Below are 70,707 nucleotides of genomic sequence, written 5' to 3'. Positions count from 1 at the left end.
CTGCTGATGGATCCTGACAGAAACACAGTGCTGATAAATACACATGTTCAGTAAAATTCTGACAGATTTTGTTTCTTTTGGTTGTAAAAGCTTACCTAACAGACTGAAGTCCATCGTTGAATGTTAATGTTAGTGGAGTGATTTTAAGACCACGATTGTCTTTATTAATACACATGCATGCTTCTATATATGTATATAAAAGCGTTCATCAGTGTGATTATATAATATATTAACTCACTGAGTCTCTGGAGGGGGTTGTCTTTTAAAAGTAGGAGGAAAGTCCATAGACCGGTCACTCTTCATGGACACACAGCTGGGTCCAGGTCCAGGTCCAGGTCCAGGAGAGTCTGGTCTGTTCAACACAACACACACAGAGCTTAGAGGGTGAATAATGATGGAGGAGTGATGTGACATGGAGAAGAGTCCTGGCCTGTTAGTGGTCCAGTGGAGTGATTTTAAGACAACGATTGTCTTTATTAATACACATGCATGCTTCTATATATGTATATTATGTATATAAAAGCGTTCATCAGTGTGATTATATAATATATTAACTCACTGAGTCTCTGGAAGGGGTTGTCTTTTAAAAGTAGGAGGAAAGTCCATAGACCGGTCACTCTTCATGGACACACAGCTGGGTCCAGGTCCAGGTCCAGGTCCAGGAGAGTCTGGTCTGTTCAACACAACACACACAGAGCTTAGAGGGTGAATAATGATGGAGGAGTGATGTGACATGGAGAAGAGTCCTGGCCTGTTAGTGGTCCTGGTCTCACCTCTGAGCTTTGGTCTGGCTGTCATGTTCCCCACACAGAGTGGCTTTAGAGGGAGGGACTCCCTCCTCTCTGTCCTCCCACTGATGCATAGCAGAGTCCACACCTTCACACAAACACAAACACCTGCTGTCATCACTACAACACTCACGTCACAGGACACACACACTGCAACAAAAGCTGTCAAACCGGTTCTGACAAACTTTGAGTCACGGTTTTGGTGGCAAGGCGTCGGGGTTGGATGAGATCCGCCCTGAGATGCTGAAGGCTCTGGAAATTGTTGGGCTGTCTTGGCTGACACGCCTTTTCAATGTTGCATGGAGGTCGGGAACAGCGCCCATGGACTGGAAGACCGGGGTGGTGGTTCCCATTTTCTAAAAGGGGGACCGGAGAGTGTGCTCGAACTATCGGAGTATCACACACTACTGCTTATGCTCCAGGAGAGGAGGCTCCGACCGTTTGTCGAACCTCAGATTCAAGACGAGCAGTGCGGATTCCGTCCGACCAGCTCTTTACCCTCGCAAGACTACTGGAGGGGCCCTTGGAGTTTGCCCAACCAGTCTACATGTGCTATCTAGACTTGAAGAAGGCTTTCGACCGGGTCCCTCAGGGTTTTTTGAGGGGGTGCTGCAGGAGTATTGGGTACCGGACTCATTGCAACGGGCCATCCGGTCTCTGTACGCCTGCAGTCAGAGCTGTGTTCGTATTCTCAGCATTAAAGTCAGACAAGTTCCCGGTGGGTGTCGGCCTCCGCCAGGGCTGCCCTTTATCACCGGTCCTGTCTGTTAATGGATGGATGGTTTGCATTTTGATTTTCACATCCTCTCCAGCAAACAGGAGGGTTTCTAAGAGGGTGAAATAAAATACTGTATCCCATTTTTCGACCCAAACTCTCTCTATGTCTGAGAGCTGGTACACTTCCATTGAACTTTACACATGACTGTCCATTCTTCCTCAGATATAGTTATTCCTCCCTCCTTCTCCCATTTTGTTTTAATATAAGAGGTTGAATGTGTTTTAAAATTCAACAGACATTTATATATACCTGAAGTGATTTTACTGTCTATATCTCAGTTAAATGCTTTTCTAAACAGTTCTATCAGATATGTACTCTCTGTCATATTTACCATCTTCGTATTCACATAGTGTCGCATCTGCAAGTATTGATAGAAGTCGTGTATTTCTAGTGAGTGCTTCTCTTTAAGAGTTTCTGTTGAGTTTCTGTTGCATATGAATGTTATTCCTTTCGCTGTCCAATCCCTACATCTAGTATCCAATTTATTTTGTGTAAAGTCAGAACCATATGCACACCATTTCGGTGTTACAATATCTCCCTATAATTTGTGTTCTCTGATAATGGTTTACCATACTTCAAGAGTCCACTGCACCCATGTGTTATCAGTAGTATTGATGTGGCTTTTATAGGTTGTTATCAGCTAGAATTGCCTGTATGGGGGTAAAGGTTATTTTCTCTTCAAAATTTTCCATTGAGCCTTATACGATGGGTTACACCAGCATATTACAGCTCTCAATCTCTAAGAGATCGGGAACTATTTCTACCGTCCAGTTAAAGAGAGAAAGAACACAAAGTGATCAAAGTGATCCTGATGATCAAACATGTCCAGATTCCTCTGGTCGGATTCTCACCTGCTGAACTGAGCTCAGGTCAGTTTACAGACACGTTCACCTTCATATGTGGAGGAACCTCTGGAGAGAAGAAGCTGCTCATGTCTTCCTGTCAGTCCTGTTGTGAGTGTGCATTTGATCTGAGGACGCCGTCACGCCCCCATCTCTTCAGAGTCGAAGTCCAAAATCAAACTGTGTGACGTCAGAACCAGTCAACAGGTGTAGATAGTCACAAGTGAATCATAATGGGTGTGTTTTAACTTGTTCAGCACACCCAAACTTCCCTTATGCACTCAAACATTCACAAGCTGCTGTTTTATCCGTGATGGTCCACCAGCTCGAGCCTCTGGTCCTCATTGCAGGGACGCTCTGCTCTGGTCTGGGCATGAAGAAGAATCAGCCCTTCAGCTGAAATCCTTCAACTTTGCTCAAATACTCTATAGGAAGTAAATCAAGTTCCTCTTATTATAGCAAAGAGTGTAATCGTTGAGTTAAAAATGTGTGTGTGTGTTAACTGTGACAAAGAGTGATGTCACTGAGCAACTGGGAGAATCGGCCTTCCAGCTGAAACCCTTAAACTTTGCTAAATACTCTTTGTTCAAAAAGAAGTAATCAGGTTCCTCTTATTGCAACGAGGAGTGTATTCTGTGGAGGTCGAGATGTGTGTGTGTGTTGAACTATGATAAGGAATGAGCTAATTGAGCAACTGGGTGAGGACGAGAGGGGGGATTGCACGACTGAAGGACATAAGAAGAGACGACTCGAGACATCGGGAGGGATTACGACGTGGGACACTGTCCGGTAACAACACTGTCCAGGACAATAGAACATACAGAGAGAAACAGCGCTCGATCACTGGGGTTTCTAACACCAGTCCACAAATATTGTTTTATTTCTCCTTACCATGTAGTACCATCTGTATGATTATCCCTTTTATTCCCCTTTTAATGCCCCACAGAGATGTAGTCTGGTCGAGAACCTTCTTCCGAGCAATTCTCCGCACACTTTCGTGTCCTGATACACTCTTTTTACAGGTCTCATTAAACTCACCAAGATCTACAAAACCCACCCGCACAGTGTATTGAAAATACTAAATAATAAACCTGTGTCCTTCCCCGCCTTCCACGGTAATAAACTAAACTGACTGTCCTTAACGGTCCGTTACCGGAGTATCGACATCAACACAGATTTCAACCTGGATTTCTACCGACTACGAGTAGACGTGGATAGCCCCGTCGAGCGTCCCCAAGTCCTATTTAAACTCTTTATTCTTTTACCTAAATCCCTAACCGTAAACATTCCTACCCGTAAAAAAAATATCCCTACAAGTGGACACCTATTCTCTTTCCCCCAGTGGAAATATGTGCTTTTTTTTAATTTATTTTTACGTGTAATCAGAGAATTTCAGACCATTTCTAAATCATGGGCAGAGGCTTATTTTGCAGTTGACAACTCAATTTAGTTTATCCAATTACAGACATTCTAAGTCAAAAGGTCATCTGCTCACCTGTTCTTTGAGGTACCTCTCGTTGTCAATTGCCAAAACCGTCTCCCATCCCGAGGTAAGGCTGTGCACCCTGGGAAAAGGTCGGCATCTTCGGTGCATGTGGGTGTCTCTCCTATGTTTGGGTCTAAAACATCCAGGGGTCAGGCACTGTTGTCTGGGTAAAGGTCGGCATCATCGGGGCATCCGTGGGTGTCAGAGCATCAAAACCGGTTAAATTCCCCATTGGTTGCATCAAAATTCATTGAATCCCCCCTTAATGGTATCAAAAAGCATAAACATTAATTAAAATCCCACACGCGATAACAAACTCGGCCACCAGAGGGCGAAAATGAAAAAAAACAAAATGAGTTTTTGAGTTGACAGGCCATGAAAGTCCACTGGCTGAAGTCCAGCTCACCAGTCAGTGAGAACACGTTTTACGATCCTCCAGAAACACACTTCAAGTGAACTTCAACACTTCAAGCGTTGGAACGCTCCCAGGTGTCATAAACGACTCGTGTGCAACCAGACAGTTTTTTTAAATTTGACCTCAAGTTGCTTCATGTGCTCCAAAAACCTTCAGACGGCTCAGCGGGAGGCCCCGTTGGTAAAGTCCAACGGGGCCTCCTGCCGAGCCGACACCGACACCTTGAAAAGAGCTGTGCTGCTGCTGCACGTTGTACAAAGACTGCAGGTTAAACCAACTCCGAGAGCAGCTGCCGTCCGGACACGCAGGTCAGTGTTCAGGTGCAGCCGTCAGCGGGGAAAGCGCAGCCCGTTAGCGACGAGGAACTTAAACTCCACGCGATGCATTCCAGCCAAAGCCGTCAAAACAGGAGACGCCAACTGGGAGATGACCTCCTGCAAATCTACGTGAAGTGCATTGAGGTGGAAGTACGCGTTTATTTCCAGGCTCTTTGTGCGCTGCAACAACACAAGTTTCATGGTTTGTTTTGCACACGGCTCCACGGTGCAGCCCTCTGGTCCACCAGACCGAGATACCACAACACTCGTTGCATGAATTATGACGACATTTGCTCCGTGCATGCGCACAGAGGACGACGCCCGGCGACCCTTCACCTTTCCTTGCGGCGTCATCGCGAGGGTTCACATTTGTGTGCAGAACAACTGTCGGCTGTGTTGGAGTTTTCCCCGGGGAACGAGAGGGTCGCCTCCCTGCACCTACGGGGAGGAATGGCTTGCCCAATCTGAACCCGAATGGTGTTTGGTTGTTGGACTTCTGTGCTAGCCACAGTTTGTCCATAACGAACACCATGTTCGAACATAAGGTGGCTCATAAGTGTACCTGGTACCAGAACACCTTAGGCCGGAGATCAATGTAGTCGTATCATCTGATCTGCGGCCGTATATCTTGGACACTCGGATGAAGAGAGGAGCAGAGCTGTCAACTGATCACCACCTGGTGGTGAGTTGGATCAGATGGCGGGGGAGTCGGCTAGAGAGACCTGGCAAGCCCAAACGTGTAGTGAGGGTGAACTGGGAACGTCTGGCAGAGGATCCTGTCCGGGAGGTCTTCAACTCCCACCTCCGGAAGAATTTCTCACAAATCCCGAGCGAGGCTGGGGACATGGAATCCGAGTGGACCTTGTTCAAAGCCCATTAGAGGTTTTCCGGGCACGTCCAACTGGTAGGAGGCCCCGGGGAAGACCGAGGACACGCTGGAGGGATTATATCTCCCGGCTGGCCTTGAAACGCCTCGGGATCCCCCAGAATGAGCTGGAAAGTGTTGCGGGTGAGAGGGATGCCTGGGTCGGCCTGCTGAACCTGCTGCCACCGCGACCCGACCCCGGATAAGCGGGTGATAATGGATGGATGGATGGATATCAAATAACACCTTTTGTAAATCAAGATACAAACCATCGTTGATAAACCTTAAGAAACTAACATTCTCTGTGAAAAAACAGGTTGAACTGATCCAATAACATGTACTGTATACTCACAAAGCATTGTGGAGATCTTGAAGAAACAGTATGTGGACATGAAGGATAACCCATGAATAAACATGAAAAGATTAGACACTTGCCCTGAGTTCATCAAGAGCAATGAGTCGCTGAGTCCAGACTTGACTGAAGAGGGCACCCAACATGGTATAGTCTCCCGGACAGAAAGTTCAGGAAGTTCCGCTTGAAGACTCGTATGTGGACCATCAGGTGATCCTCTCTGCAGCCAAAAAACGAAGCAAAGGCAAAGTTAGATTGATGCAGTGCTTGAGCATGATGCCTAAACAGATGAACATTCACTGCCTTCTGGTGTTAAACTGAGCTCCAATGATAAAGTCACCTTTATAGTTATTCAAAATGAATGTCAGGTTGAATGTTAAATAAGGACACATTTTAGCATAACAGCATTATCACAATGTGTTAAATATAGATTACAGTAGTCTGTATCCTGTTGTGGATTTGAATAACTGAAATACTCAGTGTATAATAGCTAATATATCTGCCTCCGCCATTCAGTTTGATTTTTGTCAATGAGGAGACCCAGTCCGATGGCAAACAATGCCCTCCTTCATTTACCATTAAATTAATAGTACGGAACACCTGTGTGCAAAGAAAAAGTTGCAAACCTACGCTCCTGTAGGTACATGCTGTACAACATCAGGAGAATACGACCTCTTCTCACTCGGCACAGGTTCTGGTCCAGGCTCTGGTCATCTCACGGCTAGACTACTGTAACTCCCTCCTTCAGGTCTACCTGCTAATGCCATTCGACCGCTACAGCTCATCCAGAATGCAGCTGCTCGACTGGTCTTCAACCTCCCGAAATTTACCCACACTACTCCGCGACCTTCACTGGTTACCGGTGGCCGCCCGCATCCGCTTCAAAACATTGGTACTTGCGTACCGTGCTGCGAACAGATCGGGTCCGGTCTACATCCAGGACATGGTCTAACCTCACACCCAGGACATGGTCTAACCTCACACCCCACCTCGTTCACTTGGCTCGGCTTCTGCCAATCGGCTCGTAGCTCCTTCACTTCGAGCTAAACACTCTACGAAGTCACGACTGTTTGCTGTGCTGGCTCCTCGTTGGTGGAACGAGCTCCCCATTGACATCAGGACAGCAGAAAGTCTCTACATCTTCCGTCGCAAACTAAAAAACACATATTTTTCGACTACATTACATTACATGTCATTTAGCTGACGCTTTTATCCAAAGCGACTTACAATAAGTGCATTAAACCATGAGTCCAAACTCAGAACAACAAGAATCAAGCAAGTACAATTTCTTCAATAACGTTAAACTAAACTACAGAGTACTATCCGTAAGTGCCATTTAAGTGCTACTAAAGTGCCAAACTACAAAGTGCTATCGGTAAGGGACATTTAAGTGCTACTAGAGTGCTACTACGGCTCTACCTTCCCTATTCAAGGTAAAGTCGAAAAAGATGTGTTTTTAGTTTGCGACAGAAGATGTAGAGACTTTCTGCTGTCCTGATGTCAATGGGGAGCTCGTTCCACCAATGAGGAGCCAGCACAGCAAACAGTCGTGATTTTGTTGAGTGTTTAGCTCGAAGTGAAGGAGCTACGAGCCGATTGGCAGAAGCCGAGCAAAGTGAACGAGCTGGGGTGTACAGTTTGACCATGTCCTGGATGTAGACCGGACCCGATCTGTTCATAGCACGGTACGTAAGTACCAATGTTTTGAAGCGGATGCGGGCGGCCACCGGTAACCAGTGAAGGTCGCGGAGGATTGTGGGTAAATTTCGGGAGGTTGAAGACCAGTCGAGCAGCTGCATTCTGGATGAGCTGTAGAGGTCGAATGGCATTAGCAGGTAGACCTGCCAGGAGGGAGTTGCAATAGTCTAGCCATGAGATGACCAGAGCCTGGACCAGAACCTGTGCCGCCTTCTGAGTGAGAAGAGGTCGTATTCTCCTGATGTTGTACAGCGTGTACCTACAGGAGCGTGTTATTGTGGTAATGTTGGCAGTCAGGGAGAGTTGACTGTCGAGTGTCACACAGAGGTTCCTGGCAGTCAAGAGTCGGAGCCAACACTGAGTTGTTGAAGTTAATAGTCAGGTCGTGTGTGGGAGAGCCTTTTCCTATACTATACCTTGAATAGGGAAGGTAGCGCCGTAGTAGCACTTTAGTAACACTTAAATGTCTCTTACTGATAGCACTTTGTAGTTTAACTTTATTGAAGAAATTGTACTTGCTTGATTCTTGTTGTTCTGAGTTTGGACTCATGGTTTAATGCACTTATTGTAAGTCGCTTTGGATAAAAGCGTCAGCTAAATGACATGTAATGTAAAAGGTGGATTTTGGGAAAGATACACATGAGGATATGCCCTAGAATTAATTAAATGTTACTGCTATACGTGGAATGAAATTTAAGGGGGATATCAGTTCAAACCTTCTATCTTCTATGTTTGCATGAGCAGTTGGCTTGGGCCATGGACCCGAGGATGATCCATTGAGTGAAGTTTGAGTTGTGCTTGCACCCATCATTTGCTACACTGAACTATACCACCGCTTACCTAAATTTAGCCTTGACAAGACTGGTGTCTGAGTCATTGGGTCCAGACTGAAGACAGGTGGGACAGAATCTCAAGCAGACATGGCATGATGTTCAGGAAACTGGAACTTAAGGCAGGTGTTGTCATCATTACTGCTTGAAGATTCACAAGTTAATCGGTTGTCCACTGTGGGCTGACATGATTCTCTCAGACAGAAAAAAGACAAAATAGAGAAGATTAACAGTAACAACAATAATATAACTTTAAATATCACTTACACTGTTACAAAGTGGTTCTAACAATAAAATAAGAAATGTACAAAATGTTGAAAAAAAAGAGTAGAATAAAATATTTTCATAAAAATGCCAGTCGATAGTATAGTATATCAAAAATGTAAAATATATAATAAAATTAGCCATATGTTAAGTCAAAGTTATGTAACATGCATACACTGTTTGAACATGAAATGGACAGTGCTTACAAAAATAGATGAGCCTAAAGCTTTCTGTTAAATTAACACACACACTGAACTTTACTAAAACTTACCACTGTGTATCCTTGACAAAACTTGTATCCATTCATGGGGTAGACTAGAAGAACAACAAAGAAGGTGATGAGGTCCATGCTGGTAGTCGTAATCACACCTAAAAAGAAAGATTAAGGGAATAAAGGACGAGGGGAGGTGTAAGATTCGTGTTCAAAGCTCCGGGTCCCGTGGCCGCAGGAAATTCAGGATTCAATGAGTTAAAGTTTAACAATATTTAATGGCAAAGATAATACTCATGTAGCGTTCACGATCGTGGGGCCAGAAAGGAGGAACTCTCCACAGACGGACTGCAGCTCCCAGGGAGCCACAAACCGGGGCTGTCTCGAGTCTCCAGACCAGTAGAACCATGTCTCCAGACCAGTAGAACCATGTCTCCAGACCAGTAGAACCATGTCTCCAGACCAGTAGAACCATGTCTCCCCAGAACAAATGCTCGGTCGTTAGTATGGTCATGCAAGTGAATTCACACCTAATGGTTAGTTCCATTGGTCAGTTCAAAGGATGCCGCAGTTCTGTTCGCTAAGCCAATTGATAAACTAGCGGGGTCAAAGCTCACTCTTCCGGTCAAGGACAGGAAGTTCCCCTTCACAATAAAACCCTATTATCCTGCCTACAGAATAAAAGCAACACATTAGGTTTCAATCGGCATCCATTTTAACTATTGTCTAAACAATAAAACATTCATTCATTCTCATACATCATACAGTTAATCATTACATTTGTCATTAAAACAGAATAATAAAACAGTGATCCTCTCTTATGTTTCATAATACATTCCTCCAGAATATTCCTCATAATATCCCAAATTAATTATCATATCTTTCTTTATGTATTAATTTAAAACATAAACTTCTCTTATCTACATGTGCAAATATATATAAAATCCACTACAACCTAACAGAGGACATGCATCCTCTTCGGTAAAAAACAAAATCATCTCAATTATCAACTTTTACTCTTTTCAATGCAACGGTTGTAAATGAAAATAAAAAGGCTAAATTCCCACTCACGTGCCACATGTTGTTATCGTAGCGGCCAAGGTTTGATTTCCGGTGGTCCCTTTGCTGCAGATCATCCCCTCTCGCTCCACTGGGGCGCTTCTCCCTCTCCAACACGAATAAAATAAACATCTTTAAAAACAAAAACTGCTTGCTTTTGGCATTTAAATGGATTAGAATCTCACCGTTTTCCTGGGTGTCATTAAGGTCAGAAAGTTGTTCCCATCCAAGTCCACAACCAAGTTGGATAACAATGTCTGACAGGTGGCAGGAGCAAATTAATTACATTTTACAAGATAAAAGTAAGTATTCTTAATTATCTGTACATACATTTAAACATTGAGCTGTTAGCTGTTTTGTGTCTTCACACTGGCGTTCATATAACTCCACAGCGCAGTTGTAAGCGGTCACGTGAACAGCAGTCCGGACAGCCAGGTTAACAGACATGTCTGAACATGTCCGGACAGACACGTCTGTTAACGTGACTGTCCGGACTGCTGTCCACGTGACGCTCCGGTATAAATGAGTTTTAAAGCTCCATATCTAACGTTACACATGTCTGCTTGGGACCGGCGTCAAAGCACTTCAATAAAAACGTGGTTATTAGATGAAGTTTGTCGCACCCCTCGGTGTCCACAGTAACGTTAATTAACCTAACCTATAACGCTAGCTTTAACTAAACATTGCCTTAGCTAACCTGTGGTAAAGTAAGCTAATGTTAGCTCGTTCAACACAGAAACCTATAACCTCCGTTACATCGACGATGTTAAAGAAACGTGAACACACTCAAGTATTAGACAGCTAAGTTAACTTACTCTTGACGTCCAAGGCGACACAGAACAGCAGACAACCATGCCTCATGTAGCTAACCGCTAGCTAACATAAGGTTAGCTCAACCCCTTAAGGAGAGGTTAACCTCACATAGAAGGTGTCACTAACGTCGACCGTTCAACAGCTTTTACTCTGACTAATGCATTATGTTGGCATTCTTACCTCAAGAAGAGACGTCATGTTCCCAGCGGTCCGGCTGTCGATCCTTCAATGGCGTCTCGAGAATCACTGAAGAAGACGTGCTGTAGCTGCACAAAGTGCGGAGAAGTGGCGCTAAAATGGGTTCAACAGTTCAACCTCCGATGTTGTTGTTTTTGTTTGTATTGTTGTTGGTTTGATCACCGCCACCTGGTCCTCTCTCCTTTGATCTCTGTGTCTGTCTGCTTGACGGTCTGTCTGTCTCTGTGCTGTGTTTCCTTCTCTAGTAGATCTTAGTTTACAATACAATACAATACAATACAATAAAATAGCAGGGCAGTACATATTACATTTAAAAATTAAAATAATAAAGGAAATGAACAAAATAAATAAAAATGTAATTATATACAGTGTATCTAAGTGCATATAAAGTGAAAGCGGTGCAAGGTTTATTGATGTTGTTCAATTTGAGGAGGATCTGGCCAGAGGTGATTATTATAAAGTCTAAAAGCAGTTGGCAGGAAATGTTCTCCTGTATCAGGAATGTTCTCCTGTAGTTACGGGAGAACATTCCAGATACAGGAGAACATTCCTGATACAGGAGAACATTCCAGGGGCGCTGAAGCAGTCTGTTGGAGAATGTGCTCCGCTGTCCCTGCAGTAGGTGGAGAGGGTGGTCCGGGTTATCCAATATGGACAATAATTTCTTCAGTATCCTCCTCTCCACCACCTGTTCCTTATAGTCCTGTTTGCAGCCAATGATGGAGCGGGCCTTCCTCACCAGTGTAGTGAGTCTGTTAGTGTCTCCGGCTCCAATGCTGCTCCCCCAGCAGACTATGGAGAAGTCCAGAGCACTGGCCACAACAGACTGGTAGAACATCTCCAACATCTCAGAGCACTGGTCCAACAGACTGGTAGAACATCTCCAACATCTTGCTGCCCACATCGAAGGATCAAAGTTTCCTCAAGAAAAAGAGTTGACTCATCCCCTTCTTGTACACAGCATTGATGTTGGCCTTCCAGTTCAGTCTGTTGTCGATGGAGACACCCAGGAACCTGTACTCCTCCACCATGTCCACATCCTGCTCCACCATGTCCACCTACTCCTCCACCATGTCCACATCCTCCTCCACCATGTCCACATCCTCCTTCACCATGTCCACATCCTCCTTCTCCATGTCCACATCCTCCTCCACCATGTTCACATCCTCTCCCAGAACTCTCAGCGGTTGTGGAGCCGTCGTCTTCCTCCTGAAGTCTACCACCATCTGTCTGGTCTTGGCCACGTTCAGAAGCAGGTGATTTCTACCGGCCCGCTCCACAAAGTCATCCGTTTCTGCCCTGTACTCCTCCTCCTGTCCATCCTTAATACACCCGACCACTGCAGAGTCATCAGAGTACTTCTGCAGATGGCATGACCCCGAGTTGTACTGGAAGTCACTGGTGTACAGGGTGAACAGGAAGGGAGACAGAACAGTTCCCTGTGGGGCTCCAACATCACTGACAGCCAGCACACGGCCCAGTCGGACATTCTGCGGTCAACCTGTAAGGTAGTCAGTGATGCAGGAGACAGTGGACGCGTTGAACCCCACAACCCGCAGCTTCTCAATCAGCAGCAGTGGTTGGATGGTGTTGAATGCACTGGAAAAGTCAAAGAAAGTGATTCTCACAGAGCCACCGGTTCCATCCAGGTGCGACTGAGCTTGTTGCAGATGATGGCGTCGTCCACTCCCACACAAGGCCCATGAGCAAACTGCAGAGGGTGAACCAAGACCAGCCTCTCCAGCACCTTCATCACATGGGATGTGAGGGCAACTGGTCGGAAGTCTTTGAGGTCAGATGCAGTTGACTTCTTTGGAACAGGGACCCGGCACGACGTCTTCCACAGCACCGGGACTTCCTCCTGTCTCAGGCTCAGGTTGTAGAGGTTGATGGTGGCACTTAAACAGCGACAATAATGGCGGACGTGAACTCGCTAGGCAAATAACACAGACGCATCCCCACGGCTAACAGTTCAATGTTGGGGCTCCTTCACACACACACACATGGTCGGGATTGCACCACCTCTTGTTCACATACACTTCAATCCCGCCACCTCTCCTCTTACCGCTCTGTATAGCGTCTCTGTCCGCCCGAACAGGCCTGAAGCCGGGCATCGACGCACTGTGATCCGGAAAGTCCGCGTAACGCATGAGGCTACACGTACGGAAGCCCCTCAGAATTTACAGCGCGCCGAGTTCGTTGGTCTTATTCGCCAAAGGCCTCACGTTCACCGTTACAATTGCCGGTACTTTCCTCAGGACTCTTTTCTGGGTTCAGCTCTTGGCTTTGGAGGCCTTTAAAATGGAGGGTGTCTTGTGAATTTGACTGTAGGTGATTCAAAACATGTAGTGCTCGTTTGTGCTTGTCTCTCTGTCTGTCTCTGCCTGTCTGTCTCTCTGCCTGTCTGTTTGTCTGTCAGTCTCTCTCACTGTCTTTCTCTGTATGTCGGTCAAATCAAGAGAAAGTGTGGTTTGAAGGAATCTTAAACGGTGAAACTGTACATGTCATGTGTACATGCAAAACAAGGAGAACTTATGTACGGGGCACCCATCATATGCACGATTACCTCCACCAAGAGTTTGCAAATATAATTTATTGTTTTGTATTGTTTGTTGGTTACATTTGTGTTTGTGTTTGTGTTGAAACAGTGACAACATTTATTTTTTACAAAGAATAAATGCAAAAATTACAGTGTTTTAAATTTATCTCCCAGTATATTTACGTCAAGAGCCCAGTGAATCGTACATTTAACAGTGACAAACTCTATTTTTTACAAATAATGAATGAGAAAATTACAGTGTTGGCTTTTAAATTTATCTCCCAGTATATTTACGTCAAGATCCCAGTGAATTGTACATTTAACAGTGACAAACTGTATTTTTTACAAATAATAAATGTGAAAATTACAGGGCTGGCTGTTATATTCATAATACGTTATAATTCAGTTGTCAGGACAGTAGTCCGCACATTTAACAGTGACAGAGGAGTGGGAGTGATGGGTGTGATGGGAGTGATGGGAGTGATGGGAGTGATGGAGTGATGGGTGTGATGGGAGTGATGGGAGTGATGGGTGTGATGGGAGTGATGGGTGTGATGGGAGTGATGGAGTGATGGGTGTGATGGGAGTGATGGGAGTGATGGGTGTGATGGGTGTGATGGGTGTGATGGGTGTGATGGGAGTGATGGGAGTGATGGGAGTGATGGGTGTGATGGGAGTGATGGAGTGATGGGTGTGATGGGAGTGATGGGTGTGATGGGTGTGATGGGTGTGATGGGAGTGATGGGAGTGATGGAGTGATGGGTGTGATGGGTGTGATGGGAGTGATGGAGTGATGGGTGTGATGGGAGTGATGGGAGTGATGGGAGTGATGGGTGTGATGGGAGTGATGGAGTGATGGGTGTGATGGGAGTGATGGGTGTGATGGGTGTGATGGGTGTGATGGGTGTGATGGGAGTGATGGGAGTGATGGAGTGATGGAGTGATGGAGTGATGGGAGTGATGGGTGTGATGGGAGTGATGGGTGTGATGGGTGTGATGGGAGTGATGGAGTGATGGGTGTGATGGGAGTGATGGGAGTGATGGGTGTGATGGGAGTGATGGGTGTGATGGGAGTGATGGAGTGATGGGAGTGATGGGTGTGATGGGTGTGATGGGAGTGATGGGTGTGATGGGAGTGATGGAGTGATGGGAGTGATGGGTGTGATGGGAGTGATGGAGTGATGGGTGTGATGGGAGTGATGGGAGTGATGGAGTGATGGGAGTGATGGGTGTGATGGAGTGATGGGAGTGATGGAGTGATGGGTGTGATGGGAGTGATGGAAGGCGGCAGCTGGTTCGTGGGGAGGTGTAGTTCATGACCCAATAAACTGAACGGAGATGATGATGATGATGATGATGATGATGAGTGAATGACGTGGACGCCTCGTCTTCGGTGTCCCGGGTTCAAATCCAACAGACGTGGGGGGGCAAGGCAGGTTCGGTCCTCCATAAACCTGGACCGAGACGAGTGGACTGAACCTTTGTTTGATTTCCATGTTCTGCAAAACAGAAGTAAAATCCCAAGAAATAATAGAAATGCTCGGACGTCTTCGTCCCTCCACGTGTGTGTGTGTGTGTGTGTGTGTGTGTGTGTGTGTGTGTAGCTGAAGCCAGACACACTTATCCACGTTTGGAAAGGAAACAAGGAGCAATACCAGAGTGAGATGGCAAACGTTACGTCGGCAGGGTTCCAGACCCTGCTGTCCACTCCCTGGTACCTGAACCGTATCTCCTACGGCCAGGACTGGCAGGGCCATTACAGGGCCGACCCGCAGGACTTCAAGGGTTCGTCTGCATGGTTGATTTGAAATTGGCAAAGACCCCCCCCCCCCCACACACTTTATGACTGGTAATTTGCTTTATGCAACATTGCTTTCCAACCCTAGTATTTTAATTACGGGTGTTAGGCCTTTACCTTCCTCCACAAGATGGTTTCATTGCTCCCGACTCGTGTTTTATTATCGTATTGTTTGACTCTTGACACGCATCTGAAATGTCGTGAAGTTGTCCGTCACTCCTGTGCTGATGTGTGTAAGCCTGTTGAATGAAGGGAAATTATTACAATATTTAGCTTTCAGAAAATCACAGATAAATACGATAAAATACCTAATTTAATTACAATATGTGTGTGTATATATTTATATATATATATATTTAATATATACTTTATATAAATGAAAATAAATATATATATATATATTTTATTACGGATATATATATGTATATTTTTTTTAATTCATTTATTCCCTGGATGTTGCTCGGGCTGCCTGGCCTCATTAAATATATTTCAAAACAGGAACTGAAGAACAAAAGAAGCTTGTGATTGGTGGCGAAGCCTGTTTGTGGGGGGAGTACGTGGACGCCACCAACCTGACGCCCCGTCTCTGGTACGTTGTTTCATAATTAAATATGTCTGGTGGTCCACGACGCGTACGATGACTCCATGCTGATGATGTCCCTTCCTTTCCAGGCCTCGTGCCAGCGCCGTGGCAGAGCGTCTGTGGAGCGCCGCGGACGTGACGGACATCAACGACGCCTTCAACAGACTGTCCGTGCACCGCTGTCGCATGGTGGCGTAAGTGGCGTCCGTTTGAGCGACTCTCGTCTTAATCAGTGTCTGTGGGTCTAAGCCGGAAAAACATACACACCGGGAACGATAACGAGCTACATGGAGAAATTCTTAGGTTCAAATTAATTCCATTTTAATGCCCTTTCAATACATTGGAAGGCCTCGAATCGCCAACATAACTTACATTTACTACACATTTGGCCACGTGCAAGAACAAAGAAGAAATATATATTCACACTGTCGGCAGCAGAATTAAGGGATCTTAAGGGAAATTATTACAATATTTAGCTTTCAGAAAATCACAGATAAATACGATAAAATACCTAATTTAATTACGATATGTGTGTGTATATATTTATATATATATTTAATATATACTTTATATAAATTAAAATATATATATATAAATATATATATATATCCACAGCAAAGGGGATCGATGACTGCAATTGGTCTGTTTGATGGAGACAGTCTCTGCATCATCACACACACACACTCCTGTTAAAGGCTTCTAATTCAATACGAATGGATTAATAATCTTTCTATCTTTTCATATCAAGGCGTGGGATCCCAGCTCAGCCACTGTTCTCCAGCTACTGTCCCCGTGAGTACAAAGGCGTCTGAAGAAGACCGTAAAGCCGTGGGAACAGAAGAATGGAAGATAATCCATAAACAATCGACGTATATCAAAGGAATCGAACGCCAAACTGCCTTTTTTGTGCTACGAAGGCTCAAAATCTGCTCCACAGAACTATTGATCATCTAATGTCATAAACCTCTCGAATTTATGAATGCACTTTTTTCATGAATGTTTGATTGTGAATAAAATCTTGACATTTTAGTTGCGACTCTTGTTTCACATCCAAATTAAACACTGACGTATTTTGCTACGAGTTAATTTTGCATCCAGGCAGAAGATGGTTCATGTTTACATGCAGCATGCAGTCGGACACACAGGTGGACACCGGGGCAAGAGATGAACATGAATTATTGTTGTATAACCCAAATTCTCCAAAGGCTGTCATGCGTGAGTTTAGTGCCGGTGATCAAGTGTTGGCGCTTTGCCCGTTGGTGAGTTCACCCTTCCAGTATTCTGGTCCGTATACAGTGGTTAAACGCATCTCGGACAAGAACTATTTGATTTCAACTCCTGGTGGCAGAAAGCCTGTGAAATTGTTCCATGTCAACTTGCTTGAACCCGATTATGCTCACTGTGCTGGTGCGCCTGGTGGGGTGCAGCAGGAAGTAATGGCAGGCAGTCCGGTGTTGGCGGCCGGTACAGTGGATGTGCTTTCGGTCGACTTTGGGAGACGCTGTTCTCGAACCTGACAAGGGGTTGCTGTCTGGTCAGAGACCCTCAAAAGGTTAGGACGGTTGTTCGGCCATTTGCCAGACATGCAATTTGAAGAGCTGATTTTATCCACGTTTGTTTGGGGATGTGCCGTCCAGCACCGATTGAGCACGACGTGGACGTAAGTGATGCGTCAGCATTTTTACAGAGTTTCTCCTGAGAAGCAAATATTTGGAGGCCGAGGTAGAGTACATGGTTGATAATGACATTGCTGTGCCTTCGTCATCAAGCTGGGCTTCTCCATGTTGGTTGATGCCTAAACGTGACAAGACACCCAGGTTCTGTTCAGGTTTCGAAGTCAATAAAGTGACAAAGCAGCCTTTTCCGTTGCCTCGTATGGATGATTGCATAGACCGGGTTGTATGGCAGCACATTTGATCTGCTGAAGGGTTACTGGCAGGTGCCCTTGTCCAAAAGGGCACATTACAGGGAGTTGACGGAGCACAACAATTCAACCGGTATCAGTTAAATTATTCCGTTATTGAGAAGGAGGCTCTTGCCTTGATCTGGGCCCTGCAACACTGCAGATGGGCGTGGCCAATGAGTGGAAACACCTGAGGTAATCAGCAGCACTGGCAACACCTGGGCCTTGTGTACCAGTGCTGCATTTAAAGGACCTTCTGGTCTCAGGAGCTCTCGCTCGCCGTCCCGAGACACCGTTTGGCTGTCTGTAGGGGAGTCTGGTTTGACCCGACACTACACAACATATCACACTTCCCACGCATGCACTCACCTCCACCACTGGTTATTCTACCTAAGTTATGTTTATGCTACCTAGGTTAAATAAAACACTCTGTTAGCTACTACTTGTGTGTATCCCCCTTTGTTGTCATGGCCGTGTGACACACACAGTCATACACAGTCATTCCGGCCCAAAAGGAAAAGTCTGAAGAGCGCCAAAATCAGCATAAAGACATCATCTGGGGAACATGAAAATCGGTACAAAATGATATGCCAACATGCAGAACATGAAACCTTTGACCTGCAGTCGATGCTTGTGGATCTCCAAAATTATTGGAATTAATCCTCTGAGGAACTTTATTGAAATAGTTCAATTTTGGCGTAAACATTTGACATCATGGAAAGGAAAAGTCAGAGGATCACCAGCATTAGTGGAATTCATCCTCTGGGGAACATGAATATCTGGACAAAACATGACAATTCATCCAAAATGTCTTGCACATTTTGATAGAGATAAAATGTTAACATAATGGTAGCACTAAAGGAAAGAACAAACGATTATCATCATTGGGATTCATCCTCTGGGGAACATGAATGTCTGTACAAAACTTTATGGCGACACAACCAATACTTGTTTAGATATTTTGATATCTAAAACGTTAACGTCATGGTAGCACTATAGGAAAAGTAAGAGGATCACTAACATTAGTGGGGTTCATCCTCTGGGGAACGTGCATTTCGAGACAAAACTTTATGACAATTCATGCATTATTTGTAAAGATATTTCGATGGAGACCTACATAGTTAACATAATGGTAGCAGTAAAGGAAAAGACAAAGGATGACCAACATTAGTGGGGTTCATCCTCTGGGGAACGTGAATTTCGAGACAAAACTTTATGACAATTCATGCATTATTTGTAAAGATATTTCGATGGAGACCTACATAGTTAACATAATGGTAGCAGTAAAGGAAAAGACAAAGGATGACCAACATTAGTGGGGTTCATCCTCTGGGGAACGTGAATTTCGGGACAAAACTTTGAATACAATTTATCCAATATTTGTTGAGATATTTCGATGGAGACCTAAAAAGTGAACGTCATGGTAGCAGTAAAGGAAAAGACAAAGGATGACCAACAGTAGTGGGGTTCATCCTCTGGGGAACATGAATATCTGCACAGAACAAAAGTAAAAAGTCAATGATAATGAATGTGTTTTCACTCGTTCATCACACCCAGAATTCCCTTCTGCACTCACACGTTCACCAACCAGCTGCTGATTCCCCAATTAAATAAAAGAAATGAATGAAACATTTAAACTGATTAAATTCCTTAAAATGAAGATCAAATTTAAATAACTTCAGCAGGTGAACACAGACTGAATGATTTACTAATTATACAGTATTAGTATTATCATCATCATTAACTAACAGAGTATTTGATGTGTAATTTGTATTTGAAGCTCCAGAATAACAACAGCTCTTCTTCCATTTCATCATCTGATCATAACAAATGATGATGATGTACTACTTTTAATGGATTTAACCTATAACATTTTAGAGTTTAAAGTATAACTTTGTGCAGTGCAGTCAGGTTAAAATGTTTTTATTCATTCATTTTAAGATCATAACCTCCACATCGCTGTCTGGATTTGATTTTCTTCTCATAATTAATCAATTAATTCATATAAATTAATAATACATCTAATAATATAATTATAAATTATAATTATTACAAATAAAAAAGTAGAATTATTTGAGAATTATTCATTAAAAAAGTGTTTATTTGAATCTTTTAATTTTTCTCATAATTGCTCAAATATGATATTATAATGAGCTTTATAAACGGCATTGTAAATGAATATTGGATTAATATTTCTGCAGAAAATAAAAACATGCGTGTTGGATCATAAAGGTGACACACACTCCAGGCTCGTGCACAGAGCCGTGCAGGTTAGTCGGCTTCAATTCACCGATGTTAAAACAGGGACTTCCGGAGATGACCTTCAAAATAAAATGGACACTGACTGGTGTTTGTTTGATTAGTACACATGTTGTTGTGTCTTGGACATCTTCTTCTTCTGGTCTTTTAAAAGTCTTCTGCTGTGTGACTAAATCCAGGTGGAGGTGGTGGAGCAGTCCCAGTCTCCAGATGCTCTGGATCATCAGCACTCAGCTGATCATTCCAATCTGAGGAGAGAAGAAGAAGACAACAGGAGAGATGGATCAGTGTCTCCAGAGACTCCCTTCATCAGCACACCAGGAGGAAGAGCAGCAGGGCCTCCAGGCTGTGCAGCTTCCTCTCAGCTCTCATGTTAACCTCCACTGAGCTCCAAGCTCACACACCTGCAGCCCCTTTGGGTCATCCAGGCTGAGTCTTTGCTGAGGGTCCTGAACGCACCACGACTGCAGAACCGGAGAGGCGTTCACTGCTCTCTGTACAGATGGATTCAACCCTGTTCTGCTGCGTTCACACAGGACTTCATCCAGAGTCAACGCAAAGGAGGAATGAAAGGACCCGATGTGAATGGACATCAACAGGAGTAGAACTGGATGTGACGCTTGTTAATAATAAAGAAATGCATGCATTACACCCCGGTATCCATTTTTGTATTAAGGCCGCGAAAGAAGAAAACAACAAGTAGCTCACATCCCCTGGGAACGTCTTTAAAACCAATCGGTGTTTGAGATGCTCCTGCTTCGTCACTGACGTCCTGACGTTGAAGAGAAACCACAGCTGGAGGTGTTCCCTATGAGGCCTCATATTAGTACAGAGACCAGATGGACCTGGGTCCCTTCCCCAGACTCTCACAGGTTCTGTGGGTCCTGGTTGCCAAAAACATGAATGTTGAATAAAAAAGGTGTATTCCCTATGATCGCCACCCCCCAACCCACATTGTTTTTGGGGTGTTTTTCCCTGAATCCTTTCAGGTCTAAATGCTTTCTTCCTGGACCTCATCAACGTCCTCCTCACTGCTGTAAAGTCTACTGTATACAAATAAACTTGGTATTAAAATGAACATGGCTTCAGTTTACCAAGTAATCAATATGCTAATGACAAACAGTGTTGGGAAAGTTCACTTTCTACATGAACTAGTTCAGTTCATAGTTCACACATTTTAAAATGAACTAGTTCAGTTCATAGTTCATAATTCAAAATGTTGAACTAAGTTCACAGCTCCAAAAAATAACTAGTTCAGTTATTTTTTTCAATATGTTGGGAGCTATAATTTAAATCTCTATCTGTCTGCAATACCGCTCTTGGCCTCTACGCCACTCGGCGCTCTCACACTTGCCAGACAAAGGACTGAAACGTTCAGACAACACTGATGACAAAGACGTTCAAAAACAACAGAACGTTTTATGTTTATGTTTCTGTCAGACAATGTTCCCAACGTGCTGCATTCAGGGTCCAGCTGAGCTCGGCGTGCATAGTCTTGTTCTCAACTACATTTAAGTTCCCTGTTATATGCTTTAGCAAAAAAACTTAGGCACATTTTCAAAATTCCCAAAATTCCCGAGCCATAATACCCGTGGAAACTTTCCGCCCCTTTGCAACCCTATATGTGATATGCATTGAATGTGTTGTAACTCTGTAAGAGTGAACTTCTGGTCACATGACATCTATTGTACTTCTGGTCACATGACATCTATTTTACTTCTGGTCACATGACATCTATTGTACTTCTGGTCACATGACATCTATTTTACTTCTCGTCACATGACATCTATTTTACTTCTGGTCACATGACATCTATTTTACTTCTGGTCACATGACATCTATTGTACTTCTGGTCACATGACATCTATTTTACTTCTCGTCACATGACATCTATTTTACTTCTGGTCACATGACATCTATTTTACTTCTGGTCACATGACATCTATTTTACTTCTGGTCACGTGACATCTATTGTACTTCTGGTCACGTGACATATTTTACTTCTGGTCACGTGACATCTATTTGACTTCTGGTCACGTGACATCTATTGTACTTCTGGTCACGTGACATCTATTTTACTTCTGGTCACGTGACATCTATTGTACTTCTGGTCACGTGACATCTATTTGACTTCTGGTCACGTGACATCTATTTGACTTCTGGTCACATGACATCTATTGTACTTCTGGTCACGTGACATCTATTTGACTTCTGGTCACATGACATCTATTGTACTTCTGGTCACGTGACATATTTTACTTCTGGTCACGTGACATCTATTTGACTTCTGGTCACGTGACATCTATTGTACTTCTGGTCACGTGACATCTATTTTACTTCTGGTCACGTGACATCTATTGTACTTCTGGTCACGTGACATCTATTGTACTTCTGGTCACGTGACATCTATTTGACTTCTGGTCACATGACATCTATTGTACTTCTGGTCACGTGACATCTATTTTACTTCTGGTCACATGACATCTATTGTACTTCTCGTCACATGACATCTATTGTACTTCTGGTCACATGACATCTATTTTACTTCTGGTCACATGACATCTATTGTACTTCTCGTCACATGACATCTATTGTACTTAGGGTCACATTGTAACAATTCTCCCTCCCAATAAAACCTACGGGTAAAAGTACAACGCTATTTTAAGGGAATGAGCGGATCTGATAGTGAGTGTTGTGTCCCTACTTAATATGATGGAAAACCACCATGAACGGCAAATGTGAAATAATCATAGAATAAATCAAATTGCGAGCACCAAATGTTATTATTAAATCAAAATCAATGCGTCATACGCTGCAAACACAGAACGAACACGCATCACCAACAATTAACCCCTCCCAAAGCATAATTCCATCCCCGGATCCCAACAGTACCGAAGTCTCTTAATGTCCCCCAAAAGAAAGTTAATGACAAATGAACCCCCCCCCCCCCCCCCCCCCCCCCCCCCCCCCCCCCTAAGCCGGCAAACAAAGTCCAAGACAAGCGGCAACGTGGCGAGGCGCCGTTTGATGAATGAGGACCACTGTCTCTAAACCTCTCGTGATGCTGTCAGCTGTGATCCAGCTTCACTTCCTGTAGACATGAACAACAACAACACATGGACACAAACCCTCTACTGACCTCAGAGTCTCCAGACTACAATGTGGACTCTCCAGAAAACCACTCAGCAGCTTCACTCCTGAATCCTGCAGCTGGTTTCCACTCAGATCCAGTTCTCTCAGACTGGAGGGGTTTGACTTCAGAGCTGATACCAGAGAAGAACAGCCTTCATCTGAGATGTCACAGCATGACAGACTGAAAACACACAAAACAACACAGAGTTTATCATATTGTCTTTGTGTGTGTGTGTGTGTGTGTGTGTGTGTAAAGAATGCAGATATGAAACATGAAAAACAACCAGGAGTCAATGTCCAAGCTGCTGATTGAATGGTGGTTTAGCTCCTCTATCGGAATGATGTTTGTAAATCTGCCTCACCAGCCATGAACCTCACGTCTCTGTATAGTATATTTAATATACTCATCAATACTCTTTGTGTCCTTTTGAGTGACATTCAATACGTAGACCAATCAGATAGTTATTGATTAAACATGAAGGTGCTACACTAGCAGCAGACAGTGAACCCACCTCAGAGTCTCCAGACTACAATGTGGACTCTCCAGAAAACCACTCAGCAGCTTCAAGTCTGAATCCTGCAGCTGGTTTTTACTCAGATTCAGTTTTCTCAGACTGGAGGGGTTTGACTTCAGAGCTGATCCCAGAGAAGAACAGCCTTCATCTGAGATCTCACAGCCTGACAGACTGAAAACACACAAAACAACACAGAGTTTATCATATTCAATTCAATTCAATTCAGTTTATTTTGTACAGCCCAATATCACAAATTACAAACTCCCCTCAGAGGGCTTTACAATCTGTACACATACGACATCCCTGACCTTTGACCTCACATCGAATCAGGAAAAACTCCCCAAAAATAACCTTTAACAGGGAAAAAAGGGAAGAAACCTTCAGGAGAGCAACAGAGGAGGATCCCTCTCCCCGGATGGACAGAAGAATAGATGTCATGTCCTGACCCTTTCCCCCCTGACCTTTTGACCCCTGACCCTTTGCCCCCCTGACCCTTTGCCCCCCTGACCCTTTGACCCCTGACCCTTTGCCCTCTGACCCTTTGGCGCCTGACCCTTTGACCCCCTGACCCCCGACCCTTTGGCTTCTTGACCCTTTGAACCTTTGCCCCCCTGACCCTTTCCCCCCCTGACCCCTACCCTTTGACCCCCTGACCCTTTGCCCCCTGACTCGTTGACCCCTGACCCTTTGACCCCCTGACCCTTGGCCCCCTAACCCTTTGACCCCCTGACCCTTGGCCCTGACCCTTTGACCCCCTGACCCTTTGCCCCCTGACTCGTTGACCCCTGACCCTTTGACCCCCTGACCCTTTGACCCCCTAACCCTTTGACCCCCTGACCCTTTGACCCCCTGACCCTTTGGCCCCCTAACCCTTTGGCCCCTGACCCTTGGCCCCCTGGCTCTGTGCCCAGTAGACCTGTTCATTAGTCCACCAGCAGCATGAATCCAGACCAGTTGTACATTTCATGATTGTAGAGGATGACATGCAGACAACGAGGCAGCTGATGTGAAGTGGAACATATGACCAGGAAATGTAACACGTGATGATCAATACGCAGACCAATCAGATAGTTATTGATTAAACATGAAGGTGCTACACTAGCAGCAGACAGTGAACCCACCTCAGAGTCTCCAGACTACAATGTGGACTCTCCAGAAAACCACTCAGCAGCTTCACTCCTGAATCCTGCAGCTGGTTTACACTCAGATCCAGTTCTCTCAGACTGGAGGGGTTTGACTTCAGAGCTGATCCCAGAGAAGAACAGCCTTTATCTGAGATCTGACACCATGACAGACTGAAAACACACAAAACAACACAGAGTTTATCATATTAATACACAATGAATCATTATTTACATCATCAACATGAGTGTCTTTCATGTTGGTTTCATCTTCTTTTGTAAACAGACATGTTGTTAAAATCATGTCACTAAGAAGAAGAAAAGAAGACAGAAACAATCTGTAACTTTTAGACATCTGTTACACAATGTATTGATCAGTATTGATCCAGATTCTTCAGAGCAGATCAGAAATATGAAACAAATAGTATCAACATTATTATAATATTGAATGAACAGTTATAGTATTCAAAATGAATAAAAGTGTGGTTCTTTATGTGTGATTAAATTGATTTATAATATTCATCAAGTATAGTATCAGGTACGTGCGGTTAGAGGAGGCTGAGCCTCACCTGACATCATGAAAAGTACAAAGAAATAATAATGATCAAATCAATATTGATATTTCTCTACTAATCTGTGCTGTAAATGTAATTTCTGTATGATTCCAATCTTTTCAAGCATTTCATAATCAAAATCACAAAAGGTGAGCATGTAATGTTCAAACCGAGAGGAGAGGCAGCGACAAGCTGTGCTTCACCTCAGATTGCGCAATCCCTCACGCTCACGGTGGAATAAAAAATGTACTGTGTGTGTGTGTGTGTGAGTGTGTGTCTCTGTGTGTGTGTGTGTGAGTGTGTGTGTTTGTGTGTCTCTGTCTGTCTGTGTGTGTGTGTCTCTGTGTGTGTCTGTGTCTGTGTGTGTGTGTGTGAGTGTGTGTGTCTCTGTCTGTCTGTGTGTATGTTTCTCTGTGTGTGTGTGTGTGTGTGTGTGTGTGTGTGTGTGTGTGTGTGTGTGTGAGTGTGTGTGTGTGTGTAATGACTGCAGATATGAAACATGAAAAACAACCAGGAGTCAATGTCCAAGCTGCTGATTGAATGGTGGTTTAGCTCCTCTATCGGAATGATGTTTGTAAATCTGCCTCACCAGCCATGAACCTCACGTCTCTGTATAGTATATTTAATATACTCATCAATACTCTTTGTGTCCTTTTGAGTGACATTCAATACGTAGACCAATCAGATAGTTATTGATTAAACATGAAGGTGCTACACTAGCAGCAGACAGTGAACCCACCTCAGAGTCTCCAGACTACAATGTGGACTCTCCAGAAAACCACTCAGCAGCTTCAAGTCTGAATCCTGCAGCTGGTTTTTACTCAGATCCAGTTTTCTCAGACTGGAGGGGTTTGACTTCAGAGCTGATCCCAGAGAAGAACAGCCTTCATCTGAGATCTGACAGTCTGACAGACTGAAAACACACAAAACAACACAGAGTTTATCATATTCAATTCAATTCAATTCAGTTTATTTTGTACAGCCCAATATCACAAATTACAAACTCCCCTCAGAGGGCTTTACAATCTGTACACATACGACATCCCTGACCTTTGACCTCACATCGAATCAGGAAAAACTCCCCAAAAATAACCTTTAACAGGGAAAAAAGGGAAGAAACCTTCAGGAGAGCAACAGAGGAGGATCCCTCTCCCCGGATGGACAGAAGAATAGATGTCATGTCCTGACCCTTTCCCCCCTGACCTTTTGACCCCTGACCCTTTGCCCCCCTGACCCTTTGACCCCTGACCCTTTGCCCTCTGACCCTTTGGCGCCTGACCCTTTGACCCCCTGACCCCCGACCCTTTGGCTTCTTGACCCTTTGAACCTTTGCCCCCCTGACCCTTTCCCCCCTGACCCCTACCCTTTGACCCCCTGACCCTTTGCCCCCTGACTCGTTGACCCCTGACCCTTTGACCCCCTGACCCTTGGCCCTGACCCTTTGACCCCCTGACCCTTTGCCCCCTGACTCGTTGACCCCTGACCCTTTGACCCCCTGACCCTTTGACCCCCTAACCCTTTGACCCCCTGACCCTTGGCCCTGACCCTTTGACCCCCTGACCCTTTGGCCCCCTGACCCTTTGGCCCCTGACCCTTGGCCCCCTGGCTCTGTGCCCAGTAGACCTGTTCATTAGTCCACCAGCAGCATGAATCCAGACCAGTTGTACATTTCATGATTGTAGAGGATGACATGCAGACAACGAGGCAGCTGATGTGAAGTGGAACATATGACCAGGAAATGTAACACGTGATGATCAATACGCAGACCAATCAGATAGTTATTGATTAAACATGAAGGTGCTACACTAGCAGCAGACAGTGAACCCACCTCAGAGTCTCCAGACTACAATGTGGACTCTCCAGAAAACCACTCAGCAGCTTCACTCCTGAATCCTTCAGCTGGTTTTTACTCAGATTCAGTTTTCTCAGACTGGAGGGGTTTGACTTCAGAGCTGATCCCAGAGAAGAACAGCCTTTATCTGAGATCTGACAGCGTGACAGACTGAAAACACACAAAACAACACAGAGTTTATCATATTAATACACAATGAATCATTATTTACATCATCAACATGAGTGTCTTTCATGTTGGTTTCATCTTCTTTTGTAAACAGACATGTTGTTAAAATCCTGTCTGTAAGAAGCCTGTGAAGCTGTGAAGATGAACACACCTCTACCTGTGAAGCTGAACATATAAACACAATTATGTTCAACAACTCGTTGTCCTTGGTCATGGTGGCCACAGCACTTAAAAGAATAATCTTCATAATTCTCAAAATTCTGATCCTTTGCTTTTTATTAACAGCATTTACTTTCAATACTTAAGTACATTTAATATCAGAAAATTACTTTTGATACTTAAGTACAGTAAATATCAGATACTTTAAGACTTGTACTCCAGTAGTATTCTCATAGGTGACTTTCACTTTGACTGGAGTCCTTTTCCAGTACGGTGTCTTTACTTTTACTATTGTTTTGGGTACTTTAAACACCACTGTGTATTGTGGCCAACCAGAGGAAAAGTCCAGCAGACAGAGCACAGGGGACCCTTTGGGCCTCTGACCCTTTGGGCCCCTGAACCTTTGGGCTCCTGAACATTTGGGCCCCTGAACATTTGGGCCCCTGAACCTTTGGGCTCCTGAACATTTGGGCCCCTGAACATTTGGGCCCCTGAACCTTTGACCCCCTGACTCTTTGACCCCCTGACCCTTTGGCCCCTGACTCTTTGACCCCCTGACCCTTGGCCCCCCTGACCCTTTGGCCCCCTAACCCTTTGACCCCTGACCCATGGCCCCCTGGCTCTGTGCCCAGTAGCCCTGTTCAGTAGTCCACCAGCAGCATGAATCCAGACCAGTTGTACATTTCATGATTGTAGAGGATGACATGCAGACAACGAGGCAGCTGATGTGAAGTGGAACATATGACCAGGAAATGTAACACGTGATGATCAATACGTAGACCAATCAGATAGTTATTGATTAAACATGAAGGTGCTACACTAGCAGCAGACAGTGAACCCACCTCAGAGTCTCCAGACTACAATGTGGACTCTCCAGAAAACCACTCAGCAGCTTCACTCCTGAATCCTGCAGCTTGTGGTTGAAGCTCAGATTCAGTTTTCTCAGACTGGAGGGGTTTGACTTCAGAGCTGATCCCAGAGAAGAACAGCCTTTATCTGAGATCTCACAGCCTGACAGACTGAAAACACACAAAACAACACAGAGTTTATCATATTAATACACAATGAATCATTATTTACATCATCAACATGAGTGTCTTTCATGTTGGTTTCATCTTCTTTTGTAAACAGACATGTTGTTAAAATCCTGTCTGTAAGAAGCCTGTGAAGCTGTGAAGATGAACACACCTCTACCTGTGAAGCTGAACATATAAACACAATTATGTTCAACAACTCGTTGTCCTTGGTCATGGTGGCCACAGCACTTAAAAGAATAATCTTCATAATTCTCAAAATTCTGACCCTTTGCTTTTTATTAACAGCATTTACTTTCAATACTTAAGTACATTTAATATCAGAAAATTACTTTTGATACTTAAGTACAGTAAATATCAGATACTTTAAGACTTGTACTCCAGTAGTATTCTCATAGGTGACTTTCACTTTGACTGGAGTCCTTTTCCAGTACGGTGTCTTTACTTTTACTATTGTTTTGGGTACTTTAAACACCACTGTGTATTGTGGCCAACCAGAGGAAAAGTCCAGCAGACAGAGCACAGGGGACCCTTTGGGCCTCTGACCCTTTGGGCCTCTGACCCTTTGGGCTCCTGAACCTTTGCCCCCCTGACCCTTTGGGCCCCTGAACCTTTGCCCCCCTGACCCTTTGGGCCCCTGAACCTTTGGCCCCCTAACCCTTTGGGCCCCTGACCCTTTGACCCTTGGCCCTGACCCTTTGGGCCCCTGACCCTTTGACCCCCTGACCCTTTGGCCCCCTGATTCTTGGCCCCTACCCTTTGCCCCCTGACCCTCTGACTCTTTGACCCCTGACCCTTGGCCCTGACCCTTTGGGCCACTGACCCTTTCCCCCCCTAACCCTTTGGGCCCCTGACCCTTTGGGCCCCTGAACCTTGGAGCCCCTGAACCTTTGGGCCTCAGAACCTTTGACCCCTGACCCTCTGACTCTTTGACCCCCTGACCCTTTGGCCCCTGACTCTTTGACCCCCTGACCCTTTGGGCCCCTGACCCTGACCCTTTGACCCCTAACCCTTTGACCCCCTGACCCTTTGACCCCCTGACCCTTTCCCCCCTGAACTTTTGGCCCCCTGACCCTTTGACCCCTGAACCTTTGGCCCCCTGACCCTTGGCCCCCTGGCTCTGTGCCCAGTAGACCTGTTCAGTAGTCCACCAGCAGCATGAATCCAGACCAGTTGTACATTTCATGATTGTAGAGGATGACATGCAGACAACGAGGCAGCTGATGTGAAGTGGAACATATGACCAGGAAATGTAACACGTGATGATCAATACGTAGACCAATCAGATAGTTATTGATTAAACATGAAGGTGCTACACTAGCAGCAGACAGTGAACCCACCTCAGAGTCTCCAGACTACAATGTGGACTCTCCAGAAAACCACTCAGCAGCTTCACTCCTGAATCCTGCAGCTTGTTTACACTCAGATCCAGTTCTCTCAGACTGGAGGGGTTTGACTTCAGAGCTGATCCCAGAGAAGAACAGCCTTCAACTGAGATGTAACAGCATGACAGACTGAAAACACACAAAACAACACAGAGTTTATCATATTGTCTTTGTGTGTGTGTCTGTGTGTGTGTGTGTGTCTGTGTGTCTGTGTGTGTGTGTGTGTGTGTGTGTGTCTCTGTGTGTGTGTGTGAGTGTGTGTCTCTGTGTGTGTGTGTGTGTGTGTGTGTGTGTCTCTGTGTGTGTGTGTGTGTGTGAGTGTGTGTCTCTGTGTGTGTGTGTGTTTGTGTGTGTGTGTGTGTGTGTGTGTGAGTGTGTGTCTCTGTGTGTGTGTGTGTGTTTGTGTGTGTGTGTGTGTGTGTGTCTGTCTGTCTGTCTCTGTGTGTGTTTGTGTGTGTGTGTGTGTGTCTGTCTGTGTGTGTGTCTCTGTGTGTGTGTGTGTGTCTGTGTGTGTGTGTGTCTGTCTGTGTGTGTGCGTGTGTGTGTGTGTGTGTGTGTCTCTGTGTGTGTGTCTCTGTGTGTGTGCGTGAGTGTGTGTGTGTGTGTAAAGACTGCAGATATGAAACATGAAAAACAACCAGGAGTCAATGTCCAAGCTGCTGATTGAATGGTGGTTTAGCTCCTCTATCGGAATGATGTTTGTAAATCTGCCTCACCAGCCATGAACCTCACGTCTCTGTATAGTATATTTAATATACTCATCAATACTCTTTGTGTCCTTTTGAGTGACATTCAATACGTAGACCAATCAGATAGTTATTGATTAAACATGAAGGTGCTACACTAGCAGCAGACAGTGAACCCACCTCAGAGTCTCCAGACTACAATGTGGACTCTCCAGAAAACCACTCAGCAGCTTCACTCCTGAATCCTGCAGCTGGTTGAAACTCAGATCCAGTTTTCTCAGACTGGAGGGGTTTGACTTCAGAGCTGATCCCAGAGAAGAACAGCCTTCATCTGAGATCTGACAGCGTGACAGACTGAAAACACACAAAACAACACAGAGTTTATCATAATAATACACAATGAATCATTATTTACATCATCAACATGAGTGTCTTTCATGTTGGTTTCATCTTCTTTTGTAAACAGACATGTTGTTAAAATCATGTCACTAAGAAGAAGAAAAGAAGACAGAAACAATCTGTAACTTTTAGACATCTGTTACACAATGTATTGATCAGTATTGATCCAGATTCTTCAGAGCAGATCAGAAATATGAAACAAATAGTATCAACATTATTATAATATTGAATTAACAGTTATAGTATTCAAAATGAATAAAAGTGTGGTTCTTTATGTGTGATTAAATTGATTTATAATATTCATCAAGTATAGTATCAGGTACGTGCGGTTAGAGGAGGCTGAGCCTCACCTGACATCATGAAAAGTACAAAGAAATAATAATGATCAAATCAAATCAATATTGATATTTCTCTACTAATCTGTGCTGTAAATGTAATTTCTGTATGATTCCAATCTTTTCAAGCATTTCATAATCAAAATCACAAAAGGTGAGCATGTAATGTTCAAACCGAGAGGAGAGGCAGCGACAAGCTGTGCTTCACCTCAGATTGCGCAATCCCTCACGCTCACGGTGGAATAAAAAATGTACTGTGTGTGTGTGTGTGTGTGTGTCTCTGTGTGTGTGTATGTGTGTCTGTGTCTGTGTGTGTGAGTGTGTGTGTTTGTGTGTCTCTGTCTGTCTGTGTGTATGTTTCTCTGTGTGTGTGTGTGTGTGTGTGTGTGTGTAAAGACTGCAGATATGAAACATGAAAAACAACCAGGAGTCAATGTCCAAGCTGCTGATTGAATGGTGGTTTAGCTCCTCTATCGGAATGATGTTTGTAAATCTGCCTCACCAGCCATGAACCTCACGTCTCTGTATAGTATATTTAATATACTCATCAATACTCTTTGTGTCCTTTTGAGTGACATTCAATACGTAGACCAATCAGATAGTTATTGATTAAACATGAAGGTGCTACACTAGCAGCAGACAGTGAACCCACCTCAGAGTCTCCAGACTACAATGTGGACTCTCCAGAAAACCACTCAGCAGCTTCAAGTCTGAATCCTGCAGCTGGTTTTTACTCAGATTCAGTTCTCTCAGACTGGAGGGGTTTGACTTCAGAGCTGATCCCAGAGAAGAACAGCCTTCATCTGAGATCTGACAGCCTGACAGACTGAAAACACACAAAACAACACAGAGTTTATCATATTCAATTCAATTCAATTCAGTTTATTTTGTACAGCCCAATATCACAAATTACAAACTCCCCTCAGAGGGCTTTACAATCTGTACACATACGACATCCCTGACCTTTGACCTCACATCGGATCAGGAAAAACTCCCCAAAAATAACCTTTAACAGGGAAAAAAGGGAAGAAACCTTCAGGAGAGCAACAGAGGAGGATCCCTCTCCCCGGATGGACAGAAGAATAGATGTCATGTCCTGACCCTTTCCCCCCTGACCTTTTGACCCCTGACCCTTTGCCCCCCTGACCCTTTGACCCCTGACCCTTTGCCCTCTGACCCTTTGGCGCCTGACCCTTTGACCCCCTGACCCCCGACCCTTTGGCTTCTTGACCCTTTGAACCTTTGCCCCCCTGACCCTTTCCCCCCTGACCCCTACCCTTTGACCCCCTGACCCTTTGCCCCCTGACTCGTTGACCCCTGACCCTTTGACCCCCTGACCCTTGGCCCCCTAACCCTTTGACCCCCTGACCCTTTGCCCCCTGACTCGTTGACCCCTGACCCTTTGACCCCCTGACCCTTTGACCCCCTAACCCTTTGACCCCCTGACCCTTGGCCCTGACCCTTTGACCCCCTGACCCTTTGGCCCCCTGACCCTTTGGCCCCTGACCCTTGGCCCCCTGGCTCTGTGCCCAGTAGACCTCTTCAGTAGTCCACCAGCAGCATGAATCCAGACCAGTTGTACATTTCATGATTGTAGAGGATGACATGCAGACAACGAGGCAGCTGATGTGAAGTGGAACATATGACCAGGAAATGTAACACGTGATGATCAATACGCAGACCAATCAGATAGTTATTGATTAAACATGAAGGTGCTACACTAGCAGCAGACAGTGAACCCACCTCAGAGTCTCCAGACTACAATGTGGACTCTCCAGAAAACCACTCAGCAGCTTCACTCCTGAATCCTGCAGCTGGTTTCCACTCAGATTCAGTTTTCTCAGACTGGAGGGGTTTGACTTCAGAGCTGATCCCAGAGAAGAACAGCCTTCAACTGAGATCTGACAGCCTGACAGACTGAAAACACACAAAACAACACAGAGTTTATCATATTTAATTCAATTCAATTCAATTTATTTTGTATAGCCCAATATCACAACCTCCCCTCAGAGGGCTTTACAATCTGTACACATACGACATCCCTGACCTTTGACCTCACATCGAATCAGGAAAAACTCCCCAAAAATAACCTTTAACAGGGAAAAAAGGGAAGAAACCTTCAGGAGAGCAACAGAGGAGGATCCCTCTCCCCGGATGGACAGAAGAATAGATGTCATGTCCTGACCCTTTCCCCCCTGACCCTTTGACCCCTGACCCTTTGGGCTCCTGGCCCTTTGCCCTCTGACCCTTTGGCCCCTGACCCTTTGACCCCCGACCCCTTGGCTTCTTGACCCTTTGAACCTTTGCCCCCTGACTTTGGCCCCCTGACCCTTTGGCCCCCTAACCCTTTGACCCCCTGACCCTTTGGCCCCCTGACCCTTTGACCCCGACCCTTGGCCCCCTGGCTCTGTGCCCAGTAGACCTGTTCATTAGTCCACCAGCAGCATGAATCCAGACCAGTTGTACATTTCATGATTGTAGAGGATGACATGCAGACAACGAGGCAGCTGATGTGAAGTGGAACATATGACCAGGAAATGTAACACGTGATGATCAATACGCAGACCAATCAGATAGTTATTGATTAAACATGAAGGTGCTACACTAGCAGCAGACAGTGAACCCACCTCAGAGTCTCCAGACTACAATGTGGACTCTCCAGAAAACCACTCAGCAGCTTCAAGTCTGAATCCTGCAGCTGGTTTTTACTCAGATTCAGTTTTCTCAGACTGGAGGGGTTTGACTTCAGAGCTGATCCCAGAGAAGAACAGCCTCCATCTGAGATCTGACAGCCTGACAGACTGAAAACACACAAAACAACACAGAGTTTATCATATTTAATTCAATTCAATTCAGTTTATTTTGTATAGCCCAATATCACAAATTACAAACTCCCCTCAGAGGGCTTTACAATCTGTACACATACGACATCCCTGACCTTTGACCTCACATCGAATCAGGAAAAACTCCCCAAAAATAACCTTTCACAGGGAAAAAAGGGAAGAAACCTTCAGGAGAGCAACAGAGGAGGATCCCTCTCCCCGGATGGACAGAAAAATAGATGTCATGTCCTGATCCTTTGGCCCCCTGACCCTTTGACCCCCTGACTCTTTGACCCCTGGCCATTTGGGCCAGTGACCCTTAGGTCCCCTGACCCTTTGCACTCTGACCCTATCCCCCCTGACACTTTGCCCCCCTCACCCTTTGGCCCCCTAACCCTTTGGGGTCCTGACCCTTTCCACCCTGACCCTTTTCCCACTGACCCTTTGGCCCCCTGACCCTTTCCCCCCCTGACCCTTGGCCCTGACTCTTTGACCCCTGACCCTTTGGCCCCCTAACCCTTTCCCCCCTAACCCTTTGGCCCCCTAACCTTTTGGGGTCCTGGCCCTTGGAACCCCTGGACCCTGACCCTTTTCCCACTGACCCTTTGGCCCACTGACCCTTTGCCTCCCTGACCCTTGGCCCTGACTCTTTGACCCCCTGACTCTTTGCCCCCCTGACCCTTGGCCCTGACTCTTTGACCCCTGACCCTTTGACCCCCTGACCCTTTGGCCCCCTAACCCTTTCCCCCCTAACCCTTTGGCCCCCTAACCTTTTGGGCTCCTGGCCCTTGGAGCCCCTGACCTCCTGACCCTTTGACCCTTGGCCCCCTAACCCTTTACCCCCTGACCCTTTGGCTCCCTGACCCTTTGGCCCCCTGACCCTTTGACCCCCTGACCCTTGGCCCCCTGGCTCTGTGCCCAGTAGCCCTGTTCAGTAATCCACCAGCAGCATGAATCCAGACCAGTTGTACATTTCATGATTGTAGAGGATGACATGCAGACAACGAGGCAGCTGATGTGAAGTGGAACATATGACCAGGAAATGTAACACGTGATGATCAATACGTAGACCAATCAGATAGTTATTGATTAAACATGAAGGTGCTACACTAGCAGCAGACAGTGAACCCACCTCAGAGTCTCCAGACTACAATGTGGACTCTCCAGAAAACCACTCAGCAGCTTCAAGTCTGAATCCTGCAGCTGGTTGTAACTCAGATCCAGTTCTCTCAGACTGGAGGGGTTTGACTTCAGAGCTGATCCCAGAGAAGAACAGCCTTCATCTGAGATCTGACACCATGACAGACTGAAAACACACAAAACAACACAGAGTTTATCATATTCAATTCAATTCAATTCAGTTAATTTTGTATAGCCCAATATCACAAATTAGCCTCAGAGGGCTTTACAATCTGTACACATACGACATCCCTGACCTTTGACCTCACATCGAATCAGGAAAAACTCCCCAAAAATAACCTTTCACAGGGAAAAAAGGGAAGAAACCTTCAGGAGAGCAACAGAGGAGGATCCCTCTCCCCGGATGGACAGAATAATAGATGTCATGTGACCAGAATGAACAGAGTTACATAAACACATTACATGAATATGACAATGTATGAATGGAACTCCAATCCATGAAACAGAAGGAGGTAGAGAGGAGGGAAGGGGGGGGGGTGGGGGGGGGGGCATCAGCAGGGCCAACACAGGAGGCCGGCTCACCAGCATCAGACACCTCCAGGTCCAATGGACCCTATGAGACGTGAAGTCACAACGACTCTGGGGAGGAAGCAGAGTTAATAAGGTGCAATGGAGAGATGTAAATTCATCCATAAGGAGAGAGAGAAGAGGAGATAGGTGCTCAGTGTATCCTAAAACATCCCCCAGCAGCCTATAAGCCTATAGTAGCATATCAAGGGGCTGGACCAGGGCAAACCTGATTCAGCCCTAACTATAAGCACTATTAAAGAGGAAAGTCTTAAGTCTATTCTTGAATGAGGTGACTGTGTCTGCCTCCCGGACTGAAAGTGGAAGCTGGTTCCATAAAAGAGGAGCTTGATAACTGAAGGCTCTGGCTCCCATCCTACTTTTTAGGACTCTAGGAACCACAATTAGCCCCACATTTAGTGAGCGCAGCTCTCTAGTGGGGCAATATGGTACTACAAGCTCCTTAAGATATGATGGTGCATCACTAATCAAGGCTTTGTAGGTGAGGAGAAGAATTTTAAATGTGATTCTTGATTTTACAGGGAGCCAGTGCAGAGCAGCTAATACAGGAGTCATGTGATCTCTTTTCTTATTTTTTGTGAGTACACAAGCTGCAGCATTCTGGATCAACTGGAGGGATTTAAGAGACTTATTAGAGCAGCCTGATAATAAGGAGTTGCAGTAATCTAGTCTGGAAGTAACAAACGCGTGAACCAGCTTTTCTGCATCTTTTTGAGACAAGATGTGCCTGATTTTTTAAATGTTATGTAGATGAAAAAATGCAATCCTTGAGATTTGCTTAACGTGGGAGTTAAAGGACAAGTCTCGGTCAAAGATAACTAGAGATTCTTTACAGTGGTGTTGGACGCCAGGGAAATGCCATCTACAGAAACCACATCACCAGATAATTGATCTCTGAGGTGTTCAGGGCCAGTAAAATAACTTCAGTTTTGTCTGAGTTTAACATCAGGAAGTTGCAGGTCATCCATGTTTTTATGTCTTTAAGACATTCTTGAATTTTAGCGAGCTGGTTGGTCTCCTCTGGTTTGATCGATAGATATAATTGAGTATCGTCTGCATAGCAATGAAAGTTTATGCAGTGTTTCCTGATAATATTGCCCAAAGGAAGCATATATAAGGTAAATAAAATTGGTCAAATCACAGAACCTTGTGGAACTCCGTGATTAACGTTGGTGGTCATTGAGGCTTCATCGTTTACAAAAACAAATTGATATCGATCTGATAAATAGGATTTAAACCAACTTAGTGCGGTACCTGAAATGCTAATCGACTGATCCAGTCTCTGTAATAGGATGTCATGATCAATGGTGTCGAACGCAGCACTAAGGTCTAATAATACCAGTACAGAGATGAGTCCTTTATCAGCACTAAGGTCTAATAATACCAGTACAGAGATGAGTCCTTTATCAGCACTAAGGTCTAATAATACCAGTACAGAGATGAGTCCTTTATCTGATGTAATTAGGAGGTCATTTGTAATTTTCACGAGTGCTGTCTCTGTGCTGTGGTGTTTTCTAAATCCTGACTGAAACTCCTCAAATAAACTATTCTGATGTAGGAAGTCGCACAACTGATTTGCGACTACTTTCTCAAGGATCTTAGAGAGGAAGGGAAGGTTAGAGATCGGTCTGTAGTTAGCCAACACCTCTGGATTAAGAGTGGTCTTCTTCAGGAGAGGTTTAATTACAGCTACTTTGAAGGAATGTGGTACATGGCCTGTTAGCAAAGAGACATTAACAATATCCAGCAGAGAGGTGCCAATTAAAGGCAACACGTCTTTAAGCAGCCTCGTTGGGATGGGGTCTAAGAGACAGGTAGACGGTTTAGAAGTAGAAGCCGTTGAGGACAATTGGTCTAGGTTAATGGGAGAAAAGCTATCCAAATATACACCAGGGCATACAGCCGTTTCCAAGGCCACTCCTCTTGATGACAGATCGGCAGTAGTTAAGGGCAAGAGAGCATCAATCTTGCCTCTAATAGTTCAAATCTTTTCATTGAAGAAGTTCATGAAGTCATTACTACTGAGGTCTATAGGAACACACGGCTCCACAGAGCTGTGACTCTCTGTCAGCCTGGCTACAGTGCTAAAGAGAACCCTGGGGTTGTTCTTATTTTTCTCTATTACTGATGAGTAATAGGCTGCTCTTGCATTACGGAGAGCCTTTTTATATGTTTTAAGACTATCTCGCCAAACTAAGCGTGATTCTTCCAGATTGGTGGAACGCCATATGCTTTCAAGCTTTCGTGAAGTTTGCTTTAGTTTTTGGGTCTGAGGGTTCTACCAGGGAGCAAACCTCCTTTGCCTCACTGTCTTTTTCTTCAGTGGGGCTATCGAGTCTAGTGTCATTCTTAGTGAGCCTGTAGCACTATCGACAAGATGATCAATCTGGGACGGACTAAAGTTAGCACAGGAGTCCTCCTTCACATTGAGACGTGGTATTGAATCAAATGCAGAAGGAATCGCTTCTTTAAATTTAGCTACAGCACTGTCAGTTAGACATCTGGTGTAGAAACTTTTGACTAACGGTGTACACTCCGGAAGTATAAACTCAAAAGTTATGAGGTAATGGTCTGACAGAAGAGGGTTCTGTGGGAAGACCTCCAAATGCTCAATGTCAATGCCATATGTAAGAACAAGGTGGAGGGTGTGGCCAAAGCAGTGAGTGGGTTTCTGTACTCTGACAGAAGCCAATCGAGTCCAACAATGAGATAAATGCAGTACTAAGGCAATCATTATCAATATGCACATGAATATTAAAATCTCCTACAATAATAACCTTATCAGTTTTAAGGACTAAACTTGATAAACACTCTGAAAATTCAGATATAAATTCTGAATATGGACCGGTACAGTATAACAAATAGAATTGGCTGTAATATTTTACAGGTTGGATGTGAAAGACTAAGAACAAGGCTTTCAAATGAGTTGTAATTTAGTTTAGGTTTAGGATTCATTAATAGGCTTGAGTCAAAGATGGCTGCTACTCCACCTCCTCGGCCGGTGCCTCGAGGAATGTGAGTATTAATATGACTTGGAGGAGTTGATTCATTTAGGTTGACATATTCTTCATGCCTCAGCCAGGTTTCAGTAAGACACAATAAATCAATGGGATTGTCTGATATTAAATCATTTACTAATACAGCTTTAGATGACAGATCTAATATTTAGGAGTCCACATTTAATTCTCTTCTTTTGTTGCACTGTGGCAGTAGTGATGTTAACCTTTATGAGGTTATTTTGTATGACTCCTCTTCTGGTTACTTTTGATTTAATTAATTTAAGTGGCCGTGGGACAGACACAGTCTCTATAGAGTTAAGGTTAAGGGTGGGTAACTGCTCGAATGGAAGTGCAGAGAAGGGTGGAAGACTACAACTCTGCTTCTGCTTCCTGATCTGAACTCTGGGTCATGGATTAAGTCCGTTAATCAACTTGGCCATGTTTGCAGAAATGAGACGCGCTCCATCCCAAGTGGGATGAATGCCGTCTCGACTCATCAGATCAGGCTTTCCCCAGAAAGTCTGCCAGTTATCTATGTAGCCCACATTGTTTGCTGGGCACCACCTGGACAACCAGCGGTTGAATGACGACATGCGGCTATACATGTCATCATTGATCAGATTGGGGAGAGGGCCAGAGAAAACTACGGTGTCCGACATTGTCTTGGCATAAGTACGCACCGATTCCACATTAATTTTAGTGACCTCCGACCGCCGCAGTCGGGAGTCATTACCGCCGGCGTGTATAATAATCTTACTGTAACTACGCTCATCTTTAGCCAGCAGTTTTAAACAAGATTCAATGTCGCCCGCTCTGGCCCCCGGGATGCATATGACTTTGGTCCCTGGCTTCCCTATCTTCACGTTTCTGACTATGGAGCTACCTATAACCAGAGTGGGTTTCTCAGCGGGTGCGTCGCTGAGTGGGGAAAACTGGTTCGAAACATGAAGAGGTTGGCTGTGCTCAGTGGATTTCTGTTTAGACTTAAAACCCCTTCGAACAGTCACCCAGCCATCCGGCTGCTCGGGGGCTGCCGGGGGACAGCTAACTGAGGCTAAAGCTAAAGCTAAAGGCTCCGCGCCGGCTATGGGGGGTGGCGAGCTAACTAGCGTAACTGTCTGAGCTTCGATGGTGCGCAGCCGTGCATCTAACCCACTTAGAACTGCCTCCAACCAGCAAATGAACTACACTTGTTGCATGTACCGTTATCATTAAGAGAGGCAGAGGAATAGCTATACATGAGACACTCTGAGCAAGAGGGAGCGGGAGGGGGAGAAGAAAACATCGAGAGCTGCTAAGCTGGCAACCGGAAGTGATGCAATACGCTTACTGGAAGAGAGAGAGCGATGCGTTCAGGGACCTCAAGGAAGGCTTTTCTTGACCTGCTCAAGGTTTGCTGCTGCTTCACTGAATTTCCCCACGGGGATGAATAAAGTAATGAATCATATCATGACATACGACATCCCTGACCTTTGACCTCACATCGGATCAGGAAAAACTCCCCAAAAATAACCTTTGACAGGGAAAAAAGTGAAGAAACCTTCAGGAGAGCAACAGAGGAGGATCCCTCTCCCCGGATGGACAGAAGAATAGATGTCATGTCCTGACCCTTTCCCCCCTGACCCTTGGCCCCCTGACCCTTTGACCCCTGACCCTTGGCCCCCTGACTCTTTGACCCCTGACCCTTTGCCCCCTGACCCTTGGCCCCCTGACTCTTTCCCCCCTGACCCTTGGCCCCCTGACTCTTTGACCCCTGACCCTTTGCCCCCCTGACCCTGACTCTTTGACCCCCTGACCCTTTGGCCCCCTAACCCTTTGCCCCCTGACCCTTGGCCCTGACTCTTTGACCCCCTAACCCTTTGCCCCCTGACCCTTTGCCCCCCTGACCCCTGACCCTTTGGCCCCTGACCCTTTGCCCCCTGACCCTTGGCCCCCTGGCTCTGTGCCCAGTAGACCTCTTCAGTAGTCCACCAGCAGCATGAATCCAGACCAGTTGTACATTTCATGATTGTAGAGGATGACATGCAGACAACGAGGCAGCTGATGTGAAGTGGAACATATGACCAGGAAATGTAACACGTGATGATCAATACGTAGACCAATCAGATAGTTATTGATTAAACATGAAGGTGCTACACTAGCAGCAGACAGTGAACCCACCTCAGAGTCTCCAGACTACAATGTGGACTCTCCAGAAAACCACTCAGCAGCTTCAAGTCTGAATCCTGCAGCTGGTTCCAGCTCAGATCCAGTTTTCTCAGACTGGAGGGGTTTGACTTCAGAGCTGATCCCAGAGAAGAACAGCCTTCATCTGAGATCTGACAGCCTGACAGACTGAAAACACACAAAACAACACAGAGTTTATCATATTAATACACAATTAATCATTATTTACATCATCAACATGAGTGTCTTTCATGTTGGTTTCATCTTCTTTTGTAAACAGACATGTTGTTAAAATCATGTCACTAAGAAGAAGAAAAGAAGACAGAAACAATCTGTAACTTTTAGACATCTGTTACACAATGTATTGATCAGTATTGATCCAGATTCTTCAGAGCAGATCAGAAATATGAAACAAATAGTATCAACATTATTATAATATTGAATGAACAGTTATAGTATTCAAAATGAATAAAAGTGTGGTTCTTTATGTGTGATTAAATTGATTTATAATATTCATCAAGTATAGTATCAGGTACGTGCGGTTAGAGGAGGCTGAGCCTCACCTGACATCATGAAAAGTACAAAGAAATAATAATGATCAAATCAAATCAATATTGATATTTCTCTACTAATCTGTGCTGTAAATGTAATTTCTGTATGATTCCAATCTTTTCAAGCATTTCATAATCAAAATCACAAAAGGTGAGCATGTAATGTTCAAACCGAGAGGAGAGGCAGCGACAAGCTGTGCTTCACCTCAGATTGCGCAATCCCTCACGCTCACGGTGGAATAAAAAATGTACTGTGTGTGTGTGTGTGTGAGTGTGTGTCTCTGTGTGTGTGTGTGAGTGTGTCCGTCTGTCTGTGTGTGTGTGTGTCTCTGTGTGTGTGTGTGTGTGTGCGTGTGTGTGTGTGTGTGTGTGTAAAGACTGCAGATATGAAACATGAAAAACAACCAGGAGTCAATGTCCAAGCTGCTGATTGAATGGTGGTTTAGCTCCTCTATCGGAATGATGTTTGTAAATCTGCCTCACCAGCCATGAACCTCACGTCTCTGTATAGTATATTTAATATACTCATCAATACTCTTTGTGTCCTTTTGAGTGACATTCAATACGTAGACCAATCAGATAGTTATTGATTAAACATGAAGGTGCTACACTAGCAGCAGACAGTGAACCCACCTCAGAGTCTCCAGACTACAATGTGGACTCTCCAGAAAACCACTCAGCAGCTTCACTCCTGAATCCTGCAGCTGGTTTCCACTCAGATCCAGTTTTCTCAGACTGGAGGGGTTTGACTTCAGAGCTGATCCCAGAGAAGAACAGCCTTCATCTGAGATCTGACAGCGTGACAGACTGAAAACACACAAAACAACACAGAGTTTATCATATTCAATTCAATTCAATCCAGTTTATTTTGTATAGCCCAATATCACAAATTACAAACTCCCCTCAGAGGGCTTTACAATCTGTACACATACGACATCCCTGACCTTTGACCTCACATCGGATCAGGAAAAACTCCCCAAAAATAACCTTTGACAGGGAAAAAAGGGAAGAAACCTTCAGGAGAGCAACAGAGGAGGATCCCTCTCCCCGGATGGACAGAAGAATAGATGTCATGTCCTGACCCTTTGTCCCCCTCACCCTTTGGCCCCCTGACTCTTTGACCCCTGACCCTTTGCCCCCCTCACCCTTTGGCCCCCTCACCCTTTGGGCTCCTGGCCCTTTGGCCCCTGACCCTTTGGCCCCCTGACTCTTTGACCCCTGACCCTTTGGCCCCTGACCCTTTGGGCTCCTGGCCCTTGGAGCCCCTGACCCTTTGACCCCTGACCCTTGGCCCCTGACTCTTTGACCCTTGGCCCCCTGACCCTTTGGCCCCCTAACCCTTTGGGCTCCTGGCCCTTGGAGCCCCTGACCCTTTGACCCCTGACCCTTTGGCCCCTGCCTCTTTAAACCCCTGACCCTTTGACCCTTTGGGCCCCTGACCCTTTGCCCCCCTGACCCTTGGAGCCCCTGACCCTTGGCCCCCTGACCCTTTGACCCCTGACTCTTTGGCCCCTGACCCTTTGACCCCCTGACCCTTTGCCCCCTGACTCTTTGACCCCTGACCCTTTGGCCCCCTGACCTTTTGGCCCCTGACCCTTTGCCCCCTGACCCTTTGACCCCCTGACCCTTTGGGCCCCTGACCCTTTGGCCCCCTGACCCTTGGCCCCTGAACCTTGGCCCCCTGACCCTTGGCCCAGTAGCCCTGTTCAGTAGTCCACCAGCAGCATGAATCCAGACCAGTTGTACATTTCATGATTGTAGAGGATGACATGCAGACAACGAGGCAGCTGATGTGAAGTGGAACATATGACCAGGAAATGTAACACGTGATGATCAATACGTAGACCAATCAGATAGTTATTGATTAAACATGAAGGTGCTACACTAGCAGCAGACAGTGAACCCACCTCAGAGTCTCCAGACTACAATGTGGACTCTCCAGAAAACCACTCAGCAGCTTCACTTCTGAATCCTGCAGCTGGTTGAAACTCAGATCCAGTTTTCTCAGACTGGAGGGGTTTGACTTCAGAGCTGATCCCAGAGAAGAACAGCCTTCATCTGAGATCTGACACCATGACAGACTGAAAACACACAAAACAACACAGAGTTTATCATATTAATACACAATGAATCATTATTTACATCATCAACATGAGTGTCTTTCATGTTGGTTTCTTCTTCTTTTGTAAACAGACATGTTGTTAAAATCCTGTCTGTAAGAAGCCTGTGAAGCTGTGAAGATGAACACACCTCTACCTGTGAAGCTGAACATATAAACACAATTATGTTCAACAACTCGTTGTCCTTGGTCATGGTGGCCACAGCACTTAAAAGAATAATCTTCATAATTCTCAAAATTCTGACCCTTTGCTTTTTATTAACAGCATTTACTTTCAATACTTAAGTACATTTAATATCAGAAAATTACTTTTGATACTTAAGTACAGTAAATATCAGATACTTTAAGACTTGTACTCCAGTAGTATTCTCATAGGTGACTTTCACTTTGACTGGAGTCCTTTTCCAGTACGGTGTCTTTACTTTTACTATTGTTTTGGGTACTTTAAACACCACTGTGTATTGTGGCCAACCAGAGGAAAAGTCCAGCAGACAGAGCACAGGGGACCCTTTGGGCCTCTGACCCTTTGGGCCTCTGACCCTTTGGGCTCCTGAACCTTTGCCCCCCTGACCCTGACCCTTTGGCCCCTGACCCTTGGCCCCCTAACCCTTTGGGCCCCTGACCCTTTGACCCCCTGACCCTTGGCCCTGACCCTTTGGCCCCTGACCCCCTGACCCCCTGACCCTTGGCCCCCTGACTCTTTGACCCCCTAACCCTTTGACCCCCTGACCCTTTGACCCCCTGACCCTTGGCCCCCTGGCTCTGTGCCCAGTAGACCTGTTCAGTAGTCCACCAGCAGCATGAATCCAGACCAGTTGTACATTTCATGATTGTAGAGGATGACATGCAGACAACGAGGCAGCTGATGTGAAGTGGAACATATGACCAGGAAATGTAACACGTGATGATCAATACGTAGACCAATCAGATAGTTATTGATTAAACATGAAGGTGCTACACTAGCAGCAGACAGTGAACCCACCTCAGAGTCTCCAGACTACAATGTGGACTCTCCAGAAAACCACTCAGCAGCTTCAAGTCTGAATCCTGCAGCTGGTTCCAGCTCAGATCCAGTTTTCTCAGACTGGAGGGGTTTGACTTCAGAGCTGATCCCAGAGAAGAACAGCCTTCATCTGAGATCTGACAGTGTGACAGACTGAAAACACACAAAACAACACAGAGTTTATCATAATAATACACAATGAATCATTATTTACATCATCAACATGAGTGTCTTTCATTTTGTTTTCATCTTCTTTTGTAAACAGACATGTTGTTAAAATCATGTCACTAAGAAGAAGAAAAGAAGACAGAAACAATCTGTAACTTTTAGACATCTGTTACACAATGTATTGATCAGTATTGATCCAGATTCTTCAGAGCAGATCAGAAATATGAAACAAATAGTATCAACATTATTATAATATTGAATTAACAGTTATAGTATTCAAAATGAATAAAAGTGTGGTTCTTTATGTGTGATTAAATTGATTTATAATATTCATCAAGTATAGTATCAGGTACGTGCGGTTAGAGGAGGCTGAGCCTCACCTGACATCATGAAAAGTACAAAGAAATAATAATGATCAAATCAAATCAATATTGATATTTCTCTACTAATCTGTGCTGTAAATGTAATTGCTGTATGATTCCAATCTTTTCAAGCATTTCATAATCAAAATCACAAAAGGTGAGCATGTAATGTTCAAACCGAGAGGAGAGGCAGCGACAAGCTGTGCTTCACCTCAGATTGCGCAATCCCTCACGCTCACGGTGGAATAAAAAATGTACTGTGTGTGTGTGTCTGTGTGTGTGTGTCTCTGTGTGTGTGTGTGAGTGTGTCCGACTGTCTGTGTGTGTGTGTGTGTGTCTCTGTGTGTGTGTGTGTGTGTGTGTGTGTGTGTGTCTCTGTGTGTGTCTGTGTCTGTGTGTGTGTCTCTGTGTGTGTGTGTCTGTGTGTGTGTGTGTCTCTGTGTGTGTGTGTGTGTGTGTGTGTGTGTGTAATGACTGCAGATATGAAACATGAAAAACAACCAGGAGTCAATGTCCAAGCTGCTGATTGAATGGTGGTTTAGCTCCTCTATCGGAATGATGTTTGTAAATCTGCCTCACCAGCCATGAACCTCACGTCTCTGTATAGTATATTTAATATACTCATCAATACTCTTTGGGTCCTTTTTAGTGACATTCAATACGTAGACCAATCAGATAGTTATTGATTAAACATGAAGGTGCTACACTAGCAGCAGACAGTGAACCCACCTCAGAGTCTCCAGACTACAATGTGGACTCTCCAGAAAACCACTCAGCAGCTTCACTCCTGAATCCTTCAGCTGGTTTCCACTCAGATCCAGTTCTCTCAGACTGGAGGGGTTTGACTTCAGAGCTGATCCCAGAGAAGAACAGCCTTCATCTGAGATCTGACAGCATGACAGACTGAAAACACACAAAACAACACAGAGTTTATCATATTCAATTCAATTCAATTCAGTTTATTTTGTATAGCCCAATATCACAAATTACAAACTCCCCTCAGAGGGCTTTACAATCTGTACACATACGACATCCGTGATTAACGTTGGTGGTCATTGAGGCTTCATCGTTTACAAAAACAAATTGATATCGATCTGATAAATAGGATTTAAACCAACTTAGTGCGGTACCTGAAATGCCAATCGACTGATCCAGTCTCTGTAATAGGATGTCATGATCAATGGTGTCGAACGCAGCACTAAGGTCTAACAAGACCAGTACAGAGATGAGTCCTTTATCAGCACTAAGGTCTAACAAGACCAGTACAGAGATGAGTCCTTTATCAGCACTAAGGTCTAATAATACCAGTACAGAGATGAGTCCTTTATCAGCACTAAGGTCTAACAAGACCAGTACAGAGATGAGTCCTTTATCAGCACTAAGGTCTAATAATACCAGTACGGAGATGAGTCCTTTATCAGCACTAAGGTCTAACAAGACCAGTACAGAGATGAGTCCTTTATCAGCACTAAGGTCTAATAATACCAGTACGGAGATGAGTCCTTTATCTGATGCAATTAGGACGTCATTTGTAATTTTCACCAGTGCTGTCTCTGTGCTGTGGTCTTTTCTAAATCCTGACTGAAACTCCTCAAATAAACTATTCTGATGTAGAAAGTCACACAACTGATTTGCGACTACTTTCTCAAGGATCTTAGAGAGGAAGGGAAGGTTAGAGATCGGTCTGTAGTTAGCCAACACCTCTGGATTAAGAGTGGGCTTCTTCAGGAGAGGTTTAATTACAGCTACTTTGAAGGAATGTGGTACATGGCCTGTTAGCAATGACACATTAACAATATCCAGCAGAGAGGTGCCAATTAAAGGCAACACGTCTTTAAGCAGCCTCGTTGGGATGGGGTCTAAGAGACAGGTAGACGGTTTAGAAGTAGAAACCGTTGAAGACAATTGGTCTAGGTTAATGGGAGAAAAGCTATCCAAATATACAACAGGGCATACAGCCGTTTCCAAGGCCACTCCTCTTGATGACAGATCGGCAGTAGTTAAGGGCAAGAGAGCATCAATCTTGCCTCTAATAGTTAAAATCTTTTCATTGAAGAAGTTCATGAAGTCATTACTACTGAGGTCTATAGGAATACACGGCTCCACAGAACTGTGACTCTCTGTCAGCCTGGCTACAGTGCTAAAGAGAACCCTGGGGTTGTTCTTATTTTTCTCTATTACTGATGAGTAATAGGCTGCTCTTGCATTACGGAGAGCCTTTTTATATGTTTTAAGACTATCTCGCCAAACTAAGCGTGATTCTTCCAGATTGGTGGAACGCCATATGCTTTGGAGCTTTCGTGAAGTTTGCTTTAAGTCGCGGGTCTGAGGGTTCTACCAGGGAGCAAACCTCCTTTGCCTCACTGTCTTTTTCTTCAGTGGGGCTATCGAGTCTAGTGTCATTCTCAGTGAGCCTGTAGCACTATCGACAAGATGATCAATCTGGGACGGACTAAAGTTAGCACAGGAGTCCTCCGTCACATTGAGACGTGGTATTGACATTGTAACATTGTTTATCAATATAACAGTTAGTCATAATATATAGAAACACCAAACAACTGGTCTTTACCTGGGTAGATCACATAACGGCAGCCCCGCGGGTAACTATTAGTCAGCCATGACCAGATGACCAGATGTTCTCATCGTAACACACGCCGCGGGGGCAACAGCTGTTGCTGTCCCCTATAAGTTGACAGTTCTATTACATTTAGGTCCCGCCCCTCTACCTGATAGTGAGGCGGGATTGACGGATGGTCTAAGGACCACCCAGCCAACATCAGAAAACAATGACAAACAGATAACTCTCCCAAAACAAATTAGAAAACACTGGTGGAACTCAACCAAACTATGCTCATTTAACTGAACTCTAACTTTTGACCGGTAAAGCTCACTCTAATTTATATGCGTATCTATGGTTATGTATATCTATATCTATAATGTGTGTAGAAAACTGACTACCTCCTGAATGCTAATTAAATTAAATGCTAATTTGTAGACAGGGCTACACTTGCAAGCTGGAAAAGAGTTCAACAGCCACGTATCTCAGTGAGCTGCGGAAATCTCTTCGTTCATACATTGTATTACATCGTGATTTATAAAAGCATATGCAGTCCCTCCTTCATAGCCCCCCAAATGACGACAGAGAAAAATATGTGTAGGTCTCTTTGAGGAGAACAAAGAGGAGAGTGAGTTGGTTTCAATAAGACAGACATCAAAGAAGGCCAGGTTTCGGTCATCTGTCCTCCTCCACCTCCACATCCTCCCTGTTGCTCTGCCCTTGAACCAGTCCACAGATCACACATATTTTTACCGTCACAACACTTAGACCACTACATCATCTGTGTGGTAAATCAGCTGATCCTGACCTGAGATGTTCAAGTGCACAGTGTGGACTCTCCAGTCCAGCAGAAAGAAGCTTCACTCCTGAATCCTGCAGCATGTTGTAACTCAGGTCCAGGTCTTTCAGACTAGAGGACTGGGAGCTGAGGACTGAGGACAGAGCTCCACAGCTTCTCTCTGAGAGTTTACAGCCACTCAGCCTAAGGGAGGAACAGGGATTAATACAAACAACATATTCAAAGTAAAACATCAACCCCATTTAGTAATGTTAATGTATCCGTACACAGCTTTGTTGGAGGCTTTGACCACCGGCAGCAGCCTCAGAAGAGCCTCTTCTGAAGCAGAGTATTCCTTCAGGTCAAACACCTCCAGATCTTTTCCTGATGACAGTAAGATGAAGACCAGAGCTGACCACTGAGCAGGAGACAGTTCATCTGTGGAGAGACGTCCTGATCTCAGGGACTGTTGGATCTCCTCCACCAGAGAACCATCATTCAGTTCATTCAGACAGTGGAACAGATTGATGCTTTTCTCTGGAGAATGATTCTCACTGATCATCCTCTTGATGTACTGGGCTGTTCTCTGATTGGTCAGTGAGCTACTTCCTGTCTGTCGCAGCAGACCTCGCAGAATGGTCTGATTGGTCTCCAGGGAAAGACCCAGGAGGAAGCGGAGGAACAAGTCCAGGTGTCCATTTCGACTCTGTGAGGCCTTGTCCACAGCACTCTGGTAGAGATATATTGGTTCAGGTTTGTATCTAAAGACTTTAGACCAAAGGGAGGTTGTTTGTTCTTCTGCCAGCAGGTTGACACCAGATTTGCTGAAGGTCAGATGGACATGAAGAGCAGCCAGAAACTCCTGAACACTCAGATGGACGAAGCAGAACACCTGATCCTGGTACAGTCCTCTCTCCTCTCTGAAGATCTGTGTGAACACTCCTGAGTACACTGAGGCTGCTCTGATATCGATGCCACACTCTGTCAGGTCGGATTCATAGAAGATCAGGTTCCCTTTCTGCAGCTGATCAAAAGCCAGTTTTCCCAGAGACTCCGTCATCTTCCTGGTCTCTGGACTCCAGTGTTGATCCGTTTCAGCTCCTCCATCGAACTTGACCTTCTTCACTTTGGACTGAACCACCAGGAAGTGGATGTACATCTCGGTCAGGGTCTTGGGCAGCTCTCCTCCCTCTGTTGTCTTCAACACGTCCTCCAGAACTGTAGCCGTGATCCAGCAGAAGACTGGGATGTGGCACATGATGTGGAGGCTTCGGGAGGTCTTGATGTGGGAGATGATCCTGCTGGCCTGCTCCTCATCTCTGAACCTCTTCCTGAAGTAGGCCTCCTTCTGTGGGTCAGTGAACCCTCTGACCTCTGTCACCAAGCCAACACAGTCAGGAGGGATCTGATTGGCTGCTGCAGGTCGTGTGGTTATCCAGAGGCGAGCAGAGGGAAGCAGGTTCCCCCTGAAGAGGTTTGTGAGCAGCACATCCACTGAGGTGGACTCTGTGACATCAGTCAGGACCTCATTGTTGTGGAAGTCCAGAGGAAGTCGACACTCATCCAGACCGTCAAAGATGAACACAACCGGGAACTCTTCAAACCTGCAGATTGCTGCTTCTTTGGTTTCAGTGAAGAAGTGATGAACGAGTTCCACCAAGCTGAACTTCTTCTCTTTCAGCACATTCAGCTCTCTGAACGTGAAAGGAAACGTGAACTGGATGTCCTGGTTGGCTTTGTCTTCAGCCCAGTCCAGAGTGAACTTCTGTGTTAGGACTGTTTTCCCAACGCCAGCCACTCCCTTAGTCATCACTGTTCTGATTGGTTCCTCTCCTCCAGACGAGGCTTTGAAGAGGTCTTCTTGTCCGATGGGGGTTTCTGGTCTGTGTGGTTTCCTGGATGCTGTTTCAATCTGTCTGACCTCGTGCTCCTCATTGACCTCTGCAGTCCCTCCCTCTGTGATGTAGAGCTCTGTGTAGATCTGGTTCAGGAGGGTTGGGTTCCCTGCTTTAGGGATCCCCTCAAACACACACTGGAACTTCTTCTTCAGGTTAGACTTGAGTTCATGTTGGCACACTGCAGCACTGGTTTCTGGAATGACAAAAATCAAAAATGAAATTAGTGAGTGGTGGTCTTCTGTTTAATTGTAAAGTCTTTTAAATCCTCTTACTGCTCTGCAGACAGTCAGCCAGCTCCTCCTGCTTCATTCTTCTCAAGAGGTTTAGTGTGATCTTCAGAAATGCTTCCCCGCTGCTCCTCATCTGCTCTTCTTCCTCACCGTCCAACACCTCCTCATCTTCCTTCTGACCCGCAGAGCCTTCTGGGTAATCTGGACTGAGGACTTTTTGCATCTTCTTCAGCTCGCTCTTCATGAAGCTGACAATGTTCTTCTCAAGCAGCTGGAACCAAACAATAAAATTATATTTACATTTTTTATTATTTAAACTGGTGTATTGAGGTTGGTTCAAAGCTTTGTAATATCTCCTGAATTTCAGCTTCTAGCTTTCATGTTACATCAAAACTGTAAAAGTTTGTATTGTATTAGTATTGTGTTATTATTGCTTTTTCAAAAGTGTTTTACTACCTAATCTGTCAACATTGTGTTAATGAAGATTATCAATGCATTCGGGGAAATATTATTGTAAATCTATATCTAATACTACCAACTGACAACCAAAAACAAGCATAATTCTCCATCTTCAATTGAAAGACCATAATGTCTTGAGTGTCTAAATGTTGACATCAGAGGTCAGAGGAGGTTTAATACATAAGGCTTGTGTAGGAATTTAGTTTTAATCAATGTCTCATCGAGTTAGGGCCGGGAATCCCGAAACAACCCAGAACCAAGTAGTATCGAAACTTCTCCAATCAAACGATACCTGAGATCCGTCCTTTTTGTGCTTGCAAGCTTTCCTTGATTTAATGTGACGTGTGATTGGCCCCCAAACAGCCGGGTGGGTACCTTCCTGCACACTGTTAGCACCGTTAGCTGCTAGCCGCTGAGATGTCTGAGCTAGCAGCTAACGGTGCTATAAGCATGAACAGAGCTATCCTCGACAGCATAGTGCTTACAGAGCAAAGTTTTAACCTCGGGGTACTTGAAGATGGGCGTTACGCTTCCATGACGACGCAGTCAGGACGGCGTTGTCATTGGTCCTCCTGTATGAGCGCTGTGCACTGTGGCGGTGATTAGCTAGTCAGTGCACACACAAAATCTCCAAAAGTGAGTTAATCCCCACAGATATACAACTCAGCCATTCATATATTATGCCTGAAAGTTAGACATAGTGGGCGTGGCCCCTTTGATTGACAGCTTCACCTGCCCGTCTAAGCTCCATCAACTCTTTGACCATCTCTATGTTTCATACAGTCTCTGACTCACACACCTTAAATATGGGGTCCAGGTCTCTTGGGATCACTTGGGATCTCTGTTGCTGAACTCTTTGAAGAAAACAAAAGTACAAGTTGTATATTATGTTCTGTGTTAAGGAATCCTGAAATCAAAGGTAAAGGAGAGTCTGATCTCTGTTGATGGATCCTGATAGAAACACAGTAGCCTCATGAAAACTCACCTTAGTTCAACAGACTGAAGTCCATCTTTGAATGTTAAAGGGGTTCCCATAGACTGGTCACTCTTCATGGACACACAACTGGGTCCAGGTCCAGGTCCAGGTCCAGGAGAGTCAACTCTCTGCTGATGGATCCTGACAGAAACACAGTGCTGATAAATACACATGTTCAGTAAAATTCTGACAGATTTTGTTTCTTTTGGTTGTAAAAGCTTACCTAACAGAATGAAGTCCATCGTTGAATGTTAAAGGGGTTCCCATAGACTGGTCACTCTTCATGGACACACAGCTGGGTCCAGGTCCAGGTCCCGGTCCAGGTCCAGGTCCAGGTCCAGGAGAGTCAACTCTCTGCTGATGGATCCTGACAGAAACACAGTGCTGATAAATACACATGTTCAGTAAAATTCTGACAGATTTTGTTTCTTTTGGTTGTAAAAGCTTACCTAACAGACTGAAGTCCATCTTTGAATGTTAAAGGGTTTCTCATAGACCGGTCACTCTTCATGGACACACAGCTGGGTCCAGGTCCAGGTCCAGGTCCAGGAGAGTCTGGTCTGTTCAACACAACACACACAGAGCTTAGAGGGTGAATAATGATGGAGGAGTGATGTGACATGGAGAAGAGTCCTGGCCTGTTAGTGGTCCTGGTCTCACCTCTGAGCTTTGGTCTGGCTGTCATGTTCCCCACACAGAGTGGCTTTAGAGGGAGGGACTCCCTCCTCTCTGTCCTCCCACTGATGCATAGCAGAGTCCACACCTTCACACAAACACAAACACCTGCTGTCATCACTACAACACTGGAAATGTCACAGGACACACACACTGCAACAAAAGCTGTCAAACCGGTTCTGACAAACTTTGAGTCACGGTTTTGGTGGCAAGGCGTCGGGGTTGGATGAGATCCGCCCTGAGATGCTGAAGGCTCTGGAAATTGTTGGGCTGTCTTGGCTGACACGCCTTTTCAATGTTGCATGGAGGTCGGGAACAGCGCCCATGGACTGGAAGACCGGGGTGGTGGTTCCCATTTTCTAAAAGGGGGACCGGAGAGTGTGCTCGAACTATCGGAGTATCACACACTACTGCTTATGCTCCAGGAGAGGAGGCTCCGACCGTTTGTCGAACCTCAGATTCAAGACGAACAGTGCGGATTCCGTCCGACCAGCTCTTTACCCTCGCAAGACTACTGGAGGGGCCCTTGGAGTTTGCCCAACCAGTCTACATGTGCTATCTAGACTTGAAGAAGGCTTTCGACCGGGTCCCTCAGGGTTTTTTGAGGGGGTGCTGCAGGAGTATTGGGTACCGGACTCATTGCAACGGGCCATCCGGTCTCTGTACGCCTGCAGTCAGAGCTGTGTTCGTATTCTCAGCATTAAGTGAGACAAGTTCCCGGTGGGTGTCGGCCTCCGCCAGGGCTGCCCTTTATCACCGGTCCTGTCTGTGAATTTCAGGCTGATAATGGATGGATGGTTTGCATTTTGATTTTCACATCCTCTCCAGCAAACAGGAGGGTTTCTAAGAGGGTGAAATAAAATACTGTATCCCATTTTTCGACCCAAACTCTCTCTATGTCTGAGAGCTGGTACACTTCCATTGAACTTTACACATGACTGTCCATTCTTCCTCAGATATAGTTATTCCTCCCTCCTTCTCCCATTTTGTTTTAATATAAGAGGTTGAATGTGTTTTAAAATTCAACAGACATTTATATATACCTGAAGTGATTTTACTGTCTATATCTCAGTTAAATGCTTTTCTAAACAGTTCTATCAGATATGTACTCTCTGTCATATTTACCATCTTCGTATTCACATAGTGTCGCATCTGCAAGTATTGATAGAAGTCGTGTATTTCTAGTGAGTGCTTCTCTTTAAGAGTTTCTGTTGAGTTTCTGTTGCATATGAATGTTATTCCTTTCGCTGTCCAATCCCTACATCTAGTATCCAATTTATTTTGTGTAAAGTCAGAACCATATGCACACCATTTCGGTGTTACAATATCTCCCTATAATTTGTGTTCTCTGATAATGGTTTACCATACTTCAAGAGTCCACTGCACCCATGTGTTATCAGTAGTATTGATGTGGCTTTTATAGGTTGTTATCAGCTAGAATTGCCTGTATGGGGGTAAAGGTTATTTTCTCTTCAAAATTTTCCATTGAGCCTTATACGATGGGTTACACCAGCATATTACAGCTCTCAATCTCTAAGAGATCGGGAACTATTTCTACCGTCCAGTTAAAGAGAGAAAGAACACAAAGTGATCAAAGTGATCCTGATGATCAAACATGTCCAGATTCCTCTGGTCGGATTCTCACCTGCTGAACTGAGCTCAGGTCAGTTTACAGACACGTTCACCTTCATATGTGGAGGAACCTCTGGAGAGAAGAAGCTCCTCATGTCTTCCTGTCAGTCCTGTTGTGAGTGTGCATGTGATCTGAGGACGCCGTCACGCCCCAATCTCTTCAGAGTCGAAGTCCAAAATCAAACTGTGTGACGTCAGAACCAGTCAACAGGTGTAGATAGTCACAAGTGAATCATAATGGGTGTGTTTTAACTTGTTCAGCACACCCAAACTTCCCTTATGCACTCAAACATTCACAAGCTGCTGTTTTATCCGTGATGGTCCACCAGCTCGAGCCTCTGGTCCTCATTGCAGGGACGCTCTGCTCTGGTCTGGGCATGAAGAAGAATCAGCCCTTCAGCTGAAATCCTTCAACTTTGCTCAAATACTCTATAGGAAGTAAATCAAGTTCCTCTTATTATAGCAAAGAGTGTAATCGTTGAGTTAAAAATGTGTGTGTGTGTTAACTGTGACAAAGAGTGATGTCACTGAGCAACTGGGAGAATCGGCCTTCCAGCTGAAACCCTTAAACTTTGCTAAATACTCTTTGTTCAAAAAGAAGTAATCAGGTTCCTCTTATTGCAACGAGGAGTGTATTCTGTGGAGGTCGAGATGTGTGTGTGTGTTGAACTATGATAAGGAATGAGCTAATTGAGCAACTGGGTGAGGACGAGAGGGGGGATTGCACGACTGAAGGACATAAGAAGAGACGACTCGAGACATCGGGAGGGATTACGACGTGGGACACTGTCCGGTAACAACACTGTCCAGGACAATAGAACATACAGAGAGAAACAGCGCTCGATCGCTGGGGTTTCTAACACCAGTCCACAAATATTGTTTTATTTCTCCTTACCATGTAGTACCATCTCTATGATTATCCCTTTTATTCCCCTTTTAATGTCCCACAGAGATGTAGTCTGGTCGAGAACCTTCTTCCGAGCAATTCTCCGCACACTTTCGTGTCCTGATACACTCTTTTTACAGGTCTCATTAAACTCACCAAGATCTACAAAACCCACCCGCACAGTGTATTGAAAATACTAAATAATAAACCTGTGTCCTTCCCCGCCTTCCACGGTAATAAACTAAACTGACTGTCCTTAACGGTCCGTTACCGGAGTATCGACATCAACACAGATTTCAACCGACTACGAGTAGACGTGGATAGCCCCGTCGAGCGTCCCCAAGTCCTATTTAAACTCTTTATTCTTTTACCTAAATCCCTAACCGTAAACATTCCTACCCGTAAAAAAAATATCCCTACAAGTGGACACCTATTCTCTTTCCCCCAGTGGAAATATGTGCTTTTTTTTATTTTTTTTTACGTGTAATCAGAGAATTTCAGACTATTTCTAAATCATGGGCAGAGGCTTATTTTGCTGTTGACAACTCAATTTAGTTTATCCAATTACAGACATTCTAAGTCAAAAGGTCATCTGCTCACCTGTTCTTTGAGGTACCTCTCGTTGTCAATTGCCAAAACCGTCTCCCATCCCGAGGTAAGGCTGTGCACCCTGGGAAAAGGTCGGCATCTTCGGTGCATGTGGGTGTCTCCTCTGTTTGGGTCTAAAACATCCAGGGGTCAGGCACTGTTGTCTGGGTAAAGGTCGGCATCATCGGGGCATCCGTGGGTGTCAGAGCATCAAAACCGGTTAAATTCCCCATTGGTTGCATCAAAATTCATTGAATCCCCCCTTAATGGTATCAAAAAGCATAAACATGAATTAAAATCTCATACGCGATAACAAACTCGGCCACCAGAGGGCGAAAATGAAAAAAACAAAATGAGTTTTTGAGTTGACAGGCCATGAAAGTCCACTGGCTGAAGTCCAGCTCACCAGTCAGTGAGAACACGTTTTACGATCCTCCAGAAACACACTTCAAGTGAACTTCAACACTTCACGCTCCCAGGTGTCATAAACGACTCGTGTGCAACCAGACAGTTTTTTTAAATTTGACCTCAAGTTGCTTCATGTGCTCCAAAAACCTTCAGACGGCTCAGCGGGAGGCCCCGTTGGTAAAGTCCAACGGGGCCTCCTGCCGAGCCGACACCGACACCTTGAAAAGAGCTGTGCTGCTGCTGCACGTTGTACAAAGACTGCAGGTTAAACCAACTCCGAGAGCAGCTGCCGTCCGGACACGCAGGTCAGTGTTCAGGTGCAGCCGTCAGCGGGGAAAGCGCAGCCCGTTAGCGACGAGGAACTTAAACTCCACGCGATGCATTCCAGCCAAAGCCTTCAAAACAGGAGACGCCAACTGGGAGATGACCTCCTGCAAATCTACGTGAGGTGCATTGAGGTGGAAGTACGCGTTTATTTCCAGGCTCTTTGTGCGCTGCAACAACACAAGTTTCATGGTTTGTTTTGCACACGGCTCCACGGTGCAGCCCTCTGGTCCACCAGACCGAGATACCACAACACTCGTTGCATGAATTATGACGACATTTGCTCCGTGCATGCGCACAGAGGACGACGCCCGGCGACCCTTCACCTTTCCTTGCGGCGTCATCGCGAGGGTTCACATTTGTGTGCAGAACAACTGTCGGCTGTGTTGGAGTTTTCCCCGGGGAACGAGAGGGTCGCCTCCCTGCACCTACGGGGAGTAAGGCTCTGACTGTTGTTTGTGCTTATGCGCCAAACAGCATTTCGGAGTATCCGGCCTTCTTGGAGTCGGTGGGAGGGGTCCTGGAAAGGGCGCCGCCTGCCAACTCCATAGTTCTCCTGGGAGACTTCAACGCTCACGTGGGCAATGACAGAGAAACCTGGCAGGGCGTGATTGGGAGGAATGGCTTGCCCAATCTGAACCCGAATGGTGTTTGGTTGTTGGACTTCTGTGCTAGCCACAGTTTGTCCATAACGAACACCATGTTCGAACATAAGGTGGCTCATAAGTGTACCTGGTACCAGAACACCTTAGGCCGGAGATCAATGTAGTCGTATCATCTGATCTGCGGCCGTATGTCTTGGACACTCGGGTGAAGAGAGGAGCAGAGCTGTCAACTGATCACCACCTGGTGGTGAGTTGGATCAGATGGCGGGGGAGTCGGCTAGAGAGACCTGGCAAGCCCAAACGTGTAGTGAGGGTGAACTGGGAACGTCTGGCAGAGGATCCTGTCCGGGAGGTCTTCAACTCCCACCTCCGGAAGAATTTCTCACAAATCCCGAGCGAGGCTGGGGACATGGAATCCGAGTGGACCTTGTTCAAAGCCCATTAGAGGTTTTCCGGGCACGTCCAACTGGTAGGAGGCCCCGGGGAAGACCGAGGACACGCTGGAGGGATTATATCTCCCGGCTGGCCTTGGAACGCCTCGGGATCCCCCAGAATGAGCTGGAAAGTGTTGCGGGTGAGAGGGAAGCCTGGGTCGGCCTGCTGAACCTGCTGATACCGCGACCCGACCCCGGATAAGCGGGTGATAATGGATGGATGGATGGATATCAAATAACACCTTTTGTAAATCAAGATACAAACCATCGTTGATAAACCTTAAGAAACTAACATTCTCTGTGAAAAAACAGGTTGAACTGATCCAATAACATGTACTGTATACTCACAAAGCATTGTGGAGATCTTGAAGAAACAGTATGTGGACATGAAGGATAACCCATGAATAAACATGAAAAGATTAGACACTTGCCCTGAGTTCATCAAGAGCAATGAGTCGCTGAGTCCAGACTTGACTGAAGAGGGCACCCAACATGGTATAGTCTCCCGGACAGAAAGTTCAGGAAGTTCCGCTTGAAGACTCGTATGTGGACCATCAGGTGATCCTCTCTGCAGCCAAAAAACGAAGCAAAGGCAAAGTTAGATTGATGCAGTGCTTGAGCATGATGCCTAAACAGATGAACATTCACTGCCTTGTGGTGTTAAACTGAGCTCCAATGATAAAGTCACCTTTATAGTTATTCAAAATGAATAAGTCAGGTTGAATGTTAAATAAGGACACATTTTAGCATAACAGCATTATCACAATGTGTTAAATATAGATTACAGTAGTCTGTATCCTGTTGTGGATTTGAATAACTGAAATACTCAGTGTATAATAGCTAATATATCTGCCTCCGCCATTCAGTTTGATTTTTGTCAATGAGGAGACCCAGTCCGATGGCAAACAATGCCCTCCTTCATTTACCATTAAATTAATAGTACGGAACACCTGTGTGCAAAGAAAAAGTTGCAAACCTACGCTCCTGTAGGTACATGCTGTACAACATCAGGAGAATACGACCTCTTCTCACTCGGCACAGGTTCTGGTCCAGGCTCTGGTCATCTCACGGCTAGACTACTGTAACTCCCTCCTTCAGGTCTACCTGCTAATGCCATTCGACCGCTACAGCTCATCCAGAATGCAGCTGCTCGACTGGTCTTCAACCTCCCGAAATTTACCCACACTACTCCGCGACCTTCACTGGTTACCGGTGGCCGCCCGCATCCGCTTCAAAACATTGGTACTTGCGTACCGTGCTGCGAACAGATCGGGTCCGGTCTACATCCAGGACATGGTCTAACCTCACACCCAGGACATGGTCTAACCTCACACCCCACCTCGTTCACTTGGCTCGGCTTCTGCCAATCGGCTCGTAGCTCCTTCACTTCGAGCTAAACACTCTACGAAGTCACGACTGTTTGCTGTGCTGGCTCCTCGTTGGTGGAACGAGCTCCCCATTGACATCAGGACAGCAGAAAGTCTCTACATCTTCCGTCGCAAACTAAAAAACACATATTTTTCGACTACATTACATTACATGTCATTTAGCTGACGCTTTTATCCAAAGCGACTTACAATAAGTGCATTAAACCATGAGTCCAAACTCAGAACAACAAGAATCAAGCAAGTACAATTTCTTCAATAACGTTAAACTAAACTACAGAGTACTATCCGTAAGTGCCATTTAAGTGCTACTAAAGTGCCAAACTACAAAGTGCTATCGGTAAGGGACATTTAAGTGCTACTAGAGTGCTACTACGGCTCTACCTTCCCTATTCAAGGTAAAGTCGAAAAAGATGTGTTTTTAGTTTGCGACAGAAGATGTAGAGACTTTCTGCTGTCCTGATGTCAATGAGGAGCCAGCACAGCAAACAGTCGTGATTTTGTTGAGTGTTTAGCTCGAAGTGAAGGAGCTACAAGCCGATTGGCAGAAGCCGAGCAAAGTGAACGAGCTGGGGTGTACAGTTTGACCATGTCCTGGATGTAGACCGGACCCGATCTGTTCATAGCACGGTACGTAAGTACCAATGTTTTGAAGCGGATGCGGGCGGCCACCGGTAACCAGTGAAGGTCGCGGAGGATTGTGGGTAAATTTCGGGAGGTTGAAGACCAGTCGAGCAGCTGCATTCTGGATGAGCTGTAGAGGTCGAATGGCATTAGCAGGTAGACCTGCCAGGAGGGAGTTGCAATAGTCTAGGCGTGAGATGACCAGAGCCTGGACCAGAACCTGTGCCGCCTTCTGAGTGAGAAGAGGTCGTATTCTCCTGATGTTGTACAGCATGAACCTACAGGAGCGTGTTATTGTGGTAATGTCGGCAGTCAGAGAGAGTTGACTGTCGAGTGTCACACAGAGGTTCCTGGCAGTCAAGAGTCGGAGCCAGCACTGAGTTGTTGAAGTTAATAGTCAGGTCGTGTGTGGGAGAGCCTTTTCCTATACTATACCTTGAATAGGGAAGGTAGCGCCGTAGTAGCACTTTAGTAACACTTAAATGTCTCTTACTGATAGCACTTTGTAGTTTAACTTTATTGAAGAAATTGTACTTGCTTGATTCTTGTTGTTCTGAGTTTGGACTCATGGTTTAATGCACTTATTGTAAGTCGCTTTGGATAAAAGCGTCAGCTAAATGACATGTAATGTAAAAGGTGGATTTTGGGAAAGATACACATGAGGATATGCCCTAGAATTAATTAAATGTTACTGCTATACGTGGAATGAAATTTAAGGGGGATATCAGTTCAAACCTTCTATCTTCTATGTTTGCACGAGCAGTTGGCTTGGGCCATGGACCCGAGGATGATCCATTGAGTGAAGTTTGAGTTGTGCTTGCACCCATCATTTGCTACACTGAACTATACCACCGCTTACCTAAATTTAGCCTTGACAAGACTGGTGTCTGAGTCATTGGGTCCAGACTGAAGACAGGTGGGACAGAATCTCAAGCAGACATGGCATGATGTTCAGGAAACTGGAACTTAAGGCAGGTGTTGTCATCATTACTGCTTGAAGATTCACAAGTTAATCGGTTGTCCACTGTGGGCTGACATGATTCTCTCAGCCAGAAAAAAGACAAAATAGAGAAGATTAACAGTAACAACAATAATATAACTTTAAATATCACTTACACTGTTACAAAGTGGTTCTAACAATAAAATAAGAAATGTACAAAATGTTGAAAAAAAAAAAAGAGTAGAATAAAATATTTTCATAAAAATGCCAGTCGATAGTATAGTATATCAAAAATGTAAAATATATAATAAAATTAGCCATATGTTAAGTCAAAGTTATGTAACATGCATACACTGTTTGAACATGAAATGGACAGAGTGCTTACAAAAATAGATGAGCCTAAAGCTTTCTGTTAAATTAACAAACACACTGAACTTTACTAAAACTTACCACTGTGTATCCTTGACAAAACTTGTATCCATTCATGGGGTAGACTAGAAGAACAACAAAGAAGGTGATGAGGTCCATGCTGGTAGTCGTAATCACACCTAAAAAGAAAGAGTAAGGGAATAAAGGACGAGGGGAGGTGTAAGATTCGTGTTCAAAGCTCCGGGTCCCGTGGCCGCAGGAAATTCAGGATTCAATGAGTTAAAGTTTAACAATATTTAATGGCAAAGATAATACTCATGTAGCGTTCACGATCGTGGGGCCAGAAAGGAGGAACTCTCCACAGACGGACTGCAGCTCCCAGGGAGCCACAAACCGGGGCTGTCTCGAGTCTCCAGACCAGTAGAACCATGTCTCCAGACCAGTAGAACCATGTCCCCAGACCAGTAGAACCATGTCTCCAGACCAGTAGAACCATGTCTCCAGACGAGTAGAACCATGTCTCCAGACCAGTAGAACCTTGTCTCCAGACCAGTAGAACCATGTATCCCCAGAACAAATGCTCGGTCGTTAGTATGGTCATGCAAGTGAATTCACACCTAAAGGTTAGTTCCATTGGTCAGTTCAAAGGATGCCGCAGTTCTGTTCGCTAAGCCAATTGATAAACTAGCGGGGTCAAAGCTCACTCTTCCGGTCAAGGACAGGAAGTTCCCCTTCACAATAAAACCCTATTATCCTGCCTTCAGAATAAAAGCAACACATTAGGTTTCAATCGGCATCCATTTTAACTATTGTCTAAACAATAAAACATTCATTCATTCTCATGCATCATACAGTTAATCATTACATTTGTCATTAAAACAGAATAATAAAACAGTGATCCTCTCTTATGTTTCATAATACATTCCTCCAGAATATTCCTCATAATATCCCAAATTAATTATCATATCTTTCTTTATGTATTAATTTAAAACATACACTTCTCTTATCTACATGTGCAAATATATATAAAATCCACTACAACCTAACAGAGGACATGCATCCTCTTCGGTAAAAAACAAAATCATCTCAATTATCAACTTTTACTCTTTTCAATGCAACGGTTGTAAATGAAAATAAAAAGGCTAAATTCCCACTCACGTGCCACATGTTGTTATCGTAGCGGCCAAGGTTTGATTTCCGGTGGTCCCTTTGCTGCAGATCATCCCCTCTCGCTCCACTGGGGCGCTTCTCCCTCTCCAACACGAATAAAATAAACATCTTTAAAAACAAAAACTGCTTGCTTTTGGCATTTAAATGGATTAGAATCTCACCGTTTTCCTGGGTGTCATTAAGGTCAGAAAGTTGTTCCCATCCAAGTCCACAACCAAGTTGGATAACAATGTCTGACAGGTGGCAGGAGCAAATTAATTACATTTTACAAGATAAAAGTAAGTATTCTTAATTATCTGTACATACATTTAAACATTGAGCTGTTAGCTGTTTTGTGTCTTCACACTGGCGTTCATATAACTCCACAGCGCAGTTGTAAGCGGTCACGTGAACAGCAGTCCGGACAGCCAGGTTAACAGACATGTCTGAACATGTCCGGACAGACACGTCTGTTAACGTGACTGTCCGGACTGCTGTCCACGTGACGCTCCGGTATAAATGAGTTTTAAAGCTCCATATCTAACGTTACACATGTCTGCTTGGGACCGGCGTCAAAGCACTTCAATAAAAACGTGGTTATTAGATGAAGTTTGTCGCACCCCTCGGTGTCCACAGTAACGTTAATTAACCTAACCTATAACGCTAGCTTTAACTAAACATTGCCTTAGCTAACCTGTGGTAAAGTAAGCTAATGTTAGCTCGTTCAACACAGAAACCTATAACCTCCGTTACATCGACGATGTTAAAGAAACGTGAACACACTCAAGTATTAGACAGCTAAGTTAACTTACTCTTGACGTCCAAGGCGACACAGAACAGCAGACAACCATGCCTCATGTAGCTAACCGCTAGCTAACATAAGGTTAGCTCAACCCCTTAAGGAGAGGTTAACCTCACATAGAAGGTGTCACTAACGTCGACCGTTCAACAGCTTTTACTCTGACTAATGCATTATGTTGGCATTCTTACCTCAAGAAGAGACGTCATGTTCCCAGCGGTCCGGCTGTCGATCCTTCAATGGCGTCTCGAGAATCACTGAAGAAGACGTGCTGTAGCTGCACAAAGTCCGGAGAAGTGGCGCTAAAATGGGTTCAACAGTTCAACCTCCGATGTTGTTGTTTTTGTTTGTATTGTTGTTGGTTTGATCACCGCCACCTGGTCCTCTCTCCTTTGATCTCTGTGTCTGTCTGCTTGACGGTCTGTCTGTCTCTGTGCTGTGTTTCCTTCTCTAGTAGATCTTAGTTTACAATACAATACAATACAATACAATAAAATAGCAGGGCAGTACATATTACATTTAAGAATTAAAATAATAAAGGAAATGAACAAAATAAATAAAAATGTAATTATATACAGTGTATCTAAGTGCATATAAAGTGAAAGCGGTGCAAGGTTTATTGATGTTGTTCAATTTGAGGAGGATCTGGCCAGAGGTGATTATTATAAAGTCTAAAAGCAGTTGGCAGGAAATGTTCTCCTGTATCTGGAATGTTCTCCTGTAGTTACGGGAGAACATTCCAGATACAGGAGAACATTCCAGATACAGGAGAACATTCCAGCGGCGCTGAAGCAGTCTGTTGGAGAATGTGCTCCGCTGTCCCTGCAGTAGGTGGAGAGGGTGGTCCGGGTTATCCAATATGGACAATAATTTCTTCAGTATCCTCCTCTCCACCACCTGTTCCTTATAGTCCTGTTTGCAGCCAATGATGGAGCGGGCCTTCCTCTCCAGTTTAGTGAGTCTGTTAGTGTCTCCGGCTCCAATGCTGCTCCCCCAGCAGACTATCGAGAAGTCCAGAGCACTGGCCACAACAGACTGGTAGAACATCTCCAACATCTCAGAGCACTGGTCCAACAGACTGGTAGAACATCTCCAACATCTTGCTGCCCGCATCGAAGGATCAAAGTTTCCTCAAGAAAAAGAGTTGACTCATCCCCTTCTTGTACACAGCATTGATGTTGGCCTTCCAGTTCAGTCTGTTGTCGATGGAGACACCCAGGAACCTGTACTCCTCCACCATGTCCACATCCTGCTCCACCATGTCCACCTACTCCTCCACCATGTCCACATCCTCCTTCTCCATGTCCACATCCTCCTCCACCATGTCCACATCCTGCTCCACCATGTCCACCTACTCCTCCACCATGTCCACCTACTCCTCCACCATGTCCACATCCTCCTTCTCCATGTCCACATCCTCCTCCACCATGTTCACATCCTCTCCCAGAACTCTCAGCGGTTGTGGAGCCGTCGTCTTCCTCCTGAAGTCTACCACCATCTGTCTGGTCTTGGCCACGTTCAGAAGCAGGTGATTTCTACCGGCCCGCTCCACAAAGTCATCCGTTTCTGCCCTGTACTCCTCCTCCTGTCCATCCTTAATACACCCGACCACTGCAGAGTCATCAGAGTACTTCTGCAGATGGCATGACCCCGAGCTGTACTGGAAGTCACTGGTGTACAGGGTGAACAGGAAGGGAGACAGAACAGTTCCCTGTGGGGCTCCAACATCACTGACAGCCAGCACACGGCCCAGTCGGACATACTGTGGTCAACCTGTGAGGTAGTCAGTGATGCAGGAGACAGTGGACGCGTTGAACCCCACAACCCGCAGCTTCTCAATCAGCAGCAGTGGTTGGATGGTGTTGAATGCACTGGAGAAGTCTAAGAAAGTGATTCTCACAGAGCCACCGGTTCCATCCAGGTGCGACTGAGCTTGTTGCAGCAGGTAGATGATGGCGTCGTCCACTCCCACACAAGGCTCATAAGAAAACTGCAGAGGGTGAACCAAGACCAGCCTCTCCAGCACCTTCATCACATGGGATGTGAGGGCAACTGGTCGGAAGTCCTTGAGGTCAGATGCAGTTGACTTCTTTGGAACAGGAACCAGGCACGACGTCTTCCACAGCACCGGGATTTCCTCCTGTCTCAGGCTCAGGTTGTAGAGGTTGATGGTGGCACTTAAACAGCGACAATAATGGCGGACGTGAACTCGCTAGGCAAATAACACAGACGCATCCCCACGGCTAACAGTTCAATGTTGGGGCTCCTTCACACACACACACATGGTCGGGATTGCACCACCTCTTGTTCACATACACTTCAATCCCGCCACCTCTCCTCTTACCGCTCTGTATAGCGTCTCTGTCCGCCCGAACAGGCCTGAAGCCGGGCATCGACGCACTGTGATCCGGAAAGTCCGCGTAACGCATGAGGCTACACGTACGGAAGCCCCTCAGACTTTACAGCGCGCCGAGTTCGTTGGTCTTATTCGCCAAAGGCCTCACGTTCACCGTTACAATTGACGGTACTTTCCTCAGGACTCTTTTCTGGGTTCAGCTCTTGGCTTTGGAGGCCTTTAAAATGGAGGGTGTCTTGTGAATTTGACTGTAGGTGATTCAAAACATGTAGTGCTCGTTTGTGCTTGTCTCTCTGTCTGTCTCTGCCTGTCTGTCTCTCTGCCTGTCTGTTTGTCTGTCAGTCTCTCTCACTGTCTTTCTCTGTATGTCGGTCAAATCAAGAGAAAGTGTGGTTTGAAGGAATCTTAAACGGTGAAACTGTACATGTCATGTGTACATGCAAAACAAGGAGAACTTATGTACGGGGCACCCATCATATGCACGATTACCTCCACCAAGAGTTTGCAAATATAATTTATTGTTTTGTATTGTTTGTTGGTTACATTTGTGTTTGTGTTTGTGTTGAAACAGTGACAACATTTATTTTTTACAAAGAATAAATGCAAAAATTACAGTGTTTTAAATTTATCTCCCAGTATATTTACGTCAAGAGCCCAGTGAATCGTACATTTAACAGTGACAAACTGTATTTTTTACAAATAATGAATGCGAAAATTACAGTGTTGGCTTTTAAATTTATCTCCCAGTATATTTACGTCAAGAGCCCAGTGAATTGTACATTTAACAGTGACAAACTGTATTTTTTACAAATAATAAATGTGAAAATTACAGGGCTGGCTGTTATATTCATAATACGTTATAATTCAGTTGTCAGGACAGTAGTCCGCACATTTAACAGTGACAGAGGAGTGGGAGTGATGGGTGTGATGGGAGTGATGGGAGTGATGGGTGTGATGGGAGTGATGGGAGTGATGGGTGTGATGGGAGTGATGGGAGTGATGGAGTGATGGGTGTGATGGGAGTGATGGGAGTGATGGGTGTGATGGGTGTGATGGGTGTGATGGGTGTGATGGGAGTGATGGGAGTGATGGAGTGATGGAGTGATGGGAGTGATGGGTGTGATGGGAGTGATGGAGTGATGGGAGTGATGGGTGTGATGGGTGTGATGGGTGTGATGGGTGTGATGGGAGTGATGGGAGTGATGGAGTGATGGAGTGATGGGAGTGATGGGTGTGATGGGAGTGATGGGTGTGATGGGTGTGATGGGAGTGATGGAGTGATGGGTGTGATGGGAGTGATGGGTGTGATGGGTGTGATGGGTGTGATGGGTGTGATGGGAGTGATGGGAGTGATGGAGTGATGGGAGTGATGGGTGTGATGGGTGTGATGGGAGTGATGGGTGTGATGGGAGTGATGGGTGTGATGGGAGTGATGGAGTGATGGGAGTGATGGGTGTGATGGGAGTGATGGAGTGATGGGTGTGATGGGAGTGATGGGTGTGATGGGAGTGATGGGTGTGATGGGTGTGATGGGAGTGATGGGAGTGATGGTAGTGATGGGAGTGATGGAGTGATGGGAGTGATGGAGTGATGGGTGTGATGGGAGTGATGGGAGTGATGGGAGTGATGGGAGTGATGGGAGTGATGGAGTGATGGGAGTGATGGAGTGATGGGAGTGATGGAGTGATGGGTGTGATGGGAGTGATGGAAGGCGGCAGCTGGTTCGTGGGGAGGTGTAGTTCATGACCCAATAAACTGAACGGAGATGATGATGATGATGATGATGATGATGAGTGAATGACGTGGACGCCTCGTCTTCGGTGTCCCGGGTTCAAATCCAACAGACGTGGGGGGGCAAGGCAGGTTCGGTCCTCCATAAACCTGGACCGAGACGAGTGGACTGAACCTTTGTTTGATTTCCATGTTCTGCAAAACAGAAGTAAAATCCCAAGAAATAATAGAAATGCTCGGACGTCTTCGTCCCTCCACGTGTGTGTGTGTGTGTGTGTGTGTGTGTGTGTGTGTGTGTGTAGCTGAAGCCAGACACACTTATCCACGTTTGGAAAGGAAACAAGGAGCAATACCAAAGACCCCCCCCCCCCCACACACTTTATGACTGGTAATTTGCTTTATGCAACATTGCTTTCCAACCCTAGTATTTTAATTACGGGTGTTAGGCCTTTACCTTCCTCCACAAGATGGTTTCATTGCTCCCGACTCGTGTTTTATTATCGTATTGTTTGACTCTTGACACGCATCTGAAACGTCGTGAAGTTGTCCGTCACTCCTGTGCTGATGTGTGTAAGCCTGTTGAATGAAGGGAAATTATTACAATATTTAGCTTTCAGAAAATCACAGATAAATACGATAAAATACCTAATTTAATTACAATATGTGTGTGTATATATTTATATATATATTTAATATATACTTTATATAAATGAAAATAAATATATATATATATATATATTTTATTACGGATATATATATTTTTTTAAAATTTTTTTATTCATTTATTCCCTGGTTGTTGCTCGGGCTGCCTGGCCTCATTAAATATATTTCAAAACAGGAACTGAAGAACAAAAGAAGCTTGTGATTGGTGGCGAAGCCTGTTTGTGGGGGGAGTACGTGGACGCCACCAACCTGACGCCCCGTCTCTGGTACGTTGTTTCATAATTAAATATGTCTGGTGGTCCACGACGCGTACGATGACTCCATGCTGATGATGTCCCTTCCTTTCCAGGCCTCGTGCCAGCGCCGTGGCAGAGCGTCTGTGGAGCGCCGCGGACGTGACGGACATCAACGACGCCTTCAACAGACTGTCCGTGCACCGCTGTCGCATGGTGGCGTAAGTGGCGTCCGTTTGAGCGACTCTCGTCTTAATCAGTGTCTGTGGGTCTAAGCCGGAAAAACATACACACCGGGAACGATAACGAGCTACATGGAGAAATTCTTAGGTTCAAATTAATTCCATTTTAATGCCCTTTCAATACATTGGAAGGCCTCGAATCGCCAACATAACTTACATTTACTACACATTTGGCCACGTGCAAGAACAAAGAAGAAATATATATTCACACCGTCGGCAGCAGAATTAAGGGATCTTATTACAATATTTAGCTTTCAGAAAATCACAGATAAATACGATAAAATACCTAATTTAATTACGATATGTGTGTGTATATATTTATATATATATTTAATATATACTTTATATAAATTAATTAAATTAAAATATATATATATAAATATATATATATATCCACAGCAAAGGGGATCGATGACTGCAATTGGTCTGTTTGATGGAGACAGTCTCTGCATCATCACACACACACACTCCTGTTAAAGGCTTCTAATTCAATACGAATGGATTAATAATCTTTCTATCTTTTCATATCAAGGCGTGGGATCCCAGCTCAGCCACTGTTCTCCAGCTACTGTCCCCGTGAGTACAAAGGCGTCTGAAGAAGACCGTAAAGCCGTGGGAACAGAAGAATGGAAGATAATCCATAAACAATCGACGTATATCAAAGGAATCGAACGCCAAACTGCCTTTTTTGTGCTACGAAGGCTCAAAATCTGCTCCACAGAACTATTGATCATCTAATGTCATAAACCTCTCGAATTTATGAATGCACTTTTTTCATGAATGTTTGATTGTGAATAAAATCTTGACATTTTAGTTGCGACTCTTGTTTCACATCCAAATTAAACACTGACGTATTTTGCTACGAGTTAATTTTGCATCCAGGCAGAAGATGGTTCATGTTTACATGCAGCATGCAGTCGGACACACAGGTGGAGACCGGGGCAAGAGATGAACATGAATTATTGTTGTATAACCCAAATTCTCCAAAGGCTATCATGCGTGAGTTTAGTGCCGGTGATCAAGTGTTGGCGCTTTGCCCGTTGGTGAGTTCACCCTTCCAGTATTCTGGTCCGTATACAGTGGTTAAACGCATCTCGGACAAGAACTATTTGATTTCAACTCCTGGTGGCAGAAAGCCTGTGAAATTGTTCCATGTCAACTTGCTTGAACCCGATTATGCTCACTGTGCTGGTGCGCCTGGTGGGGTGCAGCAGGAAGTAATGGCAGGCAGTCCGGTGTTGGCGGCCGGTACAGTGGATGTGCTTTCGGTCGACTTTGGGAGACGCTGTTCTCGAACCTGACAAGGGGTTGCTGTCTGGTCAGAGACCCTCAAAAGGTTAGGACGGTTGTTCGGCCATTTGCCAGACATGCAATTTGAAGAGCTGATTTTATCCACGTTTGTTTGGGGATGTGCCGTCCAGCACCGATTGAGCACGACGTGGACGTAAGTGATGCGTCAGCATTTTTACAGAGTTTCTCCTGAGAAGCAAATATTTGGAGGCCGAGGTAGAGTACATGGTTGATAATGACATTGCTGTGCCTTCGTCATCAAGCTGGGCTTCTCCATGTTGGTTGGTGCCTAAACGTGACAAGACACCCAGGTTCTGTTCAGGTTTCGAAGTCAATAAAGTGACAAAGCAGCCTTTTCCGTTGCCTCGTATGGATGATTGCATAGACCGGGTTGTATGGCAGCACATTTGATCTGCTGAAGGGTTACTGGCAGGTGCCCTTGTCCAAAAGGGCACATTACAGGGAGTTGACGGAGCACAACAATTCAACCGGTATCAGTTAAATTATTCCGTTATTGAGAAGGAGGCTCTTGCCTTGATCTGGGCCCTGCAACACTGCAGATTTCGAGCAGGACACTGACCAGAAACACATGTGAACCGGTATGTTGGAAGCCGACCTTCTAAGGAAGCTGAGAATATACCTCATATTCCCCCCTTCGAGACTTAAACAAAGTCTCGACCAACAAATAAAAGAAGAAAACATATCTGTGTATAATTATGGCAAAAATAGCAACCCGTCCTAACGCATATCGTAACAATAAAGCAATTGTATGGAGTATAAAAAGTGAGAGTGAAAAACCTGTTAGGCAGCTATCTTTCTTGAAATCTAATATTAATATTGATTCATAACCATTAAACAATGTATACAGGAAAATTCTCTCACGGCTCCTCTGCCAAGGCAACCTTACATAGTACTCCATACCACTGAAATGCGGAATTTTAGCAAATTGTGTAAGGAAATTATTTAAGCAAATACATATGGAACTCTCAGCAAATCAAAACTAAATAATGTCCAAAGTCAGGCTGGTCAACCCATCGTACCTTCAAGTGGACCTTTTCCTGCCTAGACCCACTGTCCCTGAACATCGAGCAAAGAAAACATCCGAGGTCCCATCTATATTTACCCAACAACCAAACACAATTTCCCAAACAATTGGCACATAAAGAAGAAAATTCATTTTTAATACTACTAATGTAACGTATAGGATAAGACATAAGAAT

The 70,707-nt window shown here is 45.0% G+C and overlaps 6 protein-coding genes and 2 long non-coding RNA genes across 19 annotated transcripts in view; 2 read left to right on the top strand and 6 right to left on the bottom strand.

Moving 5' to 3' along the window:
- Positions 1–1,272, bottom strand: part of LOC117740187 (NLR family CARD domain-containing protein 3-like) — a 14,963-nt gene extending 13,691 nt beyond the window's left edge. For both annotated transcript variants that reach the window (XM_034546411.1, XM_034546412.1), the window contains exons 1-4: positions 774–1,272; positions 560–673; positions 239–352; positions 1–13 (exon numbers count right to left, since the gene is read on the bottom strand). The exon at positions 1–13 is cut by the window's left edge and continues 119 nt beyond it. In XM_034546411.1, coding sequence (XP_034402302.1) covers positions 1–13; positions 239–352; positions 560–673; positions 774–862 — 330 coding nt within the window. In that variant the 5' untranslated portion in view covers positions 863–1,272. The remainder of the gene's footprint in view (positions 14–238; positions 353–559; positions 674–773) is intronic.
- A 4,416-nt stretch (positions 1,273–5,688) lies between these two features.
- LOC117740189 lies at positions 5,689–11,133 on the bottom strand. Of its 6 annotated transcripts, none has more exons than XR_004610579.1 (6): positions 10,899–11,133; positions 10,091–10,162; positions 9,918–10,013; positions 8,907–9,004; positions 8,382–8,564; positions 5,689–6,063 (listed from the first exon to the last, which is right to left on the bottom strand). It is a non-coding gene; the product is annotated as an uncharacterized LOC117740189 (long non-coding RNA). The 6 variants fall into 6 exon arrangements; XR_004610583.1 differs by having other exon boundaries at positions 9,918–10,004; XR_004610581.1 differs by lacking the exon at positions 10,899–11,133 and adding an exon at positions 10,236–10,310.
- A 3,906-nt stretch (positions 11,134–15,039) lies between these two features.
- Positions 15,040–16,865, top strand: LOC117740188 (beta-hexosaminidase subunit beta-like). Its single transcript, XM_034546413.1, has 4 exons — positions 15,040–15,240; positions 15,752–15,842; positions 15,926–16,030; positions 16,585–16,865. Exons 1-4 carry the CDS (start codon positions 15,120–15,122, stop codon positions 16,646–16,648), a joined length of 381 nt encoding a protein of 126 aa, XP_034402304.1. The 5' UTR covers positions 15,040–15,119; the 3' UTR covers positions 16,649–16,865.
- Positions 16,866–23,296: 6,431 nt separating this feature from the next.
- On the bottom strand, positions 23,297–27,318 carry LOC117740675 (ribonuclease inhibitor-like; the record flags this gene model as incomplete). Its single annotated transcript, XM_034547206.1, has 4 exons — positions 23,297–23,311; positions 24,823–24,940; positions 26,060–26,233; positions 27,149–27,318. Coding segments are annotated over 4 exons (477 nt in total), but the record flags the coding sequence as incomplete, so codon positions are not given.
- Positions 27,319–28,503: 1,185 nt separating this feature from the next.
- Positions 28,504–32,142, bottom strand: LOC117740674 (NACHT, LRR and PYD domains-containing protein 5-like; the record flags this gene model as incomplete). Its single annotated transcript, XM_034547205.1, has 4 exons — positions 28,504–28,518; positions 29,930–30,047; positions 30,785–30,958; positions 31,991–32,142. Coding segments are annotated over 4 exons (459 nt in total), but the record flags the coding sequence as incomplete, so codon positions are not given.
- An 8,910-nt stretch (positions 32,143–41,052) lies between these two features.
- On the bottom strand, positions 41,053–56,031 carry LOC117740142 (protein NLRC3-like; the record flags this gene model as incomplete). Its single annotated transcript, XM_034546350.1, is given in 15 exon segments — positions 41,053–41,221; positions 42,238–42,411; positions 43,512–43,685; positions 44,706–44,879; positions 45,986–46,130; positions 48,590–48,795; positions 48,879–50,682; positions 50,762–50,990; positions 51,978–52,032; positions 52,164–52,295; positions 52,378–52,521; positions 52,604–52,714; positions 52,815–52,937; positions 54,475–54,890; positions 55,948–56,031. Coding segments are annotated over 13 exon segments (3,606 nt in total), but the record flags the coding sequence as incomplete, so codon positions are not given.
- Positions 56,032–57,851: 1,820 nt separating this feature from the next.
- Positions 57,852–63,398, bottom strand: LOC117740148. Of its 6 annotated transcripts, none has more exons than XR_004610557.1 (6): positions 63,164–63,398; positions 62,356–62,427; positions 62,183–62,278; positions 61,106–61,203; positions 60,575–60,757; positions 57,852–58,274 (listed from the first exon to the last, which is right to left on the bottom strand). It is a non-coding gene; the product is annotated as an uncharacterized LOC117740148 (long non-coding RNA). The 6 variants fall into 6 exon arrangements; XR_004610562.1 differs by having other exon boundaries at positions 62,183–62,269; XR_004610559.1 differs by lacking the exon at positions 63,164–63,398 and adding an exon at positions 62,501–62,577.
- Positions 63,399–67,425: 4,027 nt separating this feature from the next.
- On the top strand, positions 67,426–69,010 carry LOC117740145 (beta-hexosaminidase subunit beta-like). Its single transcript, XM_034546353.1, has 4 exons — positions 67,426–67,447; positions 67,898–67,988; positions 68,072–68,176; positions 68,730–69,010. The coding sequence occupies exons 1-4, from the start codon at positions 67,441–67,443 to the stop codon at positions 68,791–68,793; spliced, it is 267 nt and encodes an 88-aa protein (XP_034402244.1). The 5' UTR covers positions 67,426–67,440; the 3' UTR covers positions 68,794–69,010.
- Positions 69,011–70,707: the final 1,697 nt, after the last annotated feature.

Source organism: Cyclopterus lumpus, chromosome 12, assembly GCF_009769545.1.
Source record: "Cyclopterus lumpus isolate fCycLum1 chromosome 12, fCycLum1.pri, whole genome shotgun sequence".
NCBI classification, from domain to species: Eukaryota; Metazoa; Chordata; class Actinopteri; order Perciformes; family Cyclopteridae; genus Cyclopterus; species Cyclopterus lumpus.
This window is presented reverse-complemented; position numbering and strand designations above follow the sequence as displayed.

What these genes read in the sequence shown, in the direction of transcription:
- LOC117740188 (XM_034546413.1), top strand. Translation starts at nt 15,120, where the DNA reads ATGGCAAACGTTACGTCGGCAGGGTTCCAGACCCTGCTGTCCACTCCC. An exon ending in CGACCCGCAGGACTTCAAGG is followed by an intron (nt 15,241 to 15,751) that starts GTTCGTCTGCAT and finishes ATTTCAAAACAG; the next exon opens with GAACTGAAGAACAAAAGAAG. An exon ending in CACCGCTGTCGCATGGTGGC is followed by an intron (nt 16,031 to 16,584) that starts GTAAGTGGCGTC and finishes TTTCATATCAAG; the next exon opens with GCGTGGGATCCCAGCTCAGC.
- LOC117740145 (XM_034546353.1), top strand. An exon ending in AACCTGACGCCCCGTCTCTG is followed by an intron (nt 67,989 to 68,071) that starts GTACGTTGTTTC and finishes CTTCCTTTCCAG; the next exon opens with GCCTCGTGCCAGCGCCGTGG. An exon ending in CACCGCTGTCGCATGGTGGC is followed by an intron (nt 68,177 to 68,729) that starts GTAAGTGGCGTC and finishes TTTCATATCAAG; the next exon opens with GCGTGGGATCCCAGCTCAGC.